We start from the raw sequence: 72,089 nt of genomic DNA on the forward strand, positions 1-72,089 counted from the left end.
GCAGCGTGGAGGGTAAAAATCGTAGAGGGAGAGCAAGCGATGAATAGACTAAGCAGAATCAGAAGGATGTAGGTTGCAGTAAGTACTGGGAGATGAAGAAGCTGCACAAGATAGGGTAGCATGGAGAGCTGCATCAAACCAGTCTCAGAACTGAAGACCACAACAACAACAACCACTTTCTTTGGCTCTTCTTTTGTACAACGTTTGGTAGCAATCTGACTCTCTTGACACCTGGAGACTTTGGTGTGAGCTACACGCAGGCGCGAAAGGCACACGCACATCGAGTAGTCCATCGCTCGTGATAAAACGGGCTTAAAGGAGTTCAAAATGGTTCAAATGGCTCGGAGCACTATGGGACTTAACATCGGAGGTCATCAGTCCCCTAGAACTTAGAACTACGTAAACCTAACTAACCCAAGAACATCACACACATCCATGCCCGAGGCTGGATTCTAACCTGCGACCGTAGCAGTCGCGCGGTTGTGGACTGAAGCGCCTAGAACCGCTCGACCACCCCGGCCGGCGCTTAAAGGAGTCGCGAAAAAATGGCGACTGGAAGAGTGAAGAGGGACGTGTCTCCAGTGCACAAGTTACCCTTCACCATGCACCGCAAGGTAGCCTGCGAAATACGAGCGTACGTTTCATCTACATCTACATCTACATGATTACTCTGCAATTCACATTTAAGTGCTTGGCAGAGGGTTCATCGAACCACAATCATACTATCTCTCTACCATTCCACTTCCGAACAGCGCGGGGCAAAAACGAACTCCTAAACCTTTCTGTTCGAGCTCTGATTTCTCTTATTTTATTTTGATGATCATTCCTACCTATGTAGGTTGGGCTCACAAAATGTTTTCGCATTCGGAAGAGAAAGTTGGTGACTGAAATTTCGTAAATAGATCTCGCCTCGACGAAAAACGTCTTTGCTTTAATAACTTCCATCCCAACTCGCGTATCATATCTGCCACACTCTCTCCCCTACTACGTGATAATACAAAACGAGCTGCCCTTTTTTGCACCCTTTCGATGTCCTCCGTCAATCCCACCTGGTAAGGATCCCACACCGCGCAGTAATATTCTAACAGAGGACGAACGAGTGTAGTGTAAGCTGGGTCTTTAGTGGACTTGTTGCATCTTCTAAATGTCCTGCCAATGAAACGCAACCTTTGGCTCGCCTTCCCTACTATATTATCTATGTGGTCTTTCCAACTGAAGTTGTTCGTAATTTTAACACCCGGTACTTAGTTGAATTGACAGCCTTGAGAATTGTACTATTTATCGAGTAATCGAATTCCAACGGATTTCTTTTGGAACTCATGTGGATCACCTCACACTTTTCGTTATTTAGCGTCAACTGCCACCTGCCACACCATACAGCAATCTTTTCTAAATCGCTTTGCAACTGATACTGGTCTTCGGATGACCTTACTAGACGGTAAATTACAGCATCATTTGCGAACGACCTAAGAGAACTGCTCAGATTGTCACCCAGGTCATTCACATAGATCAGGAACAGCAGAGGCCCAGGACGCTTCCCTGGGGAACACCTGATATCACTTCAGTTTTACTCAATGATTTGCCGTCTATTACTACGAACTGCGACCTTCCTGACAGGAAATCACGAATCCAGTCGCACAACTGACAAGGGGAGGCCGCCAATTGTGAAATTCAGATTCGATTCATATTGCGCATAATAAAAGCTCATAGCCAGAGGTGTAATGTGGCAAAGCACCAAGATGCACTTCTCAGCCGTTGTCAAGAAAATCGACAGTTGAAAGAAACCGTTGAGGTGAAATACTCTCTACGATTTGTAAATTCCTACAGCGTCGTGGCGCAGCGGTAAGCGCTCCGGTTCGTAATCCGAAGGTCGCCGGATCGAATCTCGCACCATGCAATTTTTTTTAGTATTTGTTATTTGTAATTTTTATATATATATATATATATATATATATATATATATATATATATATAATTCACGGCAATCAGTTGCAACAATTATGGATATGATAAGTTGTTGAAATCGTATGTCGTGGAAAAACTGGCGACTTCGAACATGATTATGTTTTCTGCAAACAAAGTTGTATTTCACAAATGTTATTAATTGTCTTCATAATGTTTACACGTGTAGTTAACGGAAGACGTAGAAACGATATTCCGAAACGAATACGTATAGTGTAAGTCAAACGTTCGAATTAGAGACCCCATGATATATATATATATATATATATATATATATATATATATATATATATATATATATATATGGCGCGAGATTCGATCCGGCGACTTTTGACTTACGAACCCAAGCACTTACCGCTGCGGCGCCACGACGCTATAGGAAGTTACACATCGTAGAGAGTATTTCACCGCAACGGTTTCTATTAACTGTCGATTTTCTCGACAACGGCTGAGAAGTGCATCTTGGTGCTTTGCCACATTACACCTCTGGCCATGAGCTTTTATTATGCGCAGTATGAATCGAATCTGAATTTCACAATTGGCGGCCTCCCCTTGTGAGACGATACCTCATAGGCCCGCAGCTTGATTAGAAGTCGCTTGTGAGGTACGGTGTCAAAAGCTTTCCGGAAATCTAGAAATACGGAATCAACTTGAGATCCCCTGTCGATAGCGGCCATTACTTCGTGCGAATAAAGAGCTAGCCGCGTTGCACAAGTACGATGTTTTCTGAAGCCGTGCTGATTACGTATCAATAGATAGTATCAATAGATCGTTCCCTTCGCGGTGATTCATAATGTTTGAATACGTTCGGACGCAGATCGTGGGAAGCCGCGCCAGACTCGGTGCGGCGTCGTTTGGTGGGCGCGCACTCACCTCTCTGTGCTTTGCTGGCGGCGGCCCGTGTGCCGTGTGTAGCGGGGCTGGTGCGGAGCTGGCGTTGCCGGTCGCTGTCCGCTGGCTCACTGGCGGCAGGTAGCAGGCGGCGCGGCCTGGAGGCGCGCAGCAGCCAGCAGGTAAGGAAGGGCCCGTTACACCGCGACCCTCTTCCCTGCCGCGCTAGCGGGACCCCGCGCGTCCGTAATAACCCCAGGAATGCCGCCTCCTCCTCCCAGTGTTGACGCCTCGTTCATTATTCCTCCGACGCGATTAATGGTACAGCCGACAGCTGTGACGTCTGTACTGGGCCAGCCACACCCAGTGTGTAGCTAGGGACACGGGGTCGAACAAAAGTATCTACGGCTTACATTCTTGTGTGCCCATAGTGTCCGCAGCGTACTTCAGCATTTTTTTTTCTCTCGTTGCAACTACAAAAATGCGTGATTTTTTACACCAGATGCGTTTCGCTTTATTGAAATAAAGCATCATCAGTGGTCTGTAATCAAGTTATTTATCTTAACTGTATCTGTGGTGTCACCGCCAGACACCACACTTGCTAGTGGTAGCCTTTAAATCGGCCGCGGTCCGTTAGTATACGTCGGACCCGCGTGTCGCCACTATCAGTGATTGCAGACCGAGCGCCGCCACACGGCAGGTCTAGTCTAGAGAGACTCCATAGCACTCGCCCCAGTTGTACAGCCGACTTTGCTAGCGATGGTTCACTGTCTACATACGCTCTCATTTGCAGAGACGACAGTTTAGCATAGCCTTCAGGTACGTCATTTGCTACGACCTAGCAAGGCGCCATGTTCAGTCACTATTCTGAACAGATAATATTGTGAATCATGTACCGACAAGAGCGACGTTCATCATTAATGGATTAAAGTTAAGTATGAAACTAATTACGTCCACTTTCTGAATTCTAATTCCTTGTCATGTTCCAGACCTAAGGTCAGTATAGTTCTCCTCTCCTCACGCCAGCCTGCTTGAACTAAAACGCGTGCATTTCGGCCTCCACTAGTAACACGGCGTTGGCTCTTCAGCCAACACAACAGTATCCATTGTTTTCAGTGTTTCGTCCGCGACTGTTTTACTTTCGTAAAATGAAGAACAAACCGCCTTCAGTCACAAGTTCCGTTTATTTACTGCACTGTGCATTTCGAGCCCTGGAGGCTCATCTTCAGGTGCTTTTTCGTGACTTACATCAGGTTTTTTAGTTTTTTGCCTTTTGATATTACATTTTTGTGTTACAACATGGTATACAGGGTGTTACAAAAAAGTACGGCCAAACTTTCAGGAAACATTCCTCACACACAAATAAAGAAAAGATGTTATGTGGACATGTGTCCGGAAACGCTTAATTTCCATGTTAGAGCTCATTTTAGTTTCGGCCACCTACGCTCAATGGAGCACGTTATCATGATTTCATACGGGATACTCTACCTGTGCTGCTAGAACATGTGCTTTTACAAGTACCACACAACATGTGGTTCATGAGCGATGGAGCTTCAAATGGTTCAAATGGCTCTGAGCACTATGGGACTCAACTGCTGTGGTCATCAGTCCCCTAGAACTTAGAACTACTTAAACCTAACAAACCCAAGGACATCACACACATCCATGCCCGAAGCAGGATTCGAACCTGCGACCGTAGCATTCGCACGGTTCCGGACTGCGCGCCTAGAACCGCGAGACCACTGCGGCCGGCGCGATGGAGCTCCTGCACATTTCAGTCGAAGTGTTCGTACGCTTCTCAGCAACAGATTCGGTGACCGATGGATTCGTAGAGGCGGACCAATTCCATGGCCTCCACGCTCTCCTGACCTCAACCCTCTTGACTTTCATTTATGGGGGCATTTGAAAGCTCTTGTCAGTGTGCGATTTGCAGGGGGGGATGAGGGGGATTTCCCCCCCTCTGCATCAGACCATCCCCTCCTCTGGTTTTAGTTTATGCATCTCAACCTGGGGTGTTTATTTCCCACGCACTGGAGTAAAACTTTAGATATAATTTAAATTTGTGGAGCCGAACACTGAAAGTTTTTAATAAGTCTTACTATTAATATTATTAATATGTTTCAGTTTTCTATCATCAGAATAAGTAAAACTTTTCACAAATGTGCCTCTACTTTTTGAATTCCCCTCGTATACCTGTATATAGATTATTTTCTAAATAAGCTTTAGCTATATTGTACTTTTAAAGATATAACAAGGGATGGCTTTTCTGATAGTGCATACGCGTGAATAGTGACTTTCGGCATTAACATCTATTTATAAATAGCTGTTTAACCATGCGCAACGCCACGGTCCAAGCTAGTAACATACACTCCTGGAAATTGAAATACGAACACCGTGAATTCATTGTCCCAGGAAGGGGAAACTTTATTGACACATTGCTGGGGTCAGATACATCACATGATCACACTGACAGAACCACAGGCACATAGACACAGGCAACAGAGCATGCACAATGTCGGCACTAGTACATTGTATATCCACCTTTCGCAGCAATGCAGGCTGCTATTCTCCCATGGAGACGATCGTAGAGATGCTGGATGTAGTCCTGTGGAACGGCTTGCCATGCCATTTCCACCTGGCGCCTCAGTTGGACCAGCGTTCGTGCTGGACGTGCAGACCGCGTGAGACGACGCTTCATCCAGTCCCAAACATGCTCAATGGGGGACAGATCCGGAGATCTTGCTGGCCAGGGTAGTTGACTTACACCTTCTAGAACACGTTGGGTGGCACGGGATACATGCGGACGTGCATTGTCCTGTTGGAACAGCAAGTTCCCTTGGCGGTCTAGGAATGGTAGAACGATTGGTTCGATGACGGTTTGCATGTACCGTGCACTATTCAGTGTCCCCTCGACGATCACCAGTGGTGTACGGCCAGTGTAGGAGATCGCTCCCCACACCATGATGCCGGGTGTTGGCCCTGTGTGCCTCGGTCGTATGCAGTCCTGATTGTGGCGCTCACCTGCACGGCGCCAAACACGCATACGACCATCATTGGCACCAAGGCAGAAGCGACTCTCATCGCTGAAGACGACACGTCTCCATTCGTCCCTCCATTCACGCCTGTCGCGACACCACTGGAGGCGGGCTGCACGATGTTGGGGCGTGAGCGGAAGACGGCCTAACGGTGTGCGGGACCGTAGCCCAGCTTCATGGAGACGGTTGCGAATGGTCCTCGCCGATACCCCAGGAGCAACAGTGTCCCTAATTTGCTGGGAAGTGGCGGTGCGGTCCCCTACGGCACTGCGTAGGATCCTACGGTCTTGGCGTGCATCCGTGCGTCGCTGCGGTCCGGTCCCAGGTCGACAGGCACGTGCACCTTCCGCCGACCACTGGCGACAACATCGATGTACTGTGGAGACCTCACGCCCCACGTGTTGAGCAATTCGGCGGTACGTCCACCCGGCCTCCCGCATGCCCACTATACGCCCTCGCTCAAAGTCCGTCAACTGCACATACGGTTCACGTCCACGCTGTCGCGGCATGCTACCCGTGTTAAAGACTGCGATGGAGCTCCGTATGCCACGGCAAACTGGCTGACACTGACGGCGGCGGTGCACAAATGCTGCGCAGCTAGCGCCATTCGACGGCCAACACCGCGGTTCCTGGTGTGTCCGCTGTGCCGTGCGTGTGATCATTGCTTGTACAGCCCTCTCGCAGTGTCCGGAGCAAGTGTGGTGGGTCTGACACACCGGTGTCAATGTGTTCTTTTTTCCATTTCCAGGAGTGTATAGAATTCTGCTGACCCCCTAAGACATCCCCCCCCCCCCCCCTGGCAAAACACAAATCGCACCCTGGCTCTTGTCTACGCAACCCCGGTACCAAATGTAGAGACCCTTCGTGCTCGTATTGTGGACGGCTGTGATACAATACGCCATTCTCCAAGGGCTGCATCAGCGCATCAGGGATTCCATGCGACGGAGGGTGGATGCATGTATCCTCGCTAACGGAGGACATTTTGAACATTTTTCTGTAACAAAGTGTTTGAAGTCACGCTGGTACGTTCTGTTGCTGTGTGTTTCTATTCCATGATTAATGTGTTTTGAAGAGAAGTAATAAAATGAGCTCTAACATGGAAAGTAAGTGTTTCCGGACACATGTCCACATAACATATTTTCTTTGTGTGTGAGTAATGAAAGTTTGGCCGTACCTTTTTGTAACACCCTGTATTGTAGATATACGTTTAACAGCGTTAATAATATGAAACTAACTTACAGTTTAACATTGTATGATGTCTGCTTCTGTTGTGCAGTTGGTATACGCAATACACATCTTTAATTTTGCAGTACACACTGGGATGTATACATAGTCACACAATTTTTCGCACATTGTAGTAGCAGAACGTAAACATGCCAAAGATTCTCGTTCATACAGATGTTCTACTTCTAAATATAATCGATTTTCTTGTTTCACAGAAGATAATATGCTGTAGTATTACTAGTACACAGGTATTATTAAAATAATTATTTGGCTCCATATTGTAGGTTGTCAGCTGTTTGTAGTATTATAGATTTGATTCCTCAGGAAAAAACAAACTTTTAATGGTTTAGAAAAAATTGTGGCTTTTAAACTGTGTTTGTTCATTCAACAAGTTTTCGGAATATTTTTCTTTGTGTAGCATTATTTCTAACTGCTCTAGTAGATTGTTTTTTACTGTTGGGTTCTGTGCGAAGTACAGTTAGGCTTTTGTGGATGTCGTCAAGTCTGTGTTTATTAATATACATGTAGTTAGCTATTGTAAATTTTTCAAAATGGTTTAGTCGAAAGGCGTCGGTGTGTTCTTTATACCGTATGTGACTATGTATATATTCCAGTATGTACTGCAAAATTAAAGATGTGTATTGTGTATACCAACTGCACAACAGAAGCAGACATCATACAATGTTAAACTGTAAGTTAGTTTCATATTATTAACACTGTTAAACTTATATCTACAATATACCATGTTGTAACAAAAAAATGTAATATCAACAGGCAAACAACTAAGAAACCTGATGTAAATCACTAAAAGCACCTGAAGATGAGCCTCCAGGGCTCTAAATGCATAGTGCAGTAAATAAACGCAACTTGTGACTGAAGGCGGTTTGTTCTTCATTTTACGTAAGTTATTTATGTTTTGATCTGCTTTTAGATCACTAAACAGTTCGTTAAGAATAAGTTGATTTGTACTTATGGTGATTTTCGGTTTATTTCTCGCTTACATCGGGAAATGCCGTCTGCTAGCACATCGTTACACACTGATAATTTTGGTCTAATTTTTGGATGTTCTGCAGCACTATGCATTTCTTACGTTTTTCACAACACACTTTTATGCACAGCACTGTCTTTCGTTTGTTTTTGTACTTCAAGTACGTGTTGTGTTTTGTACTGTTGCCAACGTAATCTTTCCACTAGTCTGACTTTTTTTAACACTGGGTTATTGTATGTGTGTAATTCTTTTTAATTATGTTTCTGCGTATTTAAGTATTGTGTAAGAGTAGAGAAAAAATTGGAATTGAGGCTTTTTTTTGGTCTAGGGGAGGGAGAAACCATAACGAGTGGACATAAGTATGTAGCAGTGTGATGGAGTGTGAGTTAGATGAGAAGGTGAGGAGCGAGAAATGCAATGAAACTAATGAAACTGTGATTTGGGAGGGGGGGGGGATGAAGGAGAGTGGGAGGAAGTGAAGGATGGAAAAAGGCTCTTTTCTCTTTCATGTAATTTCATCAATTATTCTATATAGAGTATGGTTTCCAATATTTATTTGGTCATTGTGCAACTGCTTATTTTGTGTTAATGCTTTTTGTACGTGGAAATTTTCTTGGAAAGGGAGGAGGTGTCTGTCGTTACTGATTTTCATGAAATTCATATCGTTTTCAATATTGCTCGGTCTATGGTGTTCTTCTTTTAGATGATCCGCAAATTTTGAATGATTTGTATCGTATTTAAATCCTCTGATGTGTTCTTTCTATCTTGTGTCGAATGACCTACCAGTCATTACAATGTACATCTTCTCCCAATTTCTGCAACTGAGCTCATATACAGGGTGGTCCATTGATCGTGACCGGGCCAAATATCTCACGAAATAAGAGTCAAACGAAAAAACTACAGAGAACGAAACTTGTCTAGCTTTAAGGGGGAAACCAGATGGCGCTATGGTTGGCCCGCTAGATGGCGCTGCCATAGGTCAAACGGATATCAATGGCGTTTTTTTTTGTTTTTTTTTTTTAATAGGAACCCCAATTATACGTTTGTGACTGTTACAGTGCCATCTATCACAAAGCGAAAAAAGTGGTCCAGCTGAAACATTCATATTTGTTTACGTACTACACGAATATGTAATAAAAAAGGGGGTTCTTATTTAAGCAAAACGCAGCTGATATCCGTTTGACCTATGGCAGCGCCATCTGGCGGGCCAACCATAGCGCCATCTGAGTTCCCGTTTCAAGCCAGACGAGTTTCGTTCTTTATAGTTTTTTCGTTTGATGCTTATTTCGTGAGATATTTGGCCCAGTCACTATCAATGGACCACCCTGTATACCAGCTACTATGAGGTGAACAAAAGTCATGCGATAGCGATACACACATAAACGGATGGCGGCAATAATGGCCACACAAAGTATAAAAAGTGAGTGCATTGGCGGAACTGTCATTTGGACTCGGGTGACTCGTGTGAAAAGGTTACCCACGTGATGAAGGCCGCACACGGGACAGACTTTGAACATGGAGCTGGACACATGGGACATTCAGTTTCGGACATCGTTTGGGAATTCAGTATTCCGAGATCGAAGGTGTCCAGAGTGCCCCGAGAATACCAAATTTCGGACATTACCTCTCACCACAGTGGCCGACGGTCTTCAATTAACCAATTTGTCAAAAAGTCACTATGCAAGCTGCAGGTGCCTCCATAATGGCGTGGACTGTGTTCATACGGAACCGATCATTGACTGGGCACCATTTTCACCCATTCATGAACTTCATGTTCCCAAACAAAGAGTGTCATGCCACTGGTTTTCAAGATCATTGTGGACATTCGGGCGTATGATTTGGGCAACCAGACTGCCCGACACGAATCGCATCCAACATTTATGGGACATAATCGAGTGGTCGGTTGGTGCACAAAATGCTGCATCGGCAACACTTCCGCGTCCGCAGCTCGTGGTCTCGCGGTAGCGTTCTCGCTTCCCGAGCACGGGGTCCCGTGTTCGATTCCCGGCGGGGTCAGGGATTTTCTCTGCCTCGTGATGACTGGGTGTTGTGTGTTGGCCTTAGGTTAGTTAGGTTTAAGTAGTTCTAAGTTCTAGGGGACGGATGACCATAGCTGTTAAGTCCCATAGTGCTCAGAGCCATTTGAACTGTGGTGTCACCGCCAGACACCACACTTGCTAGGTGGTAGCCTTTAAATCGGCCGCGGTCCGTTAGTATACGTCGCACCCGCGTGTCGCCACTGTCAGTGATTGCAGACCGAGCGCCGCCACACGGCAGGTCTAGAGAGACGTCCTAGAACTCGCCCCAGTTGTACAGCAGACTTTGCCAGAGATGGATCAATGACAAATACGCTCTCATTTGCCGAGACGATAGTTAGCATAGCCTTCAACTACGTCATTTGCTACGACCTAGCAAGGCGCCATTACCAGTTTATATTGAGATTATAATTCATGTATCAACAAGAGCGATGTTCTCCAATTATGGATTAAAGTTAAGTATTCCAGAAGCTATGTACTATTTTTGGCTACTATAATTACTTACCTTGTTCCAGACCTCACGCCAGTCTGCGTGCATTTCGGCCTCCTCTAGCAACACGGTGTTGGCACTTCTGCCAACACATCATGAACCATTTGAACCAACACTTTCGCAATTACGGGCGCCTGTACTTGCAGCGTGACTCAGTGTTTCTACAGGGGACTTCCAACGATTTGTTGACTCGTGCGCAGCGACAGCCACAGTAGAAAGGAAGAGAAATAATGCTGATCAATGTAACTCTTATCATGTCCACGTCTTTACTTAACTGGACTCTTATGTTATTTACCGATGTAACTAGACGTATATTACGAATAACATTTGATAATACAGAATTACACTGACAAGGGGAGGCCGCCAATTGTGAAATTCGGATTCGATTCATACTGCGGATAATAAAAGCTCATGGCCAGAAGTGTAATGTGGCAAAGCACCAAGATGCACTTCTCAGCCGTTGTCAATAAAATCGACAGTTAAAAGAAACCCTTGGGGTGAAATACTCTCTACGATTAATAGCTTTCTACAGCATCGTGGCGCAGCGGTAAGTGCTCGGGTTCGTAATCCGAAGGTCGCCGGACAGAATCTCGCTCCATGCAAATTTTTTTTATTATTTGTTTTTTTGTAATTCAAATGTATATACACACACACACACATATATATATATATATATATATATATATATATATATATATATATATAAAATTCCCGGCAATCAGTTGCAACAATTATGCATATAATAAGTTGTTGAAAGTCGTTTGTCGTGGAAAAATAAAACTTGAAATAAAACACAATATCACAAATAATATTCAAGTGGATACAATTTATTGATACGTTCGGTATACACTCGCACATAATTACCAATTAGTGACCAGAAGTAGCTGGAGTATCGCACGAACCAGAGTGATACTTATCATAGAAATATGGAAAGCAGAAAACAGCACGACATCGAGCACATCTGATAAACGATGCGTTTTTACAAGAAGAATAGTTTTTTTAAATTATCTGTTGGGAAACACACCTGATTGACATTCTGAAAAATTGTTCTATCGTTCATCAGGCTTGATGCATACCACGCGTATCGTATCATATCGGCAAAAATCGGAGAAGACAATTGGTGGTGGACGATGGATTGGATTTATTTCAAGTGTATATATATATATATATATATATATATATATATATATATATATATATATATATATATGAATTACAAAAAAAGAAATAATAAAAAAATTTTGCATGGCGCGAGATTCAATGCGGCGACCTTCGGATTACGAACCCGAGCGCTTACCGCTGCGCCACAACGCTGTAGAAAATTATTTAGCGTAGAGAGTATTTCACTGCAACGGTTTCTTTTAACTGTCGATTTTCTCGACAACGGCTGAGAAGTGCATCTTGATGCTTTGCCACATTACACCTCTGGCCATGAGCTTTTATTATGCACAATATGAATCGAATCCGAATTTCACAATTGGCGGCCTCCCCTTGTGAGATTACAAAAGTAACTGGATAGCGACATGCACATTTACGGATAGAAGTAGTATCGTGTACAAGGCCAGTGCATTAGCGGAGCTGGTTTTTGTACTCAGGTGATTTATGTGAAAAAAATTCCGACTCGATTATGGACGCACGACAGGAATTAACAGACTATGAGCTCGAAATGGTAGTTGCAGCTACGCGCATGGGGCATACCATTTCGAAAATCGTTACAGTATTCAGTATTCCGAGATCCACAATGCCAAGCATGCGAATTTCAGGTATCTCCTGTCACCACAGACAAGGCAGTGGCCCACGGCCTTCACTTAACGACCGAGAGCAGCAGCGTCTGCTTAGGGTTATCAGCGCTATCAGGCAAGCAAAACTAGGTGAAATAACCTAGAAATGAATGTGGGACGTACAACAGACTAGCCGTTAGGACAGTGCGGTGAAACGTGCCGTTAATGGGCTATACCACCAGACGACCGAGGCGACTGCCCGTGCTAACAGCACGACATCCCCTGCGGCACCTCTCCTCAGCTCGTGACCATATCTGTTGGACCCTAAACTACTAGAAAACCGTGGTATGGTCAGACGAGTCCCTATTTCAGTTGTTAAGAGCTGAAGGCAGGTTGCGAGTGTGGCGCAGATCCCACGAAGCCGAGGACCCAAATTCTCAACAAAGCACTGTGTAACCTGGTGGTGGCTCCAAAATGGTGTGGGCTGTTTTTACGTAGAAACCGCTGAGTCCTCTCAGCCAGATGAACCGATAACTGACTGTAAATGGTTGTGTTCGGCACTTGGAGACCATTTGCAGCCATTCACGGACTTCTTGCTCCCAAACAACAATGTAATTTTTGTGGATGACAAAGTTACATGACAGAATATTCTGAAAAATCCGAGGAAATGATTTCGCCACTCAGGTCGCCCAACATGGCTCCCATCGAACATTTGTGGGACATAATCGAGAAGTCATTTCGTGCACAGAATCCTGTATCCCCCAACAGTTTCGCAGTTATGGGCGGGTACACATGCAGCGTGGCTCACTATTTCTACACAGGACTTCCGAGGACTTGTTGACTACGTACCACGTAGAGTGCTGCTCTACCCCGGCCAAAAGAAGGTCCGGCGCGATATTATGAGGTATCCCATGGCTTTTCTCGCCTCAGTGTATGCTCCAAAACGCTGTCCATAAGAAGTAACATTCCCGGGGTCATACCTTGCGTCCCATTGGCGACAGAAAGTAGGATCAAGTGTTTTGGATGCCCTTGGGCAAGGGACCATTTGCGTACCCAACAGAAGGATCGTCATAGCATTACTATCCTACAGTACACGGTCAAAGTGTGATGAACATCACTGCCTCCAGTCTAGGCAAATGAAGTAAATCGATTCCTTATTTTTGCGTTTTCAAAGATCTTTATCCGTTATCAAGAAACAGTCCAAAAACTATCTTTTTGGGCACCAAAACCCAGCTGTGGATTCCGAGACGGCTATGAGCAGAATATGGCTGCAATTTTTGTGATGTATTCCTAAGATCACGATCTTGAAAATTCTTGAAAATTTTCTTCATATCTCTATTCGTTTCCGAAATACAGAGATTCTAATTTACACTACTTGTACACGTAAAGTACGCATCTAAATTCGGTGTGAGACGAAAACCTCATGTTGTTGTACTGGAGCACATGCAAAAAAAATTTATTTTTTATTTTGAGCTTTTCCTCATTACAGAGGCTTATCTCCAACATAATAATTTACTTGGAAATTACAATACAAACAATAAAAGTTCCTAAACTATATTTTCAAAATATTCCTCCAGGTGTTTCGATCTTGTGTGTCCTTTTCCTCTGCGCCCATTCTCCTCAGTGTGTGCTGTACATTTTGGAGCCAGGTGGTCACAGGTCGTCCTCTTCTTCTTCTCCCCTCCGGTTCCACTCCAATATCACTTTTGGTATTCTGGTTCTCTCCATTCGTCGTACATGCCCGTACCACTGTACTTTCTTCCTATCCATTACGTCATATATTCTTTCTTTTATTTCCATTCTCCTTATTATTTCGGTGTTCCTTATCTTTTCTTTCCTGGAGATTCTTGCCGATCTTCTCCATAAGTCCATCTCTAGAGCTTGTAATTTTTTAATGTGCTTCATGTTAATTGTCCAGGTCTCCGTTCAATACAGAACCACACTCTCTAATATGGATTTGTATATTAATTTTTTAGTTCTGCTCATTACATTTCTGCTCCATAAGACTGAGTTAAGAATCCCAATGACCCTACGTCCGCTACTAATTCTTTTATTGATTTCTGACTCTGATTTTCCCTCGATTTCTAAAATTGATCCCAAATAACAGAAAGTGTTTATCTTTTTGATTTTCTTTCCTTCAATGTATAGCTCATCTGAATCATTAGCCAAGTATTCTGTTTTTTGGTAATTAATCTACTGCTAGTTGATTGCACATATTGTTAGCATCCTCCCCATCTTGTGCTACGACTACTTGATCATCAGCAAACAATAAGTGATGTAGGTAAACTCCATCTCTTATTTCTAATCCAATACTATTACATTTACGAGACCATGTTCTAAGGCTAATAATATCTATATAGATTTTAAATAATGATGGTGACATGGGACAGCCCTGTAAAAGGCCTTTGCTTGTTCTAAATTTCTGTGAAAGTTTATTACCAACTTTCACTTGGCAAATGTTATCTTTATACATCTGTTGTACTATTTTAATCAAAGAAGGATTTATGTTTGCCATATGTAGTGCTCTCCAAAGTAATTTTCTTGGAACAGTATCATACGCTTTTTTTTAGATCTATGTGGATTCATGGCTGGGAGCTCATGTGTAGACCATATTTTCACATTACGACAGATTTTGGAGAAACATGCAAAATTTTTCACACGTAAAATCTGGTCTGAGGTATAAAATTAATTTTGTGTTATTTCAGTTTCTCATGAGTAACCTATCTAAATTTTACTGAACAATACATTTCTTTTCACATGTGGTAAATGCCCTGCTGTTGTAGCAGGGAAAAGAGGAGAACCTGCCGAAAAATGCTCCTATTGGGTCACAAAAGATGCACTATGTTCCTGTTTATTTAAGAAACTCTGACTGAAAAGTGGGGTACCACCTGCCTCATACTACCTTCCTCAGCACCATTAAAAATTTTCCCTAAAAGTTTGTGTGGCAGTGACAAAGAGGCGGCAAATTAATAAATACTGGAAGATCGCACACAGTTGTGATGGTAAAGAAAGAGCGAAGGCGACAATGGCAGAGTGAGAGAAAGAGATGGACACAGTGGCAGTGGAACATAGTTGAAAGTGACAGAACAGTGCTTGGAAAAGAGTGAAAGAGAATGCCAGGGGTGGGCTGGGAAGAGTAAAGAGAAAGAGCAAGTGGAAGTGGGTGAGAGCTAGTGATAATGAGAGACAGAGTCTATGATAATAACAAGGAAGAGAGAGAAGATGGAAAAAACAGCAGTAGTGGAAAGGAAGGAAAGAGACATTAGCAGTAAGAGAGAGCAAGAGTGTGTCAGAGGAGACTGTAGTAATAGGACAGAGCGAAGGAGCAGAGGCTGTGGCTCAGGAGACAATGACAGAGAGACACAAAGAAATAATGACAATGAGTGGGCTGCATGAGTGAATCAGACAGGGCAACTCGGAGTGGGTGGGCATGAGTAACGGCGATAGAGTAGTGCGTGCGAGTGAGTTACAGTTAGGGAAGCTTATGGGAGTTTGAGGTGAGTTGCATGTTAAAAAAAAGCGCGAATGTCAAAATTTTGGGGAAAACTTTTAAATGTGCTGAGGAAAGTAGAGTGAGATAGCAGGTACCCTACCTTTCAGTTGGAATCCTTTAAATAAACGGGAACATATTCGCATCTTTTGTGCTGCGATAAAACATTTTCCCGCTGGTCATGAACAGTATAGAAAGAAAAGTATCGTAGCGTAACGTATAATTAGTGTCGAAAGGGGAATATTGCACTCATAATAGTCTCGGGCTTGGATGTGTGTGATGTCCTTAGGTTAGTTAGGTTTAAGTAGTTCTAAGTTCTAGGGGACTGATGACCTCCGATGTTAAGTCCCATAGTGCTCAGAGCCATTTGAACCATTTTGCACTCATAATAATATTGACATAAAAGTTTCAATTGCCGAAAGATCTTCCACAAAACCCAAAGAAATTCTGGTCGTATGTATAGGCTGTTGGTGGCACCAAAGTTAGTGTCCAGTCACTAGCGAGTGAGACAGGAAATGAAACTGAGAGTAGCAAAGCAAAAGCAGAAATGCATAACTCAATTTCGAAATGTTCCTTTACAAAGGAAAACTCGGGAGTACTGGCCCAGTTTAATTTTTGTAGCACTGAAAGAATGAGCGAAACATATATTGGTGGCAGTAGCGTTGACAAACAGCTGAAATCGCCCCAGGGCCCGATGCAATCGCTATCAGATGCTATACCCAATTCGCGCCTGAGTTACCACTTCTGATAACGATAATCTGTCTTTGATCCCTTGAACAAAATGTCTAGCCCGGTAGCACACGTCATACCTGTCTACAAGTAGGGTAGCAGATGTGATCCACAAAACTACCGTCCAGTATGCTTGACATCCTCCTACAACACATTATGAGCTCAAACATAATGAGAACAGAACAACCTCCTTCATGACGACAAGCATGAATCCCGAAAACATAGATCAAATGAAATCCAACTCTCACTTTTCTCACATGAAATCCTGGAAGCCATGGATCAAGGCAGTCCGGTAGATGCAGTATTACCAATTTTCCAAAATCATTTGTTTCAGTACCACGCCACGCTTATTTTATCAAAAGTTCGATCACATAGGATCCCAAGTGAAATTTGTGACTGGAATGAGGACCTTTTGGTAGGGAGGTCGCTGTGTATTATGGTGAGTCATCGTCAGATGTAGAACTAACTTCAGGTGTACCCCATGGAACTGAACTGGCACCCTTCATGTTGTATGCTAATGACGTTGCAAACAATACTAATAGCAACCTAAGACTTTGGGCAGCTGATGCAGTTATCTACAACGAAGTACAGTCTGAACGAAGCTCTACAAACATTCGGTCAGATCTTGATAAGATCTCAAAGTAGTGCACTGATTGACAAATTACTTTAAATGTTCAAAAATGTAAAATTGTGCATTTCACAAAATGTAGAAATAGCAGTGAGTTGCCCTTGGAATCTGTAAACTCATTCAAACATAGTAGAGATATGAAAAGGAACGATCACACGTGCTCAGTCGTGGGTAAAGCCCGATGGTAGACTTTGGTTTATTGGTAGAATGCTAGGGAAATGCAACCAGCCTACAAAGCAGATTGTTTACAAATGTCTTGTGCGATCCATCTTAGATCTTTCAGAGTTTTGTAAAATTCTTCTCGCGGTATCGTACCGTCCGTTTCATCTTCATCTATGCCCATTTTCCTTTTTATAGTATTTCTGACTCCTCACATCTTTGAGCTTCCTCTTCTTTGTTAGGACTGGTTTTCCATCTGAGCCCTTGATATTCATACAGTTATTTCTCTTCTTACCAAAATCCTCTTCGATTTCCTGTAGGCGTTATCTATCTTTTTTCTACTGAAATATGGTTCTCAATCCTTACATTTGTTCTCTAACCATTTCTGCTTAGCCATTTTGCATTCCTGTCGGTCTCATTTTTTAAACATGTGTATTGGCTTTCGCCTGCTTCAGTTGCTTCAATTTGAAATTTTCTCCTTTCATCAATTAAATTCAATATCTCTTGCATTATCCAAGGGTTTCTACTAGGCCTTTTCTTTTTACCTGTTTGATCCTCTGCTGCTGTGACTATTTCATCTCTTAGAGCTACCCATTCGTCTTCTACTGTATTCCTTTCGCCCAATTTAGTTAATTGTTGCCTATTGCTACCTCTGAAACTCTCAGCCACCGCTAGTTCTTTCAACTTATCCAGGTCCCATCTCCTTAATTTCCTAACTTTTTCCAATTTCTTCAGTTTCATTCTACAGTTCATAACCAATAAATTATGGTTGGAGTCCACCTTTGCCTCTGGATATGTCTTACAGTTTAAAATCTTTGTTTTACCATTGTTTAATCAGTCTGAAACCTTCTGGTATCTCCACGTCTCTTCATGTATGCAACCTTCTTTCATGATTCTTAAACAAAGTGTTATGTATAATTAAATTATGCTCTGTCCAAAATTCTACTAGATCTCATCATACATTTCTTCAATATCTTCATCACCTGTTGAGCTAATTGGCATATAAACTTCTAGTACTGTGGTAGGCATGGACTTTGTGTCTATCTTGGCTACTATAATGCATTCACTATGTTGTTCATAGCAGCTTACCTCCATTCCTATTTTCTTCTTCATTATCAATCCCACTCCTACATGACCCCTGTTTGACTTTGTTTTTGTGATCCCATATTCACCTAACCAGAGGTCCTGTTTCTCTTGCCACTGAACGTCACTAATTTCTACCATCTAACTTCAACCTATCCATTTCCCTTTTTAAATTTTCTAACCTACCTGCCTGGTTAAGGAATCTAACATTCCACTTTTGTTTCTCCTGATGACGACATAATCCTGAGTAGTCCCCACTCGGAGATCCGAATGGGGGACTATTTTACCTCCAGAATATCTTAATCAAGAGTACACAATCATCATTTAACTATACAGTAGAGCTGCATGCCCTCGGGAAAAGTTACAGTTGCGGTTTTCCCTTGCTTTCAGCAGTTCACAGTACCAGCACAGCAACCTAATTTGATTGATCTTACCAGGTCAGACCAGTCAGTCTTCCACACCGTTGTCCTTGAATCTACTGAAAAGGCTGCTGCCGCTCTTCAAGAACCACACATTTGTCTGGCCTCTCAGCAGATACACCTCCATTGTGGTTGCACCTATAGTAATGGCTATCTGTATCGCTGAACCATGCAAGTCTCCCGATGGCTGTGGCTCTGGAATGAATGTCACATTGAAATATCAATATATATATCCTCCTTATGACAGGACATAATTTTCCATGTAAAATCTTTCATCCCCCTTATGACTATCGATGCAATGAAATCGCAGTTTTCCACCTCACTTACAACCAAAGACAGTCATTTTCTTATGTCAGAACACTGACCACAGTAACTTTACATCCCACTTTATAAGCCTGCTGATCACAGTGTGTCTATCACACCCCCTGCTAAGGATTTGTTTGTCTTCCGAGTGTTACTAGCGTGTCTCAGGAAAAGAGACGTTATCATTTCATACACGACCAGACGTTAAACACATGATCAGAACGACCATGTTGCTGTCACCCTGCACTAAATCCGGTCTTGGTTCTATAGGCAGGCACAAAAATAACTAACGATATCCATGTTAAAAACTATACATGTTTTATAAATGGTATTGCTTCTGAATGAAGTAATCTTCCACACAAATACTGCGATGTTGAATATAGACAGTGTTCGTGAGGTGTGTATTAACAGACCGAAAGTGCGGGAGCATGTAGCTAGCTGTGTAAGCTCATAATAAAATCACCCTTCTCACCGAATTTAGAAAGTGATTCAGCTAAGGAAAGTGGTATTAAACTGATTTTTGCAGATCCCTCACGCCACTGCTAGATATTTCCCACGCTAACAAACAGTAGTTGTAATGAATTCTGTCTTGATATCCATGTGTTTATAGGCGAGGGAGGATGGCAGTTGACAGAGAATGATCACATACAGTAGATGATGTGGTATGTCAGTAATCACTTAAAAAATGCAACGCTAGATTGAGGTACCACACCCTGAAGGAGATCTGCCTCTCTCGGAATGCATTCATGTCTCTGTCACCCAAACATTCTCTCTACCCTCGTTATCTTGTACCATCGAACAGAGAAAAACTATGAACTGTAAAAAATTCACTAACGTCAGCCAGTAGAGAACTTGATATGTTATTACCATGTCCCTCTCTTCCAATAACTCAAAAAGAAATGCTGTCTGCATGTTGACATTGAGCTATGTGGTGAACCTATTAAATATAAAGATATTGATCCATTGGAGCAGGTAGCCAGTGTTCGAAGTCGCTTACACAGACCAGTGTAAAGTTTCGTGGCCCATACTGTAGGAGAACCATATCCCACAGATTCTCAATCGCAAGAGAGTGGTCCTGTGTTATTCTTTCATAAGCAGTTCGATAACTGTTTTTCTGCTGTAACACATCCAAGCAGTATACGACTACAGCTTCGTACACTGCCATACATTTTGTTTTCCCACCGCACCTTCGAGGTATGTGTCAGAAGTATTAGTCATGCGAAGTGCAATACAGGACATAAATGTAACATCTGACATACATCCACGCTGCAAGTTTTCTATCCCACTCACTGCAGTGTCAAACTTTAAGATGATAAAATTACTTCCTTCTACACCAAAAAAAAAAAAAAAAAAAAACATAGATTCTTTGTGATACATGGTCAATACGGCTTTGCAGAGGTATATAGCGCCCACTATTCAGTCTGACTACTAATGTTCGTATTAGTCCCATAAAATGTCAGCAACAGCAAGTGCCTCTTACAAGCAAACAGACAAACGAATAGCAGCTCTGTTCGACATGTGAAATTACGTGCCATACTGAACTAACACTGGAAACAAGACAACTGTTAAGCAAAAGTATACATAGGATTTTCAGAACCTCACAAACAGCTGTCACTGCGTTTATCAAAGTGAAGACTCGATTTATGTCCAAGATGTGGCAGAGAAATGGAGTACTTGGCACATATCTTCGTTCATCTAGAGGAGGGTGCTGAAATACGTTTTTTATCAATGGACATGATTGATCACACATGTGTTGGAAGTCCTGCACTGACTGGTATGGAGATGTTTGCTGTTAACGGTTGCAGGTAGATAACGCTCTAAGTCACATATAAAACAAGCAATTGTGTACAAGTCGATCGCAAGTTATATCACATAACTCATGCAAATTTAATTAATTGCTCAATTAAACTGATAAAGTGGGAAGGGGCTATTCAAATAACTCAGGCCTGAAAGTGTGCTTGTATCGGCAAGGGGGAAGAGGCTCGGTTGAAAGTTTCCAGATAGGTAGTGGTGCTCGAGGGGAAGGGTTGGGGGGATTTATTGGTAGGACAGATTATCTTCAGAGGGTCACAAACCAAACCTCAGGGGTTCACAAACCATTTAGCAGAACAATAGGTTAAGGAGAGTAGGAGGGGTCATAAATCAATCGTGTTTGCCCCTAAATGAATGCATTAATAAAATGTCCCAGAATATATATTGCTCCCCTACTAGTACTGGCAAGCTATGCCAGTAGCGCTCAAGTAAGTGACTGGTAGGCCTGGTAAGTGATTGGTAGGTAACTCTTGTTGGTGACTGGTATAAAAAAGCAATTGTGTTTTGTTGCAGCAAAGCATTAAGACTGCATGGCAGTTCATTTGCGGCCACTGATTGTACTGCTAAACCTGGGGCAAGCGGTTCTGCTGGCTGATGAGCACAGGCTGTCTGACAGGCTGGAACGCTGGCAGCCATGTTGTGGGTAACTTGTAGCTGTCTTCCCTGTTCAAGGTTGTTAGGGCGTTCGATTATTTCAGCGAACTCAGCCCCCTCTCATATTTCTATCTTACTCTGAGTAATTCGACTTTCCTCTCTAATTGCATGCGGTGAAAAGACGCTATTCCTTCACACGCGGACTTCCCACGCAGTGTCTCTCGTCACCCGGGTGGTCCGGTGACAGGCGGGTTCTGCTGATTTTGAAAGGGTTAAGCCGAGGGATGTGAGGGAGTCGAGTGGATGCTTTCCAGATGCCGACATTGTCATAAGGGTGGCGGCGACACGCCCACAGGGGCCTGACGGAGCGGCTGGGCTAGAGATTCCGTTAGCTCGCAGAAACTTAGTGAAAACAGTCTCTGGCGGGCTACCAGCAAGGCGTGGGAATGACTTGTGTTCCCAGGCAGTCTTGGCGGGCAAATTCCTGCGTTTTCTGCAAAATGATAACTGTGATTGGTTTGCTCAGGGAATAGCTCCGTGACGTAGCAAAATCGCCGCAGAAATTGGTGCCAAATATCTCCATTGGTGGAATAGTACTGGATCGGCAATAGAGGGGAATTTTCCGCCGGTTTTCGAGTTGCTGATTGGAACGTTTAACCACGGCCACTGTCGTGGGGGCGGGAATGTGCTGTGTTTGGCTTGTACGGGTGCTCTTGAGAGGGTTGGCTCTTGCCTTTCGGTCGGAGTAGGTTACAAGACTGAGCTCTCGCTGCTCTGGACAGCCGGCCTTCCGTTGGCTGTCTAATATACTTTTATTTGATTGTAACTGTTTGACGAAGTTGCTGAAGTTTCGACTTCAACGTAACTTTCCGAGTACAGTCGGCAATTGAGCGTTCTGCGTACAAGCGGCCTATGTTGTTGTCTTCAGCAGTTTTGGGTAAAGTAGACTGTATCAGAGTTACTGTGTGACTTCGCTTGTTAAAATCAATCACTGTACCGTCAGTGATTGTGTGGCATGCCTTCTTCATCTCCCTCAGAGGCGCATTTGTATTGATAGGGAGTCTTTAGAATGGAACAACCAGACCAGGATAATTTCTTTCTGGCTATACTCGTTACATTATCATCACCCCTACTGGACGTCGAAGCAACCAGCCATCGCTTCCGGTACGCCAGATCGTGTCCTTGCAGTTAAGAAGACAGCTTGGTAATGTATGTCCGCAGCTCCGGCAGATTAGGGAATTTGTTCTGTGATAATCAGAGCTCAGCAGAGCGCGCCTGTTCCCGTCTTTTGTTACGTGGTTCTGTCTTGGATGTGTATTGCCTGAGTTCTTACTACTGTAGCAGCAATTAATGTTGGGTTGGCTGGGTGTTTCGCTTAAGATTTGAGTTGCAAGGAATTGGCTCCACATAGCACTTAGTCATAAATCTCACAATCTAGTTTATGGACAACCACACATTCACAGCATTTATTTGAATATCCAATTTGATGTATTGTAAATGTTTCATGTGTTTTGTTTACTATTTTGAGTTTAGTCATAATAAATCAAATTGTTATTTTGGACAGAACTTTCATTCTGTTAATCGGTAGAGCAACCCTTTCATTTCTCACTACGTTAATGAAACTTTCCTTAATTTCTATCCAATTAAATTATTTCAGGTGCCAAACCCTTTTCTACTCCACTTGCAGGATCGATTACAGTCAGTTCGCGTTTCTTCTTAATCCATGTGCAACAGCAAAAGTCGGAGTTAGAAAAGGGGGGCTTAGAGCATCATTTCCATATGAAGATTCGAGAAGAATTTAGTGTTAAATACACTGCTAGCCCCGGTACCTCGCAAGCTGTCGTGCAAGCAAGTGAGGTTCTAGAAAAATGGTAGAACAGCCACATTTCTGGTGGTGTTCAGCAGCCACTAACTTGTTGTTCTGTCCCAGTTGTATGTAACTTTCACGCTCTGATGCTCAAGTACTAATGGGTCTCCCAGTTTCACCAACATAGACTTCACTACATTCACCCTGAAGGTAGTAGACACCTGCAGTGTGGAGTGCATCGACAGGATCATTACTCGATGTCAACAGATCTATGTACTGGGTATATCATTACTAGGAGCATTTCAGATGATACCTGCTACAGAGTACTGACATGAGTAAACGTAACAATAGCGAGTGGGGGAGTGTCTTTCTCATTAGGCAGATTCGCAAACCACTGTGCCATTCAGGTACTGTGGCTTTGCAAAGCTGCATGGGTACTCTACCATGCCTCCCTCCGCAATGCAAATTCCCATTCACACTTGCCTAATAAACAAGAAACCCAGGTTCAGATACTGGCCATGGTACAATTCGTCGCTTCAGAGTGCATATATACATCATAGACTTCTGAGATTTTAAAATTTCTTTGGAACCCCACAGGTTCATTTGATTGAAGCATCTTTGCCTGGATTTCAGGTAGGAACCCCCATTTCGTTCTATGGTGAGCTTCTACTCCAAAAATGGTTCAAATCACTCCAAGCACTATGGGACTTAACATCTGAGCTCATCAGTAACCTACTTAAACCTAACTAACCTAAGGACATCACACACATCCATGTCCAAGGTAGGATTCGAACCTGCGACCGTAGCAGCCTCATGGTTCTGGACTGAAGTGCCTAGAACCTCTCGACCACAGTGGCCGGCTTACTATTCCAATACAGTCGTAGGACCTCTGCAATGTAGTTCGAGTTTAGGAGGAATATCACGTGGGCTGAGGAGCGAATGGGAATTTGGACTGAGGAGGGTGGCATGGTAGGTTTGTCCGTGCCACTGTGCGAAGCCAGTATGACAGGGTGGCATAGTGGGTAGTACATCTGTACAGTGAGCAGGAGACCCTGGTTCGAATCTCAGCCTTGGTACAAATTTTCATTTATCACTTCAGTCTGCAAATATACATAATTGATGATTGGGACTTGAAAAGGTCTGTGAAGCCATACAGTTTCATTTGATTAGTAGAGAGAATACACAATTAAATGAGCAGATGATTTGGGGATGTTTATCCTGCGTAATCTGCTTCCATCGCCTAGTGGTCAGTGTGTCTGATTGCTATGATAGGCATCCATGGTCAGTTCCCAGTACTGCCAGGGAACTTTCCTCGATGGTGGTTTGGAACTGGGGTGGGAGGGCACGACGGGGAACTTGAGCTCACTGAACGCGAACTGAACAGCTGCTAGAGTGAGTAGTTGCATTTCCTAAGTATGGAAAACTGACGACGACTAGGTGAGTAGTGTCCTGAGTCTGTACCCCTACACAATAACACCATTGGCAGAGGATGGCGTGGCGGCCAGTCGTTACTGAGTTCCCCATCAGGGCCAGCACACACTGCTGGTATGTCGTGGGAAAAATAGTACACAGAGCTGCTACATCTATCAGAAGCGATGGGTCCAATCTAGCTGGGTACCCAGTCGAATTAAGATTGGGTGACAGGTCACTTCCCGCTGCTTGAGATCTCTGCCACAATTCATCACTCGTACTGGCTGGTGAGCAGTGGCATTACAGTCTCCAGCCAAACAATGACCAGATGTTTTTATTGGATGAGATATAAAGAGATATGAGAGATACGAAGATTGTACTAACCAGAGCAAAATACGAACACCATCTGTATTGAGGTAGGTCAGGACAGCAGGGATACCACAAGGTCCTGCGTTACCTTGTTGAAAGATAAGGTCATACAGACCTCAAAGGCAGGACAATGTCTCTGAACAAGTCAGAAATATAATGTCTGCTGTCCAAATTACTGTCTATCTGAACTAGAAGTGACTGTGTTGTGAGGATGTCGAGATGCTTTTCTCACAACCAGCACTCTTCTGAACAGGCAGCTGCCACTCCTGTGTCCATGGTCATCATAGGGTCCACCAATGTCCCTGCCGTTGCCACAACGGAAGGCGCAGCAGTGCTCACCATGCTGATAGTTCGTGGTGCTCCACACATTGTTGCATTGTCCAGTTGGATACTTGACTTGTTGTAAGCAAATTCATTTCCTGACTCAGGCTACATGACATAGCTGTAAGACCGTACACAGGCAAACAAACAATACGGCTATCCCATCTGGCGCTACTCGCATGGGACCACTGAAGTCCTGCATAGAGTTCAGTATGACCGTCCACAGCCCATAGATTCTATATTCTATGTAAGACGTGTATATTTCTATTGTCTATTGTCAAACCACAATTTTTGAAAGATGTTTATATTTTATTAATAGGATTAAGTTGTTGTTGTTGTGGTCTTCAGTCCTGAGACTGGTTTGATGCAGCTCTCCATGCTACTCTATCCTGTGCAAGCTTCTTCATCTCCCAGTACCTACTGCAACCTACATCCTTCTGAATCTGCTTAGTGTATTCATCTCTTGGTCTCCCCCTACGATTTTTACCCTCCACGCTGCCCTCCAATACTAAATTTGTGATCCCTTGATGCCTCAGAACATGTCCTACCAACCGATCCCTTCTTCTGGTCAAGTTGTGCCACGAACTCCTCTTCTCCCCAATTCTATTCAGTACCTCCTCATTAGTTATGTGATCTACCCATCTAATCTTCAGCATTCTTCTGTAGCACCACATTTCGAAAGCTTCTATTCTCTTCTTGTCCAAACTATTTGCCGTCCATGTTTCACTTCCATACATGGCTACACTCCATACAAATACTTTCAGAAATGACTTCCTGACACTTAAATCTATACTCGATGTTAACAAATTTCTCTTCTTCAGAAACGCTTTCCTTGCCATTGCCAGTCTACGTTTTATATCCTCTCTACTTCGACCATCATCAGTTATTTTGCTCCCCAAATAGCAAAACTCCTTTACTACTTTAAGTGTCTCATTTCCTAATCTAATACCCTCAACATCACCCGACTTAATTCGACTACATTCCATTATCCTCGTTTTGCTTTTGTTGATGTTCATCTTATATCCTCCCTTCAAGACACCATCCATTCCGTTCAACTGCTCTTCCAAGTCCTTTGCTGTCTCTTGCTTAAGTAGGAATAATTAATATTTGTCATGTTGGAAATAATTGTGGTAGCAGTGAATGTCTGCACCAAAGTATTGTTGGCAAGAGAGACCGCACATTGAAATAATTTTAAAACGGGCGGGAGAGACCGTGTATGGATACATTTTAAGAAAAGAGCTGGAAAGACCACGCATTGATACATTTTGTAATGGTAGCAGGGATTGTCTGCACCAAAAAGCATTGTTGGCAGGAGAGACCGCACTTTAGCGTTCGTAGGAAGTCAGTAGTAAGCGAGATGTGAAGCGAGATGTTGAGAGAAGCGGTGTGCCTGCCAGCCACCAGCTATGATTTATAAGAGATTATCAGCTAACTATTATCATAAGAGGAACTAATATTATTGATTTTTTTTTTTTTTTGAGAAACTGAAGACTACTGAAGGCATGTTTGCGCAATGCTAGTTGTAAGATTATTGTATAAAGTAAGTCCCATTTGAACGTTTGTAAAATCATTTCATTCAGAATATAATTAATTTTTGCCAGCAATATTGCATTACTGGTTATAATCCATCTCAAAAACCATCAACTTAAAACTTCGCAAAATTTTATTGTTGTCAAGACAAAGTTTAACTATGAATTACGTAACTTCAGTCAAATTAATTAAAGAATAACGTCAGCTATGCTATTAAAGAATAACGTCAGCTTTGCTATTAAAGAATAACGTCAGCTTTGGTAATAAATACAGCCACTTATTATGACAGCCCACCAGTAGCTAATAGAGTATAGTAAAACAGAGTAAGTATATTCATGTCGCAGTTCGATGTAGCAGTCAAATGGCGATCCAGTAACAGTAAAAAAGTAAGGAACAGTTTTGGGTTATTGCAGGTAACGACTGTTTCGTCGAAATAATCATAAAATAACTTTTAATAAGCAGCATTTAAATTTGTATGCGAAGATTGAGAAAGAGAATTAATTTCAAAGGGAAGATTTCATTTGTAATTATTAAGCAAGAGATGGAAATGCTAAGGGAAGGTTTCACAGGTTATTGTAAAAGGGAAGGTTGCGTAACAAATGAGATATAGAGGAGACGGGATGGTTTCACTCAAAAGAGATATAAAGGAGACAGTTATTGTGTAACAAAAGAGATATAGAGGAGACGAGAAGGTTTCAGGCTATGTTACATAGCTGTAAGACCCTACACACGCAAACAAACAATACGGCTATCCGATCTGGCGCTACTCACGTGGGACCATTGAAGTCCTGCATAGAGTTCAGTATGACCGTCCACAGCCCATAGATTCTATATTCGCTGACAATCACGGGATCTCTGACTACCAGGAGCGGAACGATAGTAAACTGCAATCTCGATGTGCCACAATCCTGTTGGTATCGAATTCCGACATCTGCTGGCAGACATTTCTCCTTCTTACACGATGCATAAGACGATCTTATCACAAACAATCGATATATAACGGGATTTCTTAATGAGAAATTCACTCCATAACCTCTCATTATACAAGATGATTCAGCTGCCCTTACTGACGTCGTTTTATGCAACCCACAATGCCTTCAGAAACCACGTGCGAGGCTTTCATATTGCCTCGCTGGCTACGTGCAAACTATTAATCTTACACAAAAAATCGACAGGACCCTTTTGTAGGAAATTTAATTTTGCTAAATTTTGTTCTGGAATATGTTTTCGCTAGAGGAAGTAGTTTTCGAGTTATTCATGAAACACATCAAAAAGTGACCTTCAAATGCAGCCTCCACCAGTCAGTTTTTCCAGTATGTTGTTCATGGCATTACCTGCTCCCACTCTACAAAAACTTGTGACTCCAGGAATTGTTTCCCACGCTCCACTTTTTCTGGTCTTCATTGACTGGCATGATTATGCCACCGGCTTAGTCGAGCACTTACGAATTCTAAAACTGACGTTCGTGTAAATTTTACCTAACGCTTTTGGGAATTTTAACAGCATAAAATGAAAAATGACATCGTTGTATTCTTCAGGCCTTCTGATCACGAAACTACTGTGCTAATAAGTGTTAAGTTTGGATCGAATTTCCAACGTAATTAGTAATAGCGTTACGTTCACAAAAGTTGTTTTTCCTTCATTTCCCTCGTGGGCACATTTAAATTAATAATGTTTAGGAAATCGCCGACTATGCTAGTGGCCTAATAAATAATAAATTTTTGGTCTCTGTTGAGAGATTAAAAATGGTCGAATGTCGGGAATAGTTCGTATAGTCGGCAATTTTTGTACGGTGGTAGGAGGTCTCTTTTATACGTACTTCTCGAATAACTCGAAAACCGCAACCTCCAGCGAAAACGTATCCTAAAACCAAATTTTACAACGTTAAATTTCCTACAAAAAGGCACTGTTCAGGGACAGCTGAAGTATGTTGCACACAACATGTAGATGGTGTTACCTCATCCACTTTTTGCAGTCAAGATGAAATGATGATCATTTGAAAAGCGAACCATGTTGTACACTTAGTGCGAATTTAATGTTTGTTGCATCCAGTCTTCATGGAGTTGATGTACACATCCATACTCTGCAAAACACTGCGAAGTGCATGGCCGATGGTATTTTATTTTCCATTATGCTAAGAATTAAGCCGCTTTTACACTGAAACAAGCACAAGCGAATGTGCAACAGAAACGAAAATTCTCTCTGGCGCAAATGCTAGACGCAAGTGAGCAAACGGCATTCGGTCGTGTACGACTGGCGTTCGTTTCTGTTCCGATTTTTGCCGGTACCTTAGCGAACCATCGAGGAAAGTTTACATCCTCTCCGCTTTGTAGCCAGCACTACAGAGAGCTTTCGTCTGCGCCTTGTCTACTTTTGGTTGGCTCTGAGCACTATGCGACTTAACTTCTGAGGTCATCAGTCGCCTAGAACTTAGAACTACTTAAACCTAACTAATCTAAGGACATATACGAAGACAGTAACTAGTTCTCGAAAGAACAGTTACTGTTGATGACCGTGCAGCTTTTCCCTGGAATAAATGATGACTAACTGACAACCTCAGCTGCCGACAGGTGTTGTTATACCTCGATGCGGACAGCTGAAAATGTGTGCCCCGACCGGGACTCGAACCCGGGATCTCCAAAGCGTGCGCGAGTAACGAGTGGGTGGGCAAATGTCTATAAGGTACAATACATATATAGAATTGTGGACAATTGGGAACGTGAGTCTCACGGGAAGCGTGCAAGGGATAAGTCCCTGCAGTCGCGCTATTCATCTGTGTCCTCGGTGGCTCAGACGGATAGAGCGTCTGCCATGTAAGCAGGAGATCCCGGGTTCGAGTCCCGGTTGGGGCACATATTTTCAGCTGTTCACATCGAGGTATAACAACACCACCTGTCGGCAGCTGAGGTTGTCAGTTAGTCATCATTTATTCCAGGGAAAAGCTGCACGGTCATCAACAGTAACTGTTCTTTCGAGAACTAGTTACTGTCTTCGTATATATAGTTAACGGCTACCCAGTCATTGACCTTCGTCTGTGAGAATGCGCACAGGTTGCCCAAACTCTTACGGGAATCGCCAAAGCGTGCGCGAGTAACGAGTGGGTGGGCAAATGTCTATAAGGTACATTACATATGTAGAATTGTAGACAGTTGGGAATGTGAGTCTCACGGGAAGCGTGCAAGGGATAAGTCCCTGCAGTCGCGCTATTCATCTGTGTCCTCGGTGGCTCAGACGGATAGAGCGTCTGCCATGTAAGCAGGAGATCCCGGGTTCGAGTCCCGGTCAGGGCACACATTTTCAGCTGTCCACATCGAGGTATAACAACAACACCTGTCGGCAGCTGAGGTTGTCAGTTAGTCATCATTTAACCTAAGGACATCACACACATCCATGCCCGAGGCAGGATTCGAACCTGCGAGCGAAGCGGTCGCTCGGTTCCAGACTGTAGTGCCTAGAACTGAACGGCCACTCCGGCCGGCTGCCTACTTTTGGTGTTGTTCAAATTAGTTGTATGAGCGATAAAGTGGTTCTAAGACAATTTAATATTGCTGAGACAAGATTATACATGTGATACGCGGTCTTGGGATGCGAGAGATCCACAGTGCAAATGTCAAAATAAAAGAAATGTGACTGGTATATAAGCACTCAAATATCCTACTGTGGATGTGATAAAGACGCTAATGCTTGCATAATGCGGGAAAGGAGTGAATAAACACAAGCTTCGTACCTCTTTTTATTAAAAAATGAAAACCACCATAAAATTCCTTGAAAGTAAACAAGTGGGAATTTCTATTTACACTGTAAGACAAAAGAAAAAAAAAGAAAAACAAGGCACCACGAAGGAATTATCCGACTGGGACGGTAATAGGCAAATATGATGTACATGTACAGACAAACAAATCATTACAATTTCAGGAAAATTGAATGGTTTATTCAAGAGAGACAGCGTCAGAAATTGAACAAGTCAATAACGCATTGGTCCACTTCTGGCCAATATGGAAGCAATTATTCGGCTTGTCTGTGATTGACAGAGTTGTTGGATGCCCTCCAGAGGGACATCGTGCCAAATTCTGTCCGATTGTCACGTTAGATCGCCAGAATCCCGAGATGCTCTGAGGGTCCTGCCAATGATGCACCAAAAGTTCTCAATTACGTTCTCAATTGCGAAGAGATGCGGCGACCTTGCTGGCCGAGGCAAGGTTCCGCAAGCACGAAGACAAGCAGCAGGAACTCTCGCCATGTGCGGGCGGCCGTTATCCTGCTGAAATATAAGCCCAGGACGGCTTAACACGAAGGGCATCAAAACGGGGCGTATGGGACGTGTCGGGCCATATGGCGGGCTACAATCAGGTTAAATTCCCACCGCTATCCGGGATTCCTTCAGACATGTCTTAATGGTCATTGGGGGCCTCAATTCGAAGCATGATTCATCACTGCAGACAATTCTACCCCAGTCAATGTGAGACCAGGCCGAATATGTGTGATTGTCTCATAACGGATAGGTTTTGTTCATTTGTTTATTTTTTATTGATTTGTATTAACAAGCTACAGTTCCCCACACACAAGGGGGCCTTGGGTTGCAGCCGGCCGGCGTGGTCGTGCGGTTCTAGGCGCTTCAGTCTGGAACCGCGTGACCACTACGGTCGCAGGTTCGAATCCTGCCTCGGGCATGGATGTGGGTGATATCCTTAGGTTAATTAGGTTTGATTCGTTCTAAGTTCTAGGCGACTGATGACCTCAGAAGTTAAGTCGCATAGTGCTCAGAGCCAAGCCTTGTGTTGCCTAAATGGTTACTCTTAAGTGGATTCAGAGATAGCACAGAGTGACAACAGGGACCGAAAAATTCAAATGGCTCCGAGCACTATGGGACTTAACATCTCAGGTCATCAGTCCCCTAGACTTAGAACTACTTAAACCTAACCAACCGAAGGACATCACACACATCTATGCTCGAGGCAGGATTCGAACCTGCGACCGTAGCAGCAGCGTGGTTCCGGACTGAAGCAGGGACCGAAAGATGGCAGCAACTTAGCTCAATGTAAATCAGCGAAATATATGTTATACCTTGAAAATAATACACTGAAAAAAAAATTCATCTTTTTAGTGGATACTGATAGAAAATGAACAATTATAAAAATATACCTTTATGGACTGTTAATGTAGAATGGATGTATGCATACATTTAGTTTTTTCTCTGCAGCAGGTACATAATAATCTATAGAATTCCATTCTATAAAAAATATAAAGAAGGAACCGAATGGTTGTACACTACTGGCCATTAAAATTGCTACACCAAGAAGAAATATATTATACTAGAACTGACATGTGATTATATTTTCACGCAGTTTGGGCGCATAGAAGTCAGTACCCAGAATAACCACCTCTGGCCGTAATAACCGCCTTGATACGCCTTGCATTGAGTCAAACAGAGCTTGTATGGCGTGTACAGGTACAGCTGTCCACGTAGCTTCAACACGATACCACAGTTCATCAAGAGTAGTGACTGGCGTATTGTGACGAGCCAGTCGCTCGGCCACCGTTGACCAGACGTTTTCAGTGGGTGAGAGATCTGGAGAATGTGCTGGCCAGGGCAGCAGTCGAACATTTTCTGTATCCAGAAAGGCCCGTACAGGACGTGCAACATGCGGTCGTGCATTATCCTGCTGAAATGTAGGGTTTCGCACGGATCGAATGGAGGGTAGAGCCACGGGTCGTGCCGTCAATGCGAACAAGAGATGACCGAGACGTGTAACCAATGGCACCCCATACCATCACGCCGCGTGATACGCCAGTATGTCGATGACGAATACACGCTCCCAATGTGCGTTCACCGCGATGTCGCCAAACACGGATGCGACCATCGTGATGCTGTAAGCAGAACCTGGATTCGTCCGGAAAATTGACGTTTTGCCATTCGTGCATCCAGGTTCGTCGTTGAGTACACCATCGCAGGCGCTCCTGTCTGTGATGCAGCGTCAAGGGTAACCGGAGCCACGGTCTCCGAGCTGATAGTCCATGCTGCTGCAAACGTCGTCGAACTGTTTGTGCAGATGGTTGTTGTCTTGCAAACGTCCCCATCTGTTGACTCAGGGATCGAGACGTGGCTGCACGATCCGTTACATTCATGAGGATAAGATGCCTATCATCTCAACTGCTAGTAATACGAGGCCGTTGGGATCCAACACGGCGTTCCGTATTACCCTCTTGAACCCACCGATTCCATATTCCGCTAACAGTCATTGGATCTCGACCAGCGCGAGCAGCAATGTCGCGATACGATAAACCGCAATCGCGATAGGCTACAATCCGACCTTTATCAAAGTCGGAAACGTGATGGTACGCATTTCTCCTCCTTACACGAGGCATCACAACAACGTTTCACAGGCAACGCCGGTCAACTGCTGTTAGTGTATGAGAAATCGGTTGGAAACTTTCCTCATGTCAACACGTTGTAAGTGTCGCCACCGGCGCCAACCTTGTTTGAATACTCTGAAAAGCTAATCATTTGCATGTCAGAGCATATTCTTCCTGTCGATTAAATTTCGCGTCTGTAGCACGTCATCTTCGTGGTGTATCAATTTTAATGGCCAGTAGTGTATTTAAATAAAGCATACACCTGCTTCATAATGTTTGTTATGATAGTCTACTGGAATGTACAGTGTAGGAAGGTGTGTAGAAATACGCATCTGGAATTATTTTCTGTCATTCTCTTGTAGACATTATTGAACCAGTGAGTAATAATGTCCAAACGTACCAGCCAGAAAGAAAAAAATTTAACCATTATTCATCCCTATTTTTACTGAACTGTGAGTTGTACATTGTTCAGTCACGTTCTGGAAGGCGCCGACAGAGATGTGGTGTCATGCCGACACCAGTGCCGTGGACAGCTGTTCCAGAATTCTGGGTTGAGGATCCGTGGTGCGAACAGCGTGATCCAGGAGTGGTGGCCAGGGGAGTACAGTAAACTCATCCTGGTGCTCTTCGATGCACGCACGAACGCTGCGAGCTGTGTGACACATTGCGTTGCCCTCCTGGTACGTGTCATTGGGCCGAGGAACTGCACCTAGCGGTGGGCATGCTCCCCAAGGATAGATGCACGCTTGTGTTGACCCACTGTGACTTCCAGAACGACGAGATCAGCTCGGGATTCCCCAGACCCTAACGCTCCCTCCTCTGGCCTGGAGCCCTATTCTGTATCATTCGTACTGATCGATGCAGTAGGTTAGCCTCGGTAGTGACGTAATTTTCGGTTCTTTATCCGAAGCTGCTATTCTGTAAGCTTTTGAGACTTGTTACCGATTGGTCCTCCTGCCAGTTTTTAGACAGCTGTCCCGTGCGGTTTTAGGTTTCGGTGTGGCCCACACGTTCTGTTCGGTGTGATTTATTTAAAAAAAAAGCACTCCGCCTTCAGGCTACGAGTGGCCTACCGGGACCATCCGACCGCCGTGTCATCCTCAGTGGAGGATGCGGATATTAGGGGCATGGGGTCAGCACACCGCTCTCCCGGTCGTTATGATGGTATTCTTGACCGAAGCCGCTACTATTCGGTCGAGTAGCTCCTCAATTGGCATCACGAGGCCGAGTGCACCCCGAAAAATGGCAACAGCGCATGGTGGCCTGGATGGTCACCCATCCAAGTGCCGACCACGCCCGACAGCCCTTAACTTCGGTGATCTCACGGGAACCGGTGTATCCACTGCGGCAAGGCCGTTGCCACGGTGTGATTTATTTACACCTATAATTTGTTATTTTAGACATATCGAGCGGTTTTAGCTTCGGATTTAGTGATTGTGTTACTGAAGATCACCAGGATGCATCCAGGTGGAAAGTGTGTTCATAATAGACTGTTTTCCTTTGTTAGAAATATGGTTTGTTCAAAATGGTTCAAACGGCTCTAAGCACTATGGGAAACATCTGAGGTCATCAGTCCCCTAGACTTAGAACTACTTAAACCTAACTAACCTAAGGACATCACATCCATCCATGCCCGAGGCAGGATTCGAACCTACGACCGTAGCAGCCGCGTGGTTCCGGAGTGAAGCGCCTAGAACCGCTCGGCCACATCGGCCAGCAATATGGTTTGTATTACTGTGAATGATTGTAACATAAAAAAACACAGTCAATATCCTCACAAAATACCTATTATTTTTACGTAATTAAGACTTAAATCATTAAATTTGAAAAGTTGGGCTCTGTTTACGTGTATCACAAGAGTGTTAGCTGAAATTACTAGTGACTTCTTGCACTAGTGACTTCCACTGCACGTAAACGGAAAATTATATTACTGTTGGATACACTGGTCACGAGATGAAGTCATAAGAACTGAGCCGCATGAAACTGAATTTCAGGCCAAATTTCACTAGACTCAGGTTAAACGGTCAAAGAGTAGGGCGGAAGACAATGGAGAGAGAAAGAATAAGGAGATGGGGTAACATCATAATGCAATAAATACACACCAGGCCATCGACGGGTACTAATGCTAGTCGAAACATATTAACTCACTGCACTGCGGCTGTTCATTTCAAAGAACTGACACTCCACATCTGTCGTAATTTCCATGTGTCACTTCTTTCGTGTCTCATAAGGAATTAGTCATCGCCGTATCATTTCACTTTTCTTCGCTTTGTTTTCATTCTAGCTACTGGGACGACGCGTGCTTATTTGCCGATAGCCAATTTTTGAAGTAACAGAGCATAAGAAAAATAAATTTTCCTATTCTGCAATCTTGAAGGAGAAAAATTCTAACTTATTAGTAATGTACATGCGCAATACTAATTATACGTTATATGAAAAGTACTTTCCTATTACATCCCAAGATTCGGACGCACCAATTCTTCTGTTCTTACTAAACGCAATGAAAGTGCTTCTGACCAATCTTGACTCCCTCACCAACTACCAAAACGAATTCTGTAGTTTTTGTTGTAGAGAACGCAACAATACCTATTGCCTGGAAAGGCTAAGTGCCAGGAACTAGGTCACGTGACGAGGTACAGCGAGGCTACAGTTAAACTAGCGTCCAAGCAGAAGAAGCAAGAAGCTCACAATATATGTGACTGATGATGTGGATAAATACATTATCAGGCAGCAGTTTCTATAGCGTTACGAACAATAGAAAGAAATACGAACTTTGCGAAAACTGCACAACTTTTGTCAAATGAGCTTCAAAGCTAGGAAGGAAACCCTTAGAAGCAATGTTCTGTCTACGGATTTTCGTTTTAGAAGGTGTCAAAATTAACGTTTTGTTTTGTGCGGACGAAAGGGCATTGTTGCTAAGAGACCATACTTTCTCAGGTTTTCGTCAGAATCAAAGCGACCAGTAGTTTACTAAGATGAAACACGGATTTACACGCATTATACAGTAAATAAATGTTGGCAGTGATAGTGTGCGAGTAGTATTGTCAAACAAAAGTGTCGGTCAGAGTTTAATTGCTGCTCGTGCAGGCGCAGACAGGTCTTCCATGGCTCAAAAACCAAAACGTCCCACTATCACTCAGAAATTGACAGCAAAAATTTTCAAAAATACGTCGAAACCCAACTTACGCCAGGCTTATTAGCAATGTCTTTATTCCTTGTAATTACTCACAGCGTATTTACCCATTCGGAATACTTCTAGCCATTGTTAAGTGTTGGACATGTTTCCATAATGCGGGAAGAATAAAACACTCCGAAACTGCCATTGAAGGGCTTAGCAAAATTTCTTCAGGCATAACATGTAACCGCAGTATCGAACGTTGCATAGGAATTTCCAAATTAGTTTTCGTCTTCTGCAAAATTAGTTGTGAGTAGACGCGCGGCGCGTAACACGCTGCCAGCGCTCCACTTGTAAGAATACTAGCGTGTACTAGACTTGGCCACTGTTTCTATGTTTCGATACGGCGTATCGATACGTGGAACTGTTTCAGTGTTTCGGAACGGCTGTGGTTCACTATTTCGAAACAGTGGTGTTTCATTCCGCCCCTGTCTCGGATAGCCGGACCAGATTCGATTTCGAGCCAGACACAGAAACTGTATCGTTCTTTCAAAATAAGGCTGTTTCAGTCCACCTGTGCTTAGAACGGATTAATTGTATCGAAACAGTGATGTTTCATTCCGCTCTGTGTCGGACGAGATTCGGGCTCGGCACAGGTACTGAAACACAACATACCACTTCGTGAAACACTTTCAAGAGTGTCGAAATATTTTGACAAGCAATAGCATGAAGCTATGAAGATATCCGAAAATAAAGCTTCGTTTCTATCTGACTGTCCTGTTCCAAAATGGCGTAACATCTGCTTTATAAACACTAACCAAACATTAAAACAACGCATACTATTCACATTCAAAATATGTGAAAATAATTCAGTTACATTACACTTTTTTTATAGCATACGTTTCTCTGGTCATGTACAATAATCATATTAAGAAACGCAAGTAAGCATATAACATTTTGAATAAAAAAAGGCGTAGAGTGACATTAATAAGACATATACATAAATTTGATATAGGTATAATTGCAAGCAATCTGTTTGACATATCACTGATAGTGTAATGGTGAACGGGAAGGGCTGGGAAGCATGGTGAATTTATAGTAACGGTTCGAAACACCTTGAAAGACAAACTTTTTTCTGTTATATTTTGTTATTTATTCGAATTATTTGGCGTTATTTGTGGGTCTGTAGTCACTGTGCCTATTATCCACAATGATTCCCTTTGTGTGCATGGAAATTAGCAGGATGGATATATTACCCATACTAACGGAATGTGGGAATCCCAGCAGCATATCCGTTGTTTCTGCAGTTTGCTCCCACCTCCAGTTCCGTTCGTGGTGGTTCTTCAGTCTTCAGCTATGGCTGTCCTCAGCCAATTGAAAAGTATGAAAGTCACACGACAGGAAAGCAGCGCATTTGCTTCAGGCAATACGAAACTGCCAAGACGCCTAAGTGATAGTTTCATACTTTCTGCGATATGATTAGAGCTCTCGCACCTCATTTAAGTTTATATCGACATTCAAGATGATAAAATGTGTAGGTTTATTAGTTTACAAAACACAAACTATTTCACTGTTTGGAAAAAGCGTATCGAAACTGTGGTGTCACCGCCAGACACCACACTCGCTAGGTGGTAGCCTTTAAATCAGCCGCGGTCCGTTAGTATACGTCGGACCCGCGTGTCGCCACTATCAGTGATTGCAGACCGAGCGCCGCCACACGGCAGGTCTAGAGAGACTTCCTAGCACTCGCCCCAGTTGTACAACCGACTTTGCTAGCGATGGTTCACTGACAAAATACGCTCTCATTTGCCGAGACGATAGTTTAGCATAGCCTTCAGCTACGTCATTTGCTACGACCTAGCAAGGCGCCATTATCAGTTACTATTGATGTTGATTCATGTACCGTCAAGACGTTCTTCATTAACGGATTAAAGTTAAGTATTCCACCAGCTACGTCCTTTTTTCTAAATTCTAATTTCCTTGTCCTGTTCCAGACCTCACGCCAGCCTGCCAACCAAAACAGAAACATTGCAACGTACTGTTTCGTTTGTTTCGAAACAGTTACGTGTTTCAGTTTGCCCATGTCTAGCGTGTACGCGAGACTGCTTCCCCCTCTCTGTTCCTCCGGCGTAAACACGACGGTGCTGCCACAGTGGCGAGGAAGAAATTAGTCCTCCTCCCTCCCCTTGTTCAACAGTGGCGGCCGGCAGGTAGCCGAGGCGCCATGACACAGTTCCCGAAGTCGCTCCCTCTGAGGTTTGGTTTGGAATCCCATCTTGGGCATGAATGTTGAGTTTGTCAAAAAAAGAAAAAAGGTGGGGTGGAGGCAAAAAAAGGGGGCGGCAGATTTGCCGCCCCGTGCGGCCGCACGTTGCGCACGTGCCTTGCGCCTTCCCTGAAGTTACACGCTTGATCTCCCATTCACACCTCAGCAGTCGCCGTTCACCCCTGCGATCTGAGGCCCGTGATGCACCACGACTGCTTCGTCGCCAGTGTCGGATAGCGCCAGTTTGTCATACACAGTATACTTCAACCACGGCGACACGCGAGCAGTTTACAGGCTTCAGTTTTGGCAGATGCTTCCATCGATGGGTTTAACGCACGTTGACATCTACGAGGGCGGTTCAGAAAGTAACCTCTGATTGGTCACAGTGCGGGTTGTGGGGGGAGTAGCGACGCCATCTGTGCGTTCACGCACTCAACAGGTCAGTCGGCATCAAGCCGTGGTCGAGTGAACGTCGTACCTGCGCTAGTTTAGTTTTTGTGGCAGTTTGAAATGTGTGCTGCAATAGAAAACCCCGCCAAATGTGAAGTGCGTGCTGTCATAAGGTTTTTTACAGCCAAAGGATATTCTGCAGCAGCTATTCATTGTGAGCTTTGTGCCGTGTACGGACCAAGAGTTATGAGTGAAGGAGTTGTCCGTGAATGGGTACGTTTATTTAAAAGTGGACGAGAAAACGTTCATGATGAAGAGAGGAGTGGTAGACCATCATTGGTGACTGACGAACTCGTTCAGACAGTTGATGCAAAAGTTCGTGAAAATCGACGTTTCTCAATGTCGGAGTTGTCTACTGGTTTTCCACAGATTTCTAAGACTCTCTTGTACAAGATAGTGACAGCAAGATGCGGTCACAGGCTGGCTCCAGGCACAAGCGGGTGATTTTTATGCAGAAGGAATTTCAAAGCTTGTGAAGAGATACGATAAGTGCCTCAATCGCTGTGGAGACTATGTAGAAAAATAGTGCAAAGATGTAGTTGTAAGATGTATATATTAAAATATTTTTATTTAACTTGGTGTATTTTTTTAAATCAACCGGAGGTTGCTTTCTGCACTGCCCTCATAACATAGGTGCTGGTTACATTAATGTGACTACACCGTGCAAGACACTATGGACTGGAGCTGCGCCAGAAATGAGAAATCACGGAATCTGGGCTCGCATTATTGTAAAAATATTTAGTTACTTCGGTAAATGAAACGAGAGTCCGTCAAATTAAAACTTATTCAGGAGTGAAAGACAAGAGGTATATTCATTAGCAGGCACAGCTCGTAACTCATGGCTGTGGGGCGGGGGCGCCCCAAAATACATATTAAAATAAATTTTTCAATAACGTGTTACAAAATTTAAATTATCAGAACTCATTTCGCGTATTTTCCTCACGGGTTTAAATAATTCCTGTCAACGTTTTTGGAACTGTTGATACGCGATGTTTTTCGAATTGGTAGTAGCTCTTCTTAGGTGTGCGCCATGAAATTTCGCTTAGCTCTCTGTAGCAGAGGTCTGAAGACGTGGGTTCCTCGGAGTACAGCTCTTATGGCGTCCCGAAGGCTCTGGTGTTTCAGCCCTACCAACCTCCAAACAATTTTCAGTTTCCACTGCTTACATCAAAAGAGAGTGAACGGAGTTGGTGAAATGTCACTATCGGATCCCTGTTCTGTATTACGCTTTGGTAGATCATTAATCGACCTCTAGTATTTTTTTTATTTCCACCATTTGGTGTTCTATGCATCATTGGAATAAGTTTGCAAATGTCCCGGCAGAGTGCACTAGAGTACGGTAACACATGTATTAGCACCTAGTGAGAGTTACACGAATGACGAGGAAACTGCGCGAAATATACACCGCACGTGAAATACGCACCCTTACTTGAATTTCCTTGTTTGATGCCTGCGGGTAACGTGCAATATTAGCAAGTTTCTTTTTTTGAGTGAGGTTAGTGAGCTTTACGTTCTTGCAAATAATAACAGCACACCCCGTGTTCGAAAACAACACAATATGAATGCAGTGTGCAATTTATGAGATTGGGATGGGATATTGAAAGTGAAGGAACTTGGTGCGCCCAGACCCGATGTAAGAATGAAAAAAAAAAAAACGGTGTAAATCCAGACGAGGGTATACACAGTTTTAACAGAGCAGCTTAATTGTGTGCGCTATATCACTTAAAATGCCTATGTTTGTAATATACGTAGAGTGTGTAATTACAATGGCGTTACTCGGGTTGCTCATGTCAACCAGTCACTGCAAAAGATCTGTGACGTCATAGAAACATCACTTTCTCGTAACGCGAACTCAAACGCCGCGATTTGGGCGCACAATACATCAAACGTCTCAGTTTACAAACGAAAATACCAAAAGCATTAAAAAATCAGCGAAGCTAAGAAACTCCGCATTCCAGATCTCTTCAAAACGCATTTAGTACGATTTGTTGCGGTCCACTGTCGAGAAACATGACGTTCGGAGATAAATAAGCTATCTATAGATTTTATCTTGGAGGTAGGTTTTTACGTTGATGTCAGTCGGTAGAGCACTTTCCCGCGAAAGGCACAGGTCCCGAGTTCGAGTTTTGGTCCGCCACACAGTTTTAATCTGCCAGGAAGTTTCATGTCAGCGCACAGTCTGCTGCAGAGTAAAAATTTCATTCCAGGTTTTGATGTTTATTTAGTAGTTGATTATGAAACGGAAAGAAGATACAGTGCGTCGTATTGCTCCTCCCCCTCCCCCCCCCCCCCCCCCCGCTCCCCGCCCCCGCCCTTCTGAAATCTTGGTTATGGTGGCAGACTGATTTGTAGTGTAGCCCAAGGTCTATGTTAGTTCGGATCGATAAATGTCACAGCCTTCCCCAGTACGGAAACCACTATCCGCGCCTCTTCATTAACGTTACTTTTATCTACTTTTTACAGAAGCTGTCGCTGCTAGCGATGTATGGCGGCCACTTTTTGGTCCTACGACTTCCTATTGTCTCGGCGACAATTCCTAGAATATTAAATCCGCACTGCAGTTCGCGAGCGCTCCAGCTGGAACTCGCAGTTTGAGCTCAGCACTCCCCTAGTTCCCGCTCAATAGCGGATCGTATGCGGGAGAAACGATTGTTGGTACCCTGTCTTGTTGTTGTTACTGTATTCAACCCGAAATTTTATTTGACGCATCTTTCAACGATTGTTTACCTTGAGCAATTCAACTCATGTCTGGTTTTCACTTTTGCAAACTGATTTCCTGGGCCGTCATAATGTAGACTGTAGTCAATTGTTGGTCTCCTGTAATGGTTACCCCACCAGACCTGCATTCATTACATAACTGCTGATTCCTTCATGACTCTCTCTCCCGATTCCATCTTATAGTCAGGTTGCGCTAGAGGTTTCTTTTTTGTAGAATTCAGTTCAATGTCTCCTCGTTATTAATGCTGTTCACCCGTCTAATATTCAGTATTTTTCTGGTTAAAATTTTAATTGAGTACCACAGACGCTCCGGCCGCGCCTGCGTGCTTTTCCTGTAACTATCGCCTACGCCACATTCTTTTTTTTTTTTTTTTGTGTCATCAGTCTTCTGACCTCCCCCCCCCCCCCCCCCCCATGAACCATGGACCTTGCCGTTGGTGGGGAGGCTTGCGTGCCTCAGCGATACAGATAGCCGTACCGTAGGTGCAACCACAACGGAGGGGTATCTGTTGAGACACCAGACAAACGTGTGGTTCCTGAAGAGGGGCAGCAGCCTTTTCAGTAGTTTCAAGGCAAACAGTCTGGATGATTGACTGATCTGGCCTTCTAACAATAACCAAAACGGCCTTGCTGTGCTGGTACTGCGAACAGCTGAAAGCAAGGGGAAACTACAGCCGTAATTTTTCCCGAGGGCATGCAGCTTTTCTGTATGATTAAATGATGATGGCGTCCTCTTGGGTAAAATATTCCGGAGGTAAAATAGCCCCCAATCGGATCTCCGGACGGGGACTACTCAAGAGGATGTCGTTATCAGGAGAAAGAAAACTGGCGTTCTACGGATCGGAGCGTGGAATGTCAGATCCCTTAATCGGGCAGGTAGGTTAGAAAATTTAAAAAGGGAAATGGATAGTTTAAAGTTAGATACAGTGGGAATTAGTGAAGTTCGGTGGCAGGAGGAACAAGACTTCTGGTCAGGTGACTACAGGGTTATAAGCACAAAATCAAATAGGGGTAATGCAGGAGTAGGTTCAGTAATGAATAGGAAAATAGGAATGTGGGTAAGCTACTACAAACAGCATAGTGAACGCATTATTGTGGCCAAGATAGATACGAAGCCCACACCTACTACAGTAGTACAAGTTTATATGCCAACTAGCGCTGCAGATGACGAAGAAATTGAAAAAATGTATGATGAAATAAAAGAAATTATTCAGATAGTGAAGGAAGACGAAAATTTAATAGTCATGGGTGACTGGAATTCGAGTGTAGGAAAAGGGAGAGAAGGAAACGTAGTAGGTGAATATGGATTGGGGCTAAGAAATGAAAGAGGAAGCCACCTGGTAGAATTTTGCACAGAGCACAACATAATCATAGTTAACACTTGGTTTAAGAACCATGAAAGAAGGTTGTATACATGGAAGTAACCTGGAGATACTAAAAGGCATCAGATGGATTATATAATGGTAAGACAGAGATTTAGGAACCAGGTTTTAAATTGTAAGACATTTCCAGGGACAGATGTGGACTCTGACCACAATCTATTGGTTATGACCTGTAGATTAAAACTGAAGAAACTGCAAAAAGGTGGGAATTTAAGGAGATGGGACCTGGATAAACTGAATGAAGCAGAGGTTGTACAGAGTTTCAGGGAGAGCATAAGGGAACAATTGACAGGAATGGGGGAAAGAAATACAGTAGAAGAAGAATGGGTAGCTTTGAGGGATGAAGTAGTGAAGGCAGCAGAGGATCAAGTAGGTAAAAAGACGAGGACTAGTAGAAATCCTTGGGTAACAAAAGAAATATTGAAATTAATTGATGAAAGAAGAAAATATAAAAATGCAGTAAATGAAGCAGGCAAAAAGGAATACAAACGTCTCAAAAATGAGATCGACAGGAAGTGCAAAATGGCTAAGCAGGGATGGCTAGCGGACAAATGTAAGGATGTAGGGGCTTATCTCACTAGGGGTAAGATAGATACTGCCTACAGGAAAATTAAAGAGACCTTTGGAGATAAGAGAACGACTTGTATGAATATCAAGAGCTCAGATGGAAACCCAGTTCTAAAGAAGGGAAAGCAGAAAGGTGGAAGGAGTATATAGAGGGGCTATACAAGGGCGATGTACTTGAGGACAATATTATGGAAATGGGAGAGGATGTAGATGAAGATGAAATGGGAGATACGATACTGCGTGAAGAGTTTGACAGAGCTCTGAAAGACATGAGTCGAAACAAGGCCCCGGGAGTAGACAACATTCCATTGGAACTACTGACGGCCTTGGGAGAGCCAGTCATGACAAAACTCTACCATCTGGTGAGCAAGATGTATGAAACAGGCGAAATACCCTCAGACTTTAAGAAGAATATAATAATTCCAATCCCAAAGAAAGCAGGTGTTGACAGATGTGAAAATTACCGAACAATCAGTTTAATAAGCCACAGCTGCAAAATACTAACACGAATTCTTTACAGACGAATGGAAAAACTAGTAGAAGCCGACCTCGGGGAAGATCAGTTTGGATTCCGTAGAAACATTGGAACACGTGAGGCAATACTGACCTTACGACTTATCTTAGAAGAAAGAATAAGAAAAGGCAAACCTACGTTTCTAGCATTTGTAGACTTAGAGAAAGCTTTTGACAATGTTGACTGGAATACTCTCTTTCAAACTCTAAAGGTGGCAGGGGTAAAATACAGGGAGCGGCAGGCTATTTACAATTTGTACAGAAACCAAATGGCAGTTATAAGAGTCGAGGGACATGAAAGGGAAGCTGTGGTTGTGAAGGGAGTAAGACAGGATTGTAGCGTCTCCCCGATGTTATTAAATCTGTATATTGAGCAAGCAGTAAAGGAAACAAAAGAAAAATTCGGAGTAGGTATTAAAATCCATGGAGAAGAAATAAAAACTTTGAGGTTCGCCGATGACATTGTGATTCTGTCAGAGACAGCAAAGGACTTGGAAGAGCATTTGAATGGAATGGACAGTGTCTTGAAAGGAGGATATAAGATGAACATCAACAAAAGCAAAACGAGGATAATGGAATGTAGTCGAATTAAGTCGGGTGATGCTGAGGGAATTAGATTAGGAAATGAGGCACTTATAGTAGATAAGGAGTTTTGCTATTTGGGGAGCAAAATAACTGATGATGGTCGAAGTAGAGAGGATATAAAATGTACACTGGCAATGGCAAGGAAAGCGTTTCTGAAGAAGAGAAATTTGTTAACATCGAGTATAGATTTAAGTATCAGGAAGTCATTTCGGAAAGTATTTGTATGGAGTGTAGCCATGTATGGAAGTGAAACATGGACGATAAATAGTTTGGACAAGAAGAGAATAGAAGCTTTCGAAATGTGGTGCTACAGAAGAATGCTGAAGATTAGATGGGTAGATCACATAACTAATGAGGAAGTATTTAATAGGATTGGGGAGAAGAGAAGTTTGTGGCACAACTTGACCAGAAGAAGGGATCGGTTTATAGGACTTGTTCTGAGGCATCAAGGGATCACCAATTTAGTATTGGAGGGCAGCGTGGAGGGTAAAAATCGTAGAGGGAGACCAAGAAATGAATACACTAAGCAGATTCAGAAGGATGTAGGTTGCAGTAGGTACTGGGAGATGAAGAGGCTCGCACAGGATAGAGTAGCATGGAGAGCTGCATCAAACTAGTCTCAGGACTGAAGACCACAACAACAATAACAGTCTTCTGACTCGTTTGATGCGGTCAGCCGCCCAACCTCTTCATCTCAAAGTAGCACCACCACTCAGCGTGCTCAGTTATTTGTTGGACGTACTCCAAACTCTGTCTATCCCCGCAGTTTCCACCATCTATAGCTGCCTCTAGTACTATGAGAGTTATTCCCTGATGTCTTAGCACATGTCCTACCTCCTGCCCTTTCTTCTTGTCGGTGTTTTCCATATTTCCTTCAAAAAATTGCTCTGAGCACGATGGGACTTGACATCTGAGGTCATCAGTCCCCTAGAACTTAGAACTACTTAAAGCTAACTAACCTAAGGACATCAGACACATCCATGCCCGAGGCAGGATTCGAACCTGCGACCGCAGCGGTCACGCGGCTCCAGACTGTAGCGCTTAGAACCGCTCGGTCACCTCGGCCAGCCATATTTCCTCCCTGTGCTCTTCTGCAGAGAACCTCCTCATTTCTTACCTTATCGGTCCACCCAATTTTTAACATTAAACATTCTGTAGCACCACATTTCAAGCGCTTCGGTTCTCTTCTTTCCCGGTTTTCTCGCAGACCAGGATTCACTACCATGCAATGCTGTGCTCGAAACGTACATTCCCAGCAACATCTCCCTCAAATTAAGTCTAATGTTTGATACCAGTAGACTTCTCTTGATCACGAATTCCCCCTTCCCCTGCACTAATCTGCTTTTTATGTCCCGTTTGTTTCGTATGTCATGGGATATTTTGCTTCCTAGGTGGGAGAATTCCTCAACTTCGTCTACTTCTTGGTCACCAATTCTGATCTTAAGTTTTAGCTAGCCTCATTTCCGCTTATCGCCATTACTTTCGTCTGTCTTCGATTTACTCTCAATCTGCAGGGTGGTCAGTAGCAGTCTGAAAAACTTGCTTGTAGGGTGGGCTGTGCTGAGAAATAATTTTTAACAAAAAAAATTCGGTACGTCGGACCGTTTGCAAGTTAAGTAGCATTGCAGTTAGCCAATCATGCCATTGCACACACAGATTAAAATTGCATTCCACAGACGGTATTCGCCAAATGTGTCGCTTGGTTTCCTAAAACCGAACAATAAAGCAATATAAAAATTGGACGTGGCACGGTAGTAAGGGTCGAACCTGAGCACATTTCCAGAATCGACCGCAACTCCCATATGTCACTGTCAGTTCTCAAAGCATACTCGGATAGCCAAATTGATTAAGGCCACCATTCGTGACAAGCAGGAAATCCAAGATCGAGTCCCACTCTAGCACAAATTTTCATGTGTTACAAAAATATCTTCTTACCCAGTGCTGCTAAAGTCAGGAAAATCCCACACCCCCAAATAAATTTCATAAATGTAGTACAGTTCCAAGATCGTCAACAGTGTTTGCTTCCTCAGACATTGTTGAAAATAGCTATTACAAGCATCGACGGGCAAAAGGACGACCATAATATTAATGTTGAACATGTTCATCTCCTTGAAACCTTGTGGTGGGTATGCAGGTGAAGTTGCGAACGATGGGTACGTTTACAGTATGTATGACACACGGAAGCGTGCTCAGATAGCCGAACTGGTTAAGGCGGTCGCTTGTGAGAATCAGGAAATGCAGGATCTCCTAGTCCAGTACCAATTTTCATGTGTCACGAATATGCCATACTTTCATACCTAATACAGCTAATGTCAGCAAGATTCTGCAACTGCAAATAAATTTCGTGAATGAAGATAGATTGATTTTTCTTGAGTCTTGCTGACAGATGTGAAAATTACCTAACTATCAGTTTAATAAGTCACGGATCCAAAATACTAACACGAATTCTTTACAGGCGAATGGAAAAACTGGTAGAAGCCGACCTCGGGGAAGATCAGTTTGGATTCCGTAGAAATATTGGAACACGTGAGTCAATACTGACTCTACGACTTATCTTAGAATCTATATTAAGGAAAGGCAAACCTACGTTTCTAGCATTTGTAGACTTAGAGAAAGCTTTTGACAATGTTGACTGGAATACTCTCTCTCAAATTCTGAGGGTGGCAGGGGTAAAATACAGGGAGCGAAAGGCTATTTACAATTTGTACAGAAACCAGATGGCAATTATAAGAGTCGAGCGGCATGAAGGGGAAGCAGTGGTTGGGAAGGGAGTGAGACAGGGTTGTAGCCTATCCCCGATGTTATTCAATCTGTATATTGAGCAAGCAGTAAAGGAAACAAAAGAAAAATTCGGAGTAGGTATTAAAATCCATGGAGAAGAAATAAAAACTTTGAGGTTCGCCGATGACATTGTGATTCTGTCAGAGACAGCAAAGGACTTGGAAGAGCAGTTGAATGGAATGGACAGTGTCTTGAAAGGAGGATATAAGATGAACATCAACAAAAGCAAAACGAGGATAATGGAATGTAGTCGAATTAAGTCGGGTGATGCTGAGGGAATTAGATTAGGAAATGAGGCACTTAAAGTAGATAAGGAGTTTTGCTATTTGGGGAGCAAAATAACTGATGATGGTCGAAGTAGAGAGGATATAAAATGTACGCTGGCAATGGAAAGGAAAGCGTTTCTGAAGAAGAGAAATTTGTTAACATCGAGTATAGATTTAAGTATCAGGAAGTCATTTCGGAAAGTATTTGTATGGAGTGTAGCCATGTATGGAAGTGAAACATGGACGATAAATAGTTTGGACAAGAAGAGAATAGAAGCTTTCGAAATGTGGTGCTACAGAAGAATACTGAAGATTAGATGGGTAGACCATATAACTAATGAGGAGGTATTGAATAGAATTGAGGAGAAGAGAAGTTTGTGGCACAACTTGACTAGAAGAAGGGATCGATTGGTAGGACATGTTCTGAGGCATCAAGGGAGCACCAATTTAGTATTGGAGGGTAGTGTGGAGGGTAAAAATCGTAGAGTGAGACCAAGATATGAATACACTAAACAGATTCAGAAGGATGTAGGTTGCAGTAAGTACTGGGAGATGAAGAAGCTTGCACAGGATAGAGTAGCACGGAGAGCTGCATTGAACCAGTCTCAGGACTGAAGACCACAACAACAACAAGTCTTGCTTCCATAATTTTATATTTTTGTCTTCGTAATATACTTTAAAAAGTATTTTTGTTGAACACAATTCATTCACTGTGTAGGCTACGTTCAGTGTACAACTGTACGGCCGGCCGTGGTGGCCAAGCGGTTAAAGGCGCTACAGTCTGGAACCGCGTGACCGCTACGGTCGCAGGTTCGAATCCTGCCTCGGGCATGGATGTGTGTGATGTTCTTAGGTTAGTTAGGTTTAAGTAGTTCTAAGTTCTAGGGGACTGATGACCTTAGAAGTTAAGTCCCATAGTGCTCAGAGCCAGCCAACTGTACTAATTGTAGTTACGAATCAGTTGGAAAGTCAGTGGCGGCCAGTTATATTGTACCAATGTGCACACTGTATTTATCACACTAAAATTATACCCTTTCGCTTCGAATGCAAGACACTTAAATTACGCCATTTCTCTTCGAGTACGAGCCGGAAATCGTGCTATAATTATGCCATTTCCCGTACAATACATGCTAGTATCCAAATAAAATGGACGAAAGTATGTTTTGGCGCACTCTTTTCGCAATATTTGGAAACCAGTGTGGTGTACGTCCGCCCTGCAAGAAACTCAGAGAAGCGACGCAGCTGCCTGTTTTCGGGTGCGCACGCTCTGATGACGTCACTCCTTCCAGCACTACGAGTGCAACGTTGGAACTGCGTGTAGTTTACTGAGCAAAATTAGAGTGGGAGAACTTTTTAAACAACCTTCGTTGCGACGGCATTGTGGGTGAGGTTTGTAAAGTACAGACCGGTAATTTGTGGACCCAGCTTACATTCCTATTGATATCAATTTTTTTCATTGTATTTTATTCCTCGCAATGTTAACCAGTTGATTATAAAATTTTAAAGTAACACTTCAGTTTATGTACGTGAAATTAATAAATTCGATAAAGATACGATTACTATCCTTGCAGGTCGGAAGGCTATAGCTAGCAACTATACGAGATAATTTAGTATGAAAGTGTTTCCTGTAGTTGATTTGCTAAAGAGGCCGTTTTGCAGTACGTCTTTGGAGGAGAAAGTGAGATTTACAGAGTTAGGTAGATATACTTCAAGTTTAAATCTAAGCATACAGGGGCAGGGACGAGGCTTTCCGATGTGCCTCACGTAACACTGAAATTTCGAAATACTTGCAATTTGAGCAGCTTCTTAATTGTCCAGAACCAATCCATAAGCTCAAATAACCAGACTCTTAAGAAGATCTAGAAAAACATTTACCTCCAACTATGAAAGAAATGGAAGACATTATTAAACCTCATAAAGATAGTGGAGGAGTTTCAATTACAGTAGAACTTTTGAAATGCTCTCAACTAAAAATAAAATAATGAGCCAAAACTAATCATTGAGAAAACTATGAGAACAGAAAAACTCCCAAGAGAGTTCAAGGTGACTCTGATACATCCACTATATGAGAAAGGCAATAAACAAAATGTTAACAACAACATAGGAATTTCTTTGCAATCAGGTTCATATAACATATTTTACGAGATTCTGCTAAACAGAGTAGAGACAATATTGGAGAGTAATTTAGGTGAGTATCAAGGTGGTATTAGGAAGAGCAGATCTTGTTATAAACAAATAATTAATCTGAAGTCAATCATTTTCCACAGACTAATAAATTCAAAAGTTCAGTATTTTTATTTGAAATTATGTGTAGTATACTGTGGAAGCCTAGACTATGAGGAATTAATAAAGCTCCATTATCTGACTCCACTGAGACACAGTGGTGTAAAGAACAGACTGTTAATTTGTGCACTTCAGTTCGATTCCTGCTGGCATAAATTTTTTTCATCTTATTTTATTCCTCGCAATCTTTTTATATAAATTATAAATTTAAATATTTTTAAACAGTTCGATGTAATTATTACTGTAAGGCAAAAGGCTGTAGGCCACCACATTTTGGCACATTGGCGTAACTTCGCATGAGCTGCCACTGGTTCGAGTATCATACTTTAGGTATCAGCATGTTTTCGTTTCTAGCGTACATAACCGTAGAACTTAGCTACTTTAGTAACTGTGTTTTCTGGATCTTCACGGTCATGTGAAATGACTGGCAGATTGGGAATCTTAGTGGCCTGGTGAGAGAGTTTCGACTGAACGCCACATCGGTGACTTGCGTGTCCATAACATATTCCTGTTAATGTGGAATACGTTCCACACGAATCTCCACATCACTGAGAGGTGAAGGTTACATTAAAGACAGACTGGAAACTTCCGTGGTACGGCCAGAATTCGATACCGTAACCTCTCGGTTTTCAGAAACGAGCCTTACCACTAGGCCACTAGGTCCTACACAGGTGTAAGAACTCCAGAGAGACTAGGTTCTGATGTGTGGATTATTTCTTTTTCATGAACGCTAAGTGATCCTCGCTGACCAAGTTCCATAACTGTGGTGCCTTCTGTTGCCAAAAGTGATAACTTCTAGTGGGAGCAGAGGGACAGAATGTTAGTGCGGCGTTGTCCGAACAACACACAGCCAAGGCAAAAGCACCACAGGCGCAAAGATGGGAGTTGGTGCCAGTGCCATACAGACTCGCCACTTGTATCAGTTCCACCAGCGCCTCAGGCGGCGCTGAGGCTGAAGATATCGACTTGGCTTGGGCCAATTGCCATCCGAGTGCTATCCGCCAATGACCAGACGACAACGGACGAAAGCCTACTCGGAAGATAGGAGAGCAGCTCTCGCCCACTTGGTTATAGATCATCGTCCAGGGCTGACTTCGTATAGTGAACTCTTAGAAGTGAACAGACAGTTGTTGTAAATTACATATGGCCCACCCGATTAGCCGTGCAGTCTGACACACTGCTTTCTGGGCAAGAAGGCGTGCCGGTCCCCGGCACGAATCCGCCCAGTGTATTAGTGTGTGACCAGTCTGTGGATGATTTTTAAGATGGTTTTCCATTTGCCTCGGCGAATGCGGGCTGGTTCCCCTTATTCCGCCTCAGTTACACTATGTCGGCAATTGCTGCGCAAACACTGTCTCCACCTACGCGCACACCATAACGACTCCACCATGCAAACATAGGGGTTACACTCTTCTGGTGTGAGATGTTCCCGTGGGGGGAACTTCCAATAATAATTGTTTACTTTCAAACTGAAGGGATAAGAAGTGTGGTCGTTTCGATATAACATTGTAAAGTTCAATTTAATGAGATTTCTTACCTTTAAAATTGATTTATCAGAATATTAACGTTACATAATTATTCAAATAAAATTATTGCCTCAAAAGTTGTTATAGTAAATTTATTTCTGACACTTTAAAGATAAACTGACATAAAGTACTGAAACAGCTCCTTCACAGGCGACCAAAGCAGTCTTCGTAGATACAGTTTTCTTTCAGTGGGTTTGTCGTAAGGTAAGGCTACATAGCTGCAAGCTGTTTGCTTCACGGGTGTGGATAAAAGCAAATCTAGGTGTGTGTAACAACTTCTGTGGCATACGAATCGTGAAAATCTAACCCCATTATTAACACCTCACTTTGGAGAGAAAGTTAAAACATAAATAGGCGTCTTGCTAATAATAGTATTCTGTTAGATAACACATGTCAAAAATTTGTGTTAGGAACTGTCGTTAAGGTTAGCTAAAACAGCGTAATGTTGTGCATTTTGATGAAAAAGCTCTACCGTGCGATCTAAAAATTGTATGTTTTTGAGAAGCGAATGTAGTCAGTGCGGGAGGGATGAAGGTTCTTCTTCCTTGTTAGTCAGCAGTCCCAGGAGGTAGAGGCATAGACTGTGCATGTCCCTATCTCCGCTGTGTTAACGCTTGAAACCAACGTATATGTCACGTGACTTGGGGCGGAGAGCCGAGTTCCCATCACTACATGATGTGTGAAGTGGAGCTGACAGTTACAGTTTCTCTCATTTACAGCTGAAATCAAGCATTGATTTGGACAATTCAACGAACTGTAGTACCACTCTTACACATGTAGTAGTGCAGTTAACCTAGTTTCTCCAAAGTTCCTGATAATAAAGCAGTGGCTATAGTTTTTGCATGTGGTTAAGTTGAAATGTATTGACAGTTCTTCTAACAAGTAACAGAATCTCTGCGCTTTAGTGGATACTTTTTTTTTTGCACTGTGAATTAGTGTAGTTCGCCGCTTCCACACAAGTGGAAGACAAAATAACAGTTTCGAAAGCAAGATCAGTTTTCTAACGATAAAGGAAATTCGTTTATGAGCATATTGCCTGGTATTTACACAAAATAAGCATGTATGCTTTCTGACTTTTGCTTAAACCAGTACACACACCGAAACGCTATCAAGACAGGAAGAATATATTACAAAATGCTGATTATACTGGTGTACTGAGCTAGATATTAACGATATGTCATCTCGAAATCTTTGTCATTCACAAAGTTTTACATCCAAGTACCAGAAACCATACTAACTTCCGACTTATGGAAATACCTCCGTAAGTATTTTAAAGTAATTCACTTATGCAACAGAGATTTTCGTCACTTAACCTAATCTGTAGGATACAAACCAACTGTCTAATCTGAGAATATGTGAAGGTCTTTACTTCTGCATCTAGTAAAAATTTGATCTGTAGCAAATATGTTATAAACTGTGCATTATAAAAACGTAATGACATGTTCGGCTTCGTGCCCCGAGTCACGTGACTTAGATGTTGGTTCCAGTAAAATGACGTCTTGTGCAGTCTGTGTTAGCTATGGCCTATGGTTAGAGGTACACGCGTGGGCGTACTTAAATCCGGCCGTTAAACGGATTCACTTTCGGTAGCGTGATCAACGCTAGAGAACGATGCAGAAATTATTCTGCACAATTTTACTTTCATATTAAGCAATACTGGGGAGTCATCTAGCCGGCCGCGGTGGCCGTGCGGTTCTAGGCGCTCCAGTCCGGAGCCGCGCTGCTGCTACGGTCACAGGTTCGAATCCTGCCTCAGGCATGGGTGTGTATGATATCCTTAGGTTAGTTAGGTTTAAGTAGTTCTAAGTTCTAGGGGACTGATGACCACAGCAGTTGAGTCCCATAGTGCTCAGAGCCATTTGAAACAATCTGGAGTCATCTAGCTAAATATTGTCACGTTAGTAATTAAAAAGCGTTCTTTTCCCTACTTTGTAACGGAAAAACGGTCTGATTACACACGATCTGGACAATTGAAACACAAAGTCGAATCGGTCACACGTGGAATCGGCGGATTCGGCTCCAAGGTTACTGGATGCATACGCATAAAGTGCAACACTGTACCATCAGGCCAGAAAAATAGTGCATGTGATCTAGGTGTTGACGACTGTACTTCATTTACAAGCAATTTTAGAATACGTCGCGAGAAGTGCAGTGGTCACGATCGCATGGGTGGAAGTGACATATAATTGATATTATTACGAAAAATTATCAAAAATACGTGTAAATTGGGCGAAACACACCAAAATGCGTTCGAAATTGCATGTCTTCTGCTTGGTGCAGGAAAATTCTTCCACATGGGAACGTGTATGTGGCAGTAAGAAAAATACGAGAAGAAGTTGATATGGAAGTACCTGGAGCCAGGTAAACAGTCATTTTTCGTCGCCAACGATAAGACGCTTGGAATAAAGTGTTTTAACGTGGATAGCAGTATGTCTATGCCGAGTCTACTGCAGTGAGCATTTCTGAATCAAATTTCCCAGATGCCGACCAAGAAGCTAATATCTCAGTTTCTCCACAACCAACAAATCGTATTTCCCCCATTTTGAACAGTTAAGTTTTACCAAAATACAATGGAAAAAGAAGTGACAAAGACATTGAGCAATTTAAAAGAACTTAGAAAATTATTGCAAAGGAAATGTTGATTTAATTAAAGAAACAAATCAAAATTTTTAAAATTTATTCAAACTCGATAACATGAATTGGCTGACCTTTATTTAGGTATTTATCTCGAAAAACAAACTGTAAATTTAGAAGTTAATCTAATTTTTCATCATCATATTTAAAGATTTAGGTATATCGATCTCGAAGAGTAATTTTATATTTTTCATCTCAAAGGAAACAAATTATACCTCCATATTTAGTAGGTAAGAATTCAGCTTTTCAAATTACATAAGAATTATATTTTTTAATTTCTGATAATTTAGTCAACACTTGCAAACAACCATTACTAGAATTTTTATGTTCAGTTGCTAGATTTTCAGTGCTACCATTCATGGATATTTTTCTTTATAACGAGAAAATTTACGGAATGAAGAAATTACCATGTTTTCCAGGCATTTTGGAGAACTTTTAATTTTGTAAAGAACTGAACCTTTCAGCTTTTATCTTCTCTAGTTTTACGAAAATATTTCAAAAGGAAATGAAAACAATGTGCTGAAAGATCTTTAAATTTTTAATCATTTAATTATTTAATTAACTAAAATTTTTCAGTATCATTCCATGTTCAAAATCATATGTTAAATTCTTTTGACCATACATAAGAACATATGCAATAGTAACATTCGGAATATTCTCGTTAAACGATGCATATCATTTCCTTATTGTTTTTGAGTAGTTAAAACATTCATTCTTCTAGTTACACTAATTACATAAATAGGATAATTTTGAATAAAATTGAAAGGTCTTACATTAATATTATTATGTAATTGAGTTATGCTTTTGAAATTTCTAAAACAATCGTAACCTTTTAAGAAGCTATTTGGTGGATCAAGATTCGTAATTCTTGTGGAGAAACTTCATTTCTTCCATTTTTAACATACATATTTTGTAATTTAACATGATCAAATAAAGAACAATCAAGTTATTGATAATTATTTCAATTAGTTTTAAAAAGAAGGCATATCAGATTCTGTAGAATTGTAATAATTAGTAAAATCTAGTTCAAAATTTCGTTTCCCTGTAAACCAGTAAATTCAGTAGTTGGAAGTTTGAAGGAAGAAATTTGAATTTTTGAGTTTTTAAGTCTTTCTTGTTCTGATTCAAGTGATTATTGTGGCTCATATTTAATAACAGGAACAGAAGTTTCGATAATTTTAACAACAATTTTATCTTATTTTGTAAACGTGGAATTATCATTACCATTACTCCAATGAAGCATAGAATTTTCTTGATCTTTTCTCAGACTCCAAGTAAAAATAACAGCTAAATCGCCTTCGAACATAATTTCTTCATAATTTAAAAAAAACACCATATAATTCTAAAGGAAAAAGAACTTCATGTTGTTTAGTTTCAATTTTTCCATTTTTAAGAATATGTCCTTCCACTTTTAGTACATTCGAAAGAAAAGATGTTGAACGAACAAGAATTGAAGAGGAAATAAAAGGATGTTCAATTCTAGATAAAATATTATTTTTTAATAGTTATAACGTCAAACAATTTTTAAACATAATTATCAATTTGTTTAATGTTTGATTTACCATCATATGCTGAAAAATCAGTTCCTTCTATATGAATAATATCAAAAGTCACATAAAGTTGAAAAAAACTGGAATGAATCCAACCATCATCAGTATTAATATTAATTTAAGTTTCCTTGTTAGGAATGTTTAAATAATTTTTTGTTTTCTCATTAACAAGAAAAGAGATTAAAATTGATGATGATTTAACAATAAAAAATTCATTAATTCATTTTCGAAATCACTGTTACATTAGCACCATTAAAGTCAATCAAATCATCATTCTCATCATTTATAGTTATATCTCAATTGTGAATAGTATTGAATATTGGAATTTTTATGGGGTGGCTTGGTTCAAAAATTATTGGGCCACCAAATTCAGAATTGGGTTTAAATGAAGCAATAATATTAGTTTCTTGATGAAAATAATCCATCAGACAAATTAAAATCTACATTACTTAATTCAAAATCAATAATTTAGGAACATCTATAGCAGCAGCTTTTTATTAGGTTCAAAAATTTGATTATGAATTCTTAAAACTTTAGCAACACAATATTCTTTACCCATAAATAAGTTAACATCACTTTCAATAACAACTCTGTTGGCTTTTTAAATTTGATAAATTTTTCAAAATTTTTCAAACTGTATTACGCAACAGGAATTTCTATTGGTTCTGTGCAAGTATATGATTTATTTTGACAAACTGTTAATTCTGCATCACAATAAAGTTTAGTATCTTTTGATATAATATTTGGAGTTAAAAAGTCGAATAAAAACCTAGTAATGAAACTTTTAAATAAAAATCAAATAACTATAGATGATTTAGGACCAGAATTTGATACTCTTGATTTACAAAACTAGTTTTTCTCTTCGATTCAAAATCAGTTTATTACAAAATTAATCAAAAAAATAAGTAGATTAAGTAATTTTAATCATTTCATTAAAACAATTTTTGAAGACTACTTTCCTTGTTTCTCAGAAAGAAATCTTAATGATACATTAGAAAAAGTTGACAAAGGCTTAGTAAAAAGAAATATTCAGAAAAACCAGTTGAATATATTTGAATGAATGATGGTAGAGATGTAATTAACAGTAATTTATGGTGAAGAATTAGGAGGAAATAAAAATTATCATAATGAATAAGTCAGAATAATCCAAATGTTAACAAACAAATTTAGTGATTTTATTATTAATAATCCCTAATGAACTCTTATTTTTGAGTAAATTCCCACATACATTTTAGAAAAGGGAAATACATGGTAAAGTATTAATAATTGAGCTTTAAATAATTGACCCATATTAGAGATAAATCTTCCAGCCTATAAATTTTGTGAGCCTTTTACTAAACTAGAAGGGAAATTAGCTGGAGGTGATCAAGGATTTAATGCTTTAGATGAAAAATATAAAAAACATGATATTGCTTATAGAGATAGTAAAGATTTAGACGAAAGACATGAAGCTGATGAAGAACTTCCAGTATTTGTGAAAGAAAGAATGCATGCAACAGATGCATCTTTAGGAGAAAAAATAGCTGCAATTGCAGCTAGAAGGATTATGTAAAGAAAACGAAAATTAGTAATTGGCTAAGAACTTGATAAAAATAGATTGGCCTTATAAATTTTCGATTGATTATATTTTGCTTCAAGTGGCAAAACTAAACAAAAATCAATTGAACTGAAAGTTAATAATGAACAATTAAATATTATTGAACCATTTTAACTGATGTTCAAAATAGAAAGAAAGAAAAAGATCTGGTGGAAATTTACTTGTTTCATTAACTATTGCTGTTGTGAAAAAATTATTGAATATCTCTCCAAAAAAGAAAGAAAGTTCTGGACTAACAAAACATGAAGGAGGATTTCTTCCCTTACTATTAACTGAATTATTTCATTTAGCAACAATTGATTCACTTGCTGGTAGAACAGTAGCAATTGCAAATATAGTAATAACTAATAAAAAAAGGTGATAAAGAATTAGAAGAACAAAGGATCATAATATGGACATGGAAAAGAAAGGAAAGAAGTAAAAACATTTGATGGAAATAATTTTAAAAATTAATTATCTTTATCTAATTTCGATGTAAGCAAAGTGGTTAAAAATTAAATATTGAATATTATTCTGGTATTTTATGATTGATGAATTACCTAGTGAGTCTAAAAATTCAGAATGTGGAACAGTAGATTTAGATACATCGATCATGTTGGATCTCGTTGCATTTGTTATTATAAAAATAAGAATATAAAATATGTTTTTAAATACATATGGAGGAAATTTTTCCATACAACTAGTCAACTATTTGGGAAAATTAGTACAATATTAAAAGAATACAAAATTTAGATTATGTAATTTGTGGTCATTTGTGTTTGCTTTTTTTAAAAACTATTATGCATGAAATACATGTTTAATGATATCTTAAATTCAAGAAATGAACATCTTTGGAAATAAAGTTAGTCATGATTTACAAAAAATGAATGATTTTCAGTCATAAGAACCTAAAGATTTCCACTCAAAATTCAAACATTTTTAATCTTTAGTATCTAAACAAATAAATGGTCGACTATACAAGTTCAAAATACAAATAAATGCTATTTCTAAAGTAACTGAAGTTTATGTTGGTTTTAAAAATAGAAGACTTGCGAATGTAAATGAAACAATTGTAGTGAAAGATGTAGTTAACAAACTTAGTTTACAAAATGAATTATCAACTCTTGTTACAAGAACTGAGTATGTTAGTATTTGTACACTGTTGAGTAATTATATTAATAAAAAAGGACTTAGTAATAAGTTTGCACGAAAAGAAATGAAAGAGTTTTTTCGTCATAGGTTTAACTCCATAATTAAATGAATTAAAAAAACATAATTATAAAGTATGATATAAACAAGTTATTGAATTTTCCTTTATGACTGGCGGTGAACAAAAAAATGCACAACTCCAAAGAATATGATTTGATGCTTAAGAAAATGTCGGGTTGTTGGAGACAGCATAAACAGAGATTTAACATTTGATGAAATTTGGTCTTTCAATTTGTGATGAAGACAGACTTCATAAAATAGGTCCTGAAGTTTTTGGAAGAAAGATAGTTAGCAAATTAAATACTCTAACTGTTACATTAAAAGATTCTGTTAAAGCTATTCCAGTTGATGTAAAGATAATTGTGTTTGGTGAAATAATTTAACGATTTTTTATTCTATACAAATGCAGAACAATCGTCACATTTACTGTTTGAAGTGCAAAAACTATACTGAGACACTTCATCCTTTTAAATTAACAACTAAAAATACAAAACAAGGAACTGGATGTCGTTGTTCAATTTGTAAAACGAAAAAAAAATTGTTCAAAATTTTACTCGATGATGGCTTAAATATTCGTGAAGAAATGATTAATGAGGTACATAAATCAATTAGAAAGAATTTTAATAGAAAAAATGTAATTTCTTTTGTAATAGACTATTTTAGGCAAACTGATTTAGCCAAAATGGATTCTGCAAAGTTAAACGGAATCTCGAAAATAAATAAAGGATATAAATATTTGTTAACTGCTATAGATGTTTTTCCAGAATTTACTTGAGCTATTCCATTTCAGGATAAAACAGGTAAAAATTCCTCCAACTAAACTATTTGAGTGGAGTATACCAAAAAAGATGCAAACTGATAAGGCAAAGAACTTTATAATAAAGAATTTCAAGAATTAATGAAAAATATAACATTAACCATTATTCAACTTTTAGTTAATTAAAGGCATCTGTTGTTGAAAGATTTAATAGATCATTAAAAGAGAAGATGAAGAAAAAATTTGCTCTTCACTGAAATTATAAATGGGTTGACATAGTTTCGAAATTAATTGATAATAAGATACAGTATGCAACTATAATAATGGACCCATAGGTCATAAATAAAGAAACTGAAAGAATGTTATTCAAGCTTTTCACGTAACAAATTTGTTAGATACTGAATCTAGTTAGAATACATAAACTTTAAGGACTGTTTGAAAAAGGTTATACAGAAAATTGGTCAACAGAAAGTTTCGAAATTGAAGATGTTAATCATTACAATCCAATCACAAAAAAACTGAAGATTTAAATCAAGAAGTAAAAGGAAATTTTTATGAACAACAATTACTGAAAACGAATTTTCCAGATGTTAACTGTGTTGAGAATGTTTTAAGTAAGAGGTAATAAAATTTATGTTAAATTGTTGTGCATCTATAGTTCAGACAATATTTGGGTAAATAAAACAAAAGGTATTTTTTAAAATGTTATTTAACAATTTTATATATAAAATGCGTCAGCTACTGCAACTAAATGTGTTTGGTATTATATATAATTTTAATAATGTTTATTGCTCACATTAAAGAAGAAAGTTTATTTTGATATTCAAAACAGTTTAACAAAATTGATTTAATGCCAAAATCATTTGAGGGATTTTGATTTGTGATGCTAGAAGAAAATAAAGAGAATTAATAAATTTTGTTTATTAGAACCACATGGATATACTAATGAAATTTATATATGAAGAAAGTTTAAATTCTCAGGAATGTGTCAAAGTCTATATTTTCAATTAATTGTTCTCATGAATAATTATGCTAGATATTGAACATTTTCGATAGAAATCATTTCTCAATTTTTTTCATTATTCTATATAAGTTACAGATTTTACTACATAACTTATAATTAAAGTTTCTTCATTATTTGGATGCCCATTTCTGACAATATCTATTTGATTTTGTTCATTTTTTACAAGTGTTTGAAGAACATAATAATCATGATTCAAATCATGATCATATAATTTTAAATTAAGAAAAGTAGGTATTAAATTTTCATCATTTAACTGGGGAACAATTGTGGTAATAATATATTTATTTCATCATTTTTTCATTTACAAAATTTTCTAAGTGATTTATTTTCTCTTTCATTTTACATTTAGCATGTTTCTAACGGATGGTAAAACATCACTCTAAATTGTTTTGCTTCTTCTTACTTTGATGTTAATACTATAGAGTATAATGCAGATTCATTAATAAACATGACGGATTTTTCATTTTTTTAATGTTCCAATTTGGGGTTCTTAAAATTTTCTAAATTTATCCTTTTCATCTATATGTTTATAAGCATTGTATATTTTTTGCTATTCCAAAAGTGTAGCCACATCATTTGCTTTAAACCATGTATTTTTATTTTCATCAGCAATTGTTAAAACATTTTATTATTATAAATGAGTTTGTTCTTTATAGTCTACAAGTGACTCCATTTATATGTTAAAAATAATATTTTTAAAATTGTAATGTAACTGTTTTATATAAACGAAAAGTGAAGTTAAAATGTTTTGTCCATGTAATGAAGAATGAGAAATTCACAAAGAAATTAAAATAACAAGACATAATTTAGCTTCAGAATCAGTTTGTAAAGATTGTCGAAGAAAGAGACAATGAGAACTTCATCATAATTGGTACATTAAAACATTTATTTGTGAAAAATGTAGAAATGAAATTGAAAATTCATTATTCAAAAGATGAGAAATTAGCTCCAAGACATCAAACATATAAAGAAAGGGATTGTGGAAAAGTTGAATGGTTTTGAGAAATATGTGTTTGTAAATTTTATTCACGAAGACATCAAAAATTACCATATCGTGAAAAAATATTAGAAATGAATTAATTTTTCGTGTTTTTATTTTTTACCATTTTAATTTTAATTTTTGATTTTTTATTTACCTTCTATGCAACTGTTTAATTCTTTGAAAAATACGTTTTTATCATCATTTATTTTATTTAGATTTAATTTATAATGTCCATTTGGTAAAGTATTATTTCCAACTTGAAATACAAGTTAATCATCATCAGAACTAAAAACAATTTTATTACATTCAACTGTATATAATTAATGTTTAGATGAGCTAAGTTAATTCATTTTATATGTTCTTTTATTTTGTCATCTAAACAGTTTTTATAATCATTGAAAATAATTTCTTTTTTCTCAACTGATTTTTAGATTTTTTATAATTTTTATTTTCCACTTTATAAGCATAAATTTTTGCTCTTTAATTAACTTGCTCTAAGATAATTTTCTACAATTTTCATCTTTCATTTTTTCTAAGAAATTCTTACTTAGTTGTGTAATCCATAAATATTATCTTTTCGTTACACGCTTGTAACAAATTCGTTTATCATTGATTTCATGTCTTTATAGAAGTCCTCATTTCTTATATCGTAAATGAAAGTATCAGTATCCATAGAACATAAATCAATTTTTTCATAATATTTTGGTTTCATAACTTGTAGTGAAAATCATACATTTTTATTTTCGAAATGTCTAGAACTTTCATTCCAATGTTAATTGGATTATTAAACAACTTTTAATTTTCTTCATATGAACTGCTACTACATTTTCTGAAAATATTGTGGTCTGTTCATAATTTGATTTTGAATTGTATTGCGTATATCTGTTGGATTTTAATATTTTCTCTATCTCTAATATTTTCCATTGTTATTCTGAACACTGAATTATTCATTAACTTGTAGAAATCATTTTAGCTACTATTTTTCTCATTTCTGTATTAAAATCAAAATATCTCTCCAACCAATCTGATTGTTCAAATGAAAAGATTCTATGATTTTTCTTTAGTTTTAATGTAAGATTTAATATTTTTTAACATTTCTATAATTTCAAACATATTTTTCTCTGTTATTTAAAGTTATTAATAATTTGTTTCCTCCTCGTAGTGTTAAAGGTAAATCTTTATGTAAATCATATAATTTCCTTAGATAGTTCTTACTTGCTCAAAAGGAGATAGTTTTTAACAAGATTTTTCAATAACTGACCAGTCTTCATTGGAAAGTTTTGTTTGTGAATCCACACTGACGATGTTGAGGGTGCTTTGCAAAGGCTCTTTGATTTCCAAAAGCCTGTCAAACATTTAATATGTGGAATTCCATGTCATAGGACAATCTTGTTCCGGTGTTAAAATAGGGTAGCCCATTTGCCTCTGAAGTTTATGTAATTTCCCAAGTGCTTGAGGATTTCTTTTGCAAAATTCCACTGTTGTCTTCACTTTTGCCCTTGTGTCTGTAATTGATTCAAGTCTTGCTTGCACAATTAAATTCAATGCATGTGCAAAACAAGGTACATGCCAGCATTTGCACACTGTCACTACCTTCACCACATTAGGTGCATTATCAGTAGTGTAAGCTACAATTTCATTGGTAACACCCCAAGTTGATGTCACATTTTGTTTGTCAAAAATAAAAGGTTCAAATGGCTCTGAGCACTATGGGACTTAACATCTGTGGTCATCAGTCCCCTATAACTACTTAAACCTAACTAACCTAAGGACATCACACACATCCATGCCCGAGGCAGGATTCGAACCTGCGACCGTAGCAGTCGTGCGGTTCCGGACTGAGCTCCTAGAACCGCTAGACCACCGCAGCTGGCTTTTGTTTGTCACTGGAAATGTTTTCAAATGTATGCTTGTCATGGAAATTAAAACTAGATAACAAATATGACTTAAGGTTAAAGTTTTCATCCATGAATTGAGCTGTCACTGCAATGTAATTCTCATTTTTCACAGATGTCCATCCATCAGTTGTAATGTAGATGTAGGATACAGCTTGTACTGTACATTTTACTCGCACTAGTGTCTTGTCCAACACTTGAGAGAGTAAACTGTTGGAGAGTGTTTTTCTACTGGGAGATACATAGTTTTCATTTTATAAATAAGTCATTTTTCTAAACTCTACACTCTCAACTACATTAATGGAAGATATTCTTTAACAACAAGTCTTAAAATCTGTTCTTCTATTTTGGTTCATTTGGACAAATCACTGGTCTTGATGCAAATCCAGTAATCTTTGTTTGTCTACCACACCACCCCAGAACCGAACCGGTAGAAGTGCTGGGTATTTCTTGCACAGACAGTTCATCTTGATGCACAGGCACTGAAATGGCAGATTCCTGAACAGTTTCTGTGGAATCTGAACTGGGTTCGTCTCAGATTTATAAAAACTTTTTTCGAACGAGTTTCACTTAAAATAACTGTTGGATGCTTATATCAAAAATGTCTTTTTAAGCAAGAAGTAGAACTACTTTGAAATGAAAATACTTTGAAGCACAAGTTACACTTAATTTTCTCAGGATTAATTTTCATAAAATAATCCCACTCTGGGTTTCGTACTGCCGCAGCTGACGACAGAAGAACCAACATGAACGAAACTGGAGGAGGGAGCAAACTGCAGAAACAACAGATACGCTACTGGTATTCTTACATTCTGTGAGTTTTGGTAATATACATATCCTGCTAATTTCAATGCACACAAAAGGAATCATTGTGGATAATAGGCACATTGTCTATAGACTCACAAATAGTGCCACGTAATTCGAATAAATAACAAAATATAAGATAAAAAATGTTCGTCCCCCAAGCTGTTTTGAACCATTATCAAAAATCCCCCATGCTTCTTAGCCCGTCCCGTTCGCCATTACACCATCAGTGATCTGACAGTCACATTGCTAGCAATTGCACCTATACCCAATGTCTAAAAGCTGCCCTCAACGCCTTTTTTATTCAAGGTGTTGCAGGTTTACTTGCGTTTTTTTAACATGATAACTGTACATGAACAGAGAAGCGTATATTATAAGAGATGTGTAATGTAACTGAATGTCTTTCACCATTTTATTATTTTGAACTCAAATAGTGTGCGTTATTTCATTATTTTCTAGTGTTTATAAAGCAGATATTATGCCATTTCAGAATATGGCAGTCAATTAGAAACCAATCCTTAATTTCATAAATCTTAAGTTTCATGCTGTTGTTTGTCAAACAGATTTCGACACTCTTGAAACTGTTCCATGAAGTGGCATGTTAAATGTGTTTCAGCATCTGTGCCAAGCCCAAATCTCGTCGAGACGGAGTGGAATGAAACATCACTATTTCGATACAATTAAGTGGACTGAAACAGCTTTATTTTGAAACAACGATACATTTTCTATCTGGGTCGAGATCGAATCTGGCCCCTTTACCCGAGACAGAGTGGAATGGTGCGCCACTGTTTCGAAACCGTAAAACATAGCCGTTTCGAAACACTGAAACAGGTCCACGTATCGATACACTGTATCGAAACATAGAAACAGTGGCCAAGTATACTAAGGACATCACACACATCCATGCCCGAGGCAGGATTCGAACCTGCAACCGTTGCAGCAGCGCCGTTCCGGACTGAGGCGCCTAGAACCGCTCGGCCACCGCGGCCGGCTTGTATATTTGCATCAGGTTTATTCGTATGACGAGCACGGTATCATGGTCCGTAACGGTTAGGAATTCATTTCCTTCAACTTAGTAACTCTCAGAGAAGTCCAGAGACGCCATAAACCTTGCGGCGCTGTACGCGGATGACAGTGACAAGGGAATCCGGCGTGAACACAGTACCGGATACTGCAGAAGGCCTCGGAGGTTCAAATGGCTCTGAGCACTAAGGGACTTAAGATCTAAGGTCATCAGTCGCCTAGAACTTAGAACTACTTAAACCTAACTAACCTAAGGACATCACACACAACCATGCCCGAGGCAGGATTCGAACCTGCGACCGTAGCAGTCGCGCGGTTCCGGACTGCAGCGCCTAGAACCACGTGGCCACCGCGGTCGGCAGACCTCGGAGGGCGCCACCTACCGAGATGCTCACTTGCCGAGCAGTGACCGCTACAGGCGCTCTGCGAAAGCCGCGGATCTGGCCGGACACTGTCGCCCGTGCTGGACGTCGATCAACCGGCTTCCCGATCGACGCCACCATCGTCTGTGCCGCCACGGTCACACTGTTGGCAGTGTTTCACTGCGGCAGGACGATACTTCGCATTTGGTCCACATACCGCCACAATTCAGTGTGTAATTTGGACGTTTTGCCCACGAGATTCGTACTGTTCCACGTAGGTTTCCAGTTGGCGCGCTATTTCGTTGGCACGCTGCGATGCACCTGTCATCCGTACAGCGCCAGAGGTGGGTGTGCAGGAAACCCGCAACACGCACTTCCCTCTGACGGCGCGCCACTCCTGTCGAGCAGTAGTCTTAGCGTGGAACGACACGTCTAACTAACTTTTGAGGTTCCTACATATCGTAAACGCAAGCTTCCGCAGCCATTGTCACAGTCAATAAAATTTTTCTGGGTTTGTGACCGCATTGTCAATATCTAAAACCACCGACGTTTCGGTCACTGTTGCAAGTGACCTTCTTCAGGGTCTTTTTGTTTACTGCTGAATGAGAAAACTTTGTTTCTTATATATACTAAGTGATTAAAAGTATCCGGACACCTGGCTGAAAATTACTTGATGGTCGTAGCGCCCCTATCGGTAATGCTGGAATTCAAAATGTTGCTGGCCCACCCTTAACCTTGATGACAGCTTCTACTCTCGCAGGCATACGTTCAATCAGGTGCTGGAAGATTTCTTGGGGAATGGCAGCCCATTCTTCACGGAGTGCTGCACTGAGGAGAGGTATCGATGTCGGCGTTCCAAAACATCCCAAAGGTGTGCTATAGGATTCACGTCAGCACACTATGCAGGCCAGTCCATTACAGGGGCCGGCCGCGGTGGTCTAGCGGTTCTAGGCGCTCAGTCCGGAACCGCGGGACTGCTACGGTCGCAGGTTCGAATCCTGCCTCGGGCATGGATGTGTGTGATGTCCTTAGGTTAGTTAGGTTTAAGTTCTAAGTTCTAGGGGACTGATGACCACAGATGTTAAGTCCCATAGTGCTCAGAGCCATTTGAACCATTACAGGGATGTTATTGTCGTGTAACCACTCCGCCACAGACCGTGCATTATGAACAGGTGCTCAATCGTGTTGAAAGATGCAGTCGTCATCCCCGAATTGCTCTTGAACAGTCGGAAGTAAGAAGGTGCCTAAAACATCAATATAGGCCTGTGCTGTGAATAGTGCTACGCAAAACAACAAGGAGCACAAATTCCATTCGTGAAAAATAGAACCACCCCATAACACCACCGCCTCCGAATTTTTCTGTTGGCAGATAACGTTCACCAGGCATTCGCCATACCCGCACCCTGCCATCGGATCGCCACATTGCGTACCGTGATTCGTCGCTCAACACAACGTTTTTCCACTGTTCAATCGTCCAATGTTTACGCTCCTTACACCAAGCGATGCGTCGTTTGGCATTTACCGGCGTATTGTATTCCTTATGAGCAGCCGCTCGACCATGAAATCCAAGTTACCTCCCAACTAACTGTCATAGTACTTGCAGTGAATCCTGATGCAGTTTGGAATTCCTGTGTGATGGTCTCAATAGATGTCCGTCTATTACACATAACGATTCTCTTCAACTGTCGGCAGTCTCTATCAGTCAACAGACGAGGTCGGCCTGTACGCTTTGTGATCTACGTGTCCCTTCACGTTTCCACTTCACTATCATATCGAAAACAGTGGACCTAGGGATGTTTAGGAGTGTAGAAATCTCGCGTACAGACGTATAACACAAGTGGCACCCAATCACATGACAACGTTCGAAGGCCGCGAGTTCCGCGGAGCGCCCCATTCTGCTCTCTCACGATGTCTAATGACTACTGAGGTCGCTGATATGCAGTACCTGGCAGTAAGTGGCAGGACAATACACCTAATATGAAAAACGTTTGTTTTCGGGGGTGTCCGGATACTTTTGATCGCGTAGTGTACCTGCGGCGGATGCGGCCCCCCGCGCATCTCTGTGCATTGCTTTACGTCAGCTGTCGTCCCGTAACGCTGTTACTGCTGGCAGCCAAGACGTCGAAGGCGGTAGTCTTTTCTGTTCGTGTTGCCGGGTCGCTTGGTTATTTGTATTGACTCTCTAATCTTCCTCCTGAAAGTAAGAGGCTGTTTCGCCAGTACGCGAGCTTCACCAAAATCCATCTGTTTGGCGCACTCATCCTGGTGTTCTGCCACAGCTGACTAGGTGTGTTGTCTCAGTCGGATATATCTTTCGTGTTCACATATGTGGGTCGCTCCTTCTCGCCTACATTCACTAATCCACATTCGCACCTGATTTCGTAAACTCCAGCAGCATGTAATTTGTCAACTGTATCTTTCGTTGTGCGAAGGACATCTTTTTTTCTGGTGTTGCTTCGGAAAATCGGTTTGATGGCAGCGAGGTTTTGTGCTTCTTTGTCGCATAAGCATTGGCACCAAAAATGGACCTGAGATTTTGTAGTTCATCCTTTAGATGTTCCTTATCTCTGATCAACGAAGAAGGTCACTTACAAAAGTGACCGAAACGTCGGTAGTTTTACAATTGGCAATGCGTTCACAAACCCAGGAAAGTTTTATTGGCTCCCTACATATCACTCAACGTTGCGTCTTGGCCAGTCGGCGTCGTTTATACAGGGCAGGGGTTCCCGGACGGTGGTACCACTGGCAGTACGTGAGGACGTTTCAGTTGGTACGCATACGAGTACACACTGTGTAATATACCAGGTGATCAAAAAGTCAGTATAAATTTGAAAACTGTATAAATTACGGCTTAATGTAGATAGAGACGTACAAATTGACACACATGCTTGGAATGACATGGGGTTTTATTAGAACCAAAAAAATTCAAAAGTTTAAAAATTGTCCGACAGATGGCGCTTCATCTGATCAGAATAGCAATAATTAGCATAACAAAGTAAGACAAAGCAAAGATGATGTTCTTTACAGGAGATGCTCAATATGTCCGCTGTCATTCCTCAACAATTGCTGTAGCCGAGGAATAATGTTGTGAACAGCACTGTAAAGCATGTCCGGAGTTACGGTGAGGCACTGGCGTCGGATGTTGTCTTTCAGCATCCCTAGATAGGTCGGTCGATCACGATACACTTTCGACTTCATGTAACCGCAAAGCCAATAATCGCACGGACTGAGGTCTGGGGACATGGGAGGCCAAGCATGACGAAAGTGGCGGCTGAGCACACGATCATCACCAAACGGCGCGCGCAAGAGATCTTTCACGCGTCTAGCAATATGGGGTGGAGCGCCATCCTGCATAAACATCGTACGTTCCAGCAGGTGTTTATCAGTCAGGCTGGGGATGATGCCATTCTGTAACATATCGGCGTACCTCTCACCCGTCACGGTAGCAGTTACAAAACCAGAATCACGCATTTACTCGAAGAAAAAAGGCCAGATAACGGTAGATGTGGTAAATCCAACCCATACCGTGACATTCTCGTCGTGCAATGGAGCTTCCACAACAGACCTAGGATTTTCGGTAGCCCAAATTCTGCAGTTGTGGGCGTTGACAGACCCTCGGAGCGTGAAATGAGCTTCGTCGGTCCACAACACGTTACTCAACCAATCGTCATCTTCCGCCATCTTTTGAAACGCCCACACCGCAAATGCCCTCCGCTTCACTAAATCGCCAGGGAACAGTTCATGATACCGATGGATTTTGATTTTGTACGGATAGCATCGGAGGGTACGCCTAAGTGCCAACCACACAGTAGTGTATGGAATGCCGGTGCGACGTGCGACTGCACGAGCGCTGATTTCCCCGTGCATAGACGAACCCACTACAGTGTCCATTTCTTACCGAACTGTCTCAGCAGTATTACGCCTTGTGCTCGGTCGGCCACTACGGGGTCTATCGTCTAAACAACCCGTGGTTTCGAACGTCGAATTCATTCTCGCCACAGCTGCATTTGTCAACGGACCTTTACCCGTTCGAATCCCCTTCCTATGGCGATAGGATCGTAACGCTGAACTAGCACATTCCCCATTCTGAGTATACAGCTTCACTAAAAGCGCCTTTTCAGGTAACGTCAACATGCTGCGACTGCTGGCGCATCTGATTCTCTCTCTCATTACAGCTCCTTTTATACACGACTTTCATGCGCAGTCACTGATGTTTTACTGTCCAGCGTCATCTGTCGGACATTTTGTGAACTTTGTTTTTTTTTGTTCTAATAAAACCCCATGCCATTCGAAGCAGGTAACGAAATATTCTCTTACAGGTGAAAGTTGACTCCTTTTACTTCACAAGTACCGAACAATAACTTTTTGGCGTTCGTTAGTCTTACGCCATTTTTGGAAGACGATGAACTATATATCTAACGTCTATCAGTTGCAGAATTTTGGAACGCGTATTATGTTCGAGTTTAATGGCTTTTCTGGAGACTAGAAATCTACTCTGTAGTAATCAGCATGGATTTCTAAAAAAACGATAGTGTGAAACCCAGCTCGCGCTATTCGTCCACGAGACTCAGAGGGCCATAGACACGGGTTCCCAGGTAGATGCCGTGTTTCTTAACTTCCGCAAGGCGTTCGATACAGTTCCCCACAGTCGTTTAATGAACAAAGTAAGAGCATATGGACTATCAGACCAATTGTGTGATTGGATTGAAGAGTTCCTAGATAACAGAACGGAGCATGTCATTCTCAATGGAGAGAAGTCTTCCGAAGTAAGAGTGATTTCAGGTGTGCCGCAGGGGAGTGTCGAGGGACCGTTGCTATTCACAATATACATAAATGACGTTGTGGATGACATAGGAAGTTCGCTGAGGCTTTTTGCGGATCATGCTGTGGTATATCGAGAGGTTGTAACAATGGAAAATTGTACTGAAGTGCAGGAGGATCTGCAGCGAATTGACGCATGGTGCAGGGAATGGCAATTGAATCTCAATGTAGTGTAATGTGCAGCGAATACATAGAAAGAAAGATCCCTTATCATTTAGCTACAATGTAGCAGGTCAGCAACTGGAAGCAGCTAATTCCATAAATTATCTGGGAGTACGCATTAGGAGTGATTTAAAATGGAATGATCATATAAAGTTGATCGTCGGTAAAGCAGATTCATTGGAAGAACCCTAAGGAAATGCAATCCGAAAACAAAGGAAGTAGGTTACAGTACGCTTGTTCGCCCACTTCTTGAATACTGCTCAGCAGTGTGGGATTCGTACCAGATAGGGTTGATAGGAGAGAGAGAGAAGATCCAAAAGAAAGCAGCGCGCTTCGTTACAGGATCATTTAGTAATCGCGAAAGCGTTACGGAGATTATAGATAAACTCCAGTGGAAGACTCTGCAGCAGAGACGCTCAGTAGCTCGGTACGGGCTTTTGTTGAAGTTTCGAGAACATACCTTCACCGAGGAGTCAAGCAGTATATTGCTCCCTCCTACGTATATCTCGCAAAGAGACCATGAGGATAAAATCAGAGAGATTAGAGCCCACACAGAGGCATACCGACAATCCTTCTTTCCACGAACAATACGAGACTGGAATAGAAGGGACAACCGATAGAGGTACTCGAGGTACCCTCCGCCACACACCGTCAGGTGGCTTGCGGAGTATGGATGTAGATGTAGACTAAGTTCGAGACATTATTAAACATTTAAGGATCCTTCAAAAATGTTTTTAAAAGTACTTTTCCGAATTATCATCCTAGTGTCGAATCCTGGCCTTCGTGCAAAGTTTCATTCGTCGCTTCAGTCAGCCTGTGTATATCATAGATGTTGGAGACTTGGAAAGGTCTTTGGACTCGAACAGTTTCATTTGATTAAAAGCACCTACGCATGGGGTTCAGGCAGGATTCCCCATTTCTTTCGCCACTGAGGTGATATTTCAATACATTTGCAGAACTTCTGGAATCCTGCTGGAGTTTAGGAAGAATATTAACTAGGCTGAGGTGCGAAACTGAGTTTAGATTGAGGAGGGAGGGGTGCTGGGGTAGCCGGTGCAGTTGTGCAAAGTCACAGTGCCAGGGTGGCGTAGTGGCTACAGTATCTGCCTAGTGAATAGCAGACACGGATTCGGATCGTGCCACTGATATAAAATTTTCGTTCGTCACTTCAGTCGACAAACATTGATCACTTATCCGAAGTTTACATAAAGTTTATCTTGACAAGAGATTTATTTTCAGGAAAACTACTGGACGAAATAATCAGTAAAGAAGCTTTCGCCGACGTGATTAGCGACAGTTCAATGGAAAATGCTTTCTTAAAGAAAACTCTGCGTTCATTTTGGACGGGAACAAAAACAGAATAACCTTCTCTTTTCAATTTTTTTTTACTTACATACATGAAAGTGGGTTCCTTAGGTGTTGTACATTAAAAATAAATACAGAAACAGACTTAATGTTGAAGAAGACTTGGCAGTTAACATGAGCTCAGTCGAGCCAGACTTTGAATTTCTGATTAAAGATAAACACCAACATGCGTCCAACT

The 72,089-nt window shown here is 41.2% G+C and overlaps 1 pseudogene; it reads right to left on the reverse strand.

Moving 5' to 3' along the window:
- Positions 1-34,538: 34,538 nt before the first annotated feature.
- LOC126210926 (5S ribosomal RNA) lies at positions 34,539-34,656 on the reverse strand (annotated as a pseudogene).
- Positions 34,657-72,089: the final 37,433 nt, after the last annotated feature.

This window comes from Schistocerca nitens, chromosome 10 (assembly GCF_023898315.1).
Source record: "Schistocerca nitens isolate TAMUIC-IGC-003100 chromosome 10, iqSchNite1.1, whole genome shotgun sequence".
In the NCBI taxonomy this organism is placed as follows: Eukaryota; Metazoa; Arthropoda; class Insecta; order Orthoptera; family Acrididae; genus Schistocerca; species Schistocerca nitens.